Genomic DNA, 59373 nt, shown 5'->3' with positions numbered 1-59373 from the left:
TCCCAGTCCTCCGGTTTCCTCCCACATTCCAAAACGTGAACGGTTGCTTAATTGAAGACTAAACTAAACTGTCACTAGGTGTGGATGCGAGCGTGAACGGCACACTTTATTCTATGTAGAGTACTGTACATGGTCTGCCACGGGCGGGCCACCGGTTCACGGCGTACGTGGCTTCTTACCCCCCCCCCCCCACAGAGTCAGGGATAGGATAGGGCACCTGCAATCCCTAGTGAGGATAACCGGTAAGGGAATGAATAGATAAATGAATATTAATATTGGCTTTTTCAGATTTATTCTTAATCTGTTTTGATTTGATATTTGAGATTTAAAAAAAAAAAAAAAAGCATTCAGGACCAGTAGGAACAACAGAATTCTGCAAGCAAGCAAAAGTTCTCCAAAAGAACGCGCCGCTACTTTTTCATTCATTCACAGCTTTCGTCAAAAAAAAAAAAAAAAAAAAAGTCAACGTGTAGGGGGAAGGTGAGGTCGGTCGCGACGAGGGGGGGGGGGGGGGGGGAACCAGGGAACTGTAGCAGTCGCATCTGTGGTCAGAACACTCCAGGATGAACGAGCTCCGATGCTAAGATCATCACAAATGCGCTAAATAGTTTGTGAACACATTGCAAAGGTGAGCAAGAAATCCATTAATTGACAACGATAACATTTCTGTAGAACCGATTATTCATTAATGCTCCCGTTAAGCTTCGGATCAAAATGACCCTTAGTGACGTATACAACTCCGGGCAAAATATAAAAAAAAGAAAAAAAAAAAAAAGGATGAAATGTGTTATGCTGGTTTAACATGCATACTGTATGTCGCTGGTACTATGGTCCAGTTATAAGGTTAATGAACGTATGTTTTGAATGTGACCAAAAAAAAGGATGCAACTTGTTCACTTGTTCACAAAAATTCGTCAAAAAGGTACAAAATGTAAAACAACAAAATTGCTGTGGGTCAAATTGGCCAATGGACCTTTCCGAGCTGTCAATCACTCGTACAATAATAGCCAATCGGATAGCCGCATTGTCTTAATCCCTGGCTTGACACGCCCCTGCCGCCATGTTGTCCCACAAGCAATGCTGGTTGTCAGTAGCGGGCGCTTGGAAAAGTTAATGTCACAAAGAAAATGGTCCTCAGATGCGCAATTCTGATGAAAGATATCCTGCTACCTTACAAGAGGCCCGGTTGATTCATTTTTCAAAGCCTAAAACACATCTGACGAAGTGTCTACGATGGATTAAGGTCCGCGGAAGAGCGCACGTAAAACTATATGTGAACAATAGTAAATAATAACAAAAGTTTGTGAGGCATCAAACGTTTTTGCGTTGATCGGCAACGTTTGACTGTAACTCTGACATTGCGTCACGCTCCGTCCAAAATCTTAATTCCGTGTACGTATCCTTGCGTGAAATAGTTGAGACCTCTCTGTAGAACTCTCTGGGACAACCCTGACGCATTTGGGAAAAAAAACATACCCCGATATTATATACACGATAGAGAATCCAGTTCAAACCTGTTATGTTCAGTTGCCATTTTGGAAGATTGTGGGGCATGGCAACTGTAGCTAAGGGGGGGAGAGCTGAAGATCGCCAGTCGGAACGGTCCATTGTTAAAGTTTGAAATTCAAGGAATTTTCTTAAAAATTCTGATGGCTTTGTTTGTGGTGACCCCCCCCCCCTCCACCCCTCATGCATATGTTGCGCGTCAAATTGATTTCTAGATCATTTAATTCTTATCAGTGCTTAAATATACATTTTGTGAAGTTCTTGGCCCTTTTATGCTGAAATATAAATTAGCCTGTAAACATAATTGCTGCAGAAAAAAAAAATTTAACAGGGGTGGGTCATAACAATCATTTGAAGCAGGAAACGCGAGTTCAGAGCATGTTAAGCGTCCGTCCAATCAAACAAAAGTGACACGGCTACATGTGGACAGAAACACAAAGAGAACTTGATCCATTTGGTGATGATTGAGGATTCTGTTGTCATGGGAATGAAAAATTTTTGATGAGAGATGCATAATAGCGATGTTCCTTAAATCCAAAGAAGCCTCAACCCTCCTTTGACAGTGCCTGTTTCTATTTTGATTTCAATTGTGATTATTTGTGAAAAATAATTTGATTTATAATTGAAAATGCATCCATTTGATTTTGAATTCAAGTCAAAAGTACTGTAATTTCCGGCCTACAAGCTGTGACTTTTTTTCACACGCTTTCAAGCCTGCGGTTAATGCGGTGATGCTGCGCTGGCGTTAGCGCACCTGGTTAGAAGCCTCGGTACACAGAAAGAGTTTAACGCTAGTGTGGTAGAGTTAGCACGGCGCTAGCGTCAGCGCCGTGCTGGCGTTAGCGCACCTGGTTATAAGCCTCGGTACACAGAAAGAGTTTAACGCTAGTGTGGTAGAGTTAGCACGGCGTTAGCGTCAGCGCCGTGCTGGCGTTAGCGCACCTGGTTATAAGCTTCGGTACACAGAAAGAGTTTTGCGCTAGCGTGCCGAAGCTTATAATGAGGTGCGCTCTGTAGGCCAGGAATTACGGTAGATGAGTCATAACTGTTTCATCTTTTGATGACCGACTTTGACTCATGATTTCAAAACTTTTCGAAATTCTGATTGAACATGAAATATAATCCATCCATCCATCCATTTTTCCAAGCGCTTGTCCTCACGAAGGTCGAGGGCAGTCTGAAGCCTATCCCAGCTATCTTTTGGGCGAGAGGCAGGGCACACCCTGAACTGGTCGCCGGCCAGTCGCAGGGCACGTGTGAATAAACATTGACATTCACACCTGGCGGCAATTTAGAGTCTTCAGTTAGCCTGTTAGCATGTTTTTGGGGTGTGGGAGGAAACCGGTGTGCCCGGAGAAAACCCACCCAGGCATGGGGAGAATGTGCAAACTCCACAAGGGCGGAGCCGGGATTTGAACCCCGGTCCTCAGAACTGTGAGGCTGTCGCTCTAACCAGTTGGGCCATCGTACGGCCAATGAGTCAGTACCTGATCATGGATGATTTAAGTTAAATTTGATGAAATGTCAACATATTTTTTTTTAATTAAACTTTTATTTCATATTTATTTACATGAGTTCAATGAGACCAGTAAATACAATATACAATAAATATATATATGTATGTAATGTGTTTGTAACATTTTGAGAATACCTGACACCATCATGGACAATTTTCCCAATTCCTTTTTTTTTTTTTTTTTTACAATTTCAGTAATTAGTATATATATAATTTTTTTTTTTACCATTTTCTGAGCCGCTTATCCTCACAAGGGTCGCGGGGAGTGCTGGAGCCAATCCCAGCTGTCATGGGGCAGGAGGCGGGGTACACCCTCAGCTGGTTGCCACCCAACGTACATTTAATATATATGTTAATGTGTTTGTTTTTCTTTTTACATTTATTTAACATATTTCTTTTAGCATTTTGAATCAAAATTTGGGAGAGAAATTAATATTTAATGTCTAGGCCATTGTCAGGTGAACTTTTTAAATGTCGTTTCCATGAACCACCTTTAAATTAAAATCATTTAACAAATTCTGGATAAAAAAAAAAATGAAATTTTGAATAAACTGCAATATGTTTCCATCCTCTTACACGAATTACAATTTTGAGGCCATAAATCGCCTCCAAAACGTTGCGTTCTGTACCGTGTGCGCGTAAATCCGAAACGCCGACTCGTGTTTTGTGAGTTTTTCTGAGCGCCGTTCGTTTTGGGCGCACCAGGGGAAGTGGAAGCAAATGGATGGCTGGAAGGATGAAGACGTCTGCTGTTCGTTCGCCCCACGGCAGCCTCCCAGAGTCGACGTTTTATACGGTTAGCCTCCTCTGCCGCTACGATAATTGACGTAGCTTTTCGGCTTTGACGGGAGTCAGACCGTTTACTTGTGACTCAAAGGCAACATTTTATCAAAAAATAGGGAAAAAAAAAGAAAAAAGGAGGGTGTTTTGTGTGTTTTTTTTTTTTGTTTCAACCATGTACATCATTCGGCTAATGCTAGGCTAAAGGCGCGAACGAGTGTTCCTGACCCCTTTATTTCATAGTTAGCATATCAGCTTAGCTTGCGTTTGAATACAGTGGAACCTCCAAAGCGGCATTCCAAGTCCAGCTAGCGAGCGAGCGAGCGTCAAAGGACCGAAGAAGAATATAACAGGTTAGCGACGCCTCGTCCAGAAGCAGCAAGACAGCAGATTGCGCAGCGACAATAACGAAGCCAAAAGCGCGCTAGCATCCACGCTCGCGCTACAACTGCCTTCTGTAGCCTCGTTCCTTTATCGTCACACCGCATATTGTTTCAACAGTTAGACGCAGTAAAGATTATTTACATTTTTTTTCTCCTACAGGCATTGCTTTAAACTATAAAATGAAGTTAACGTCTTTTTTTATGCTATGATATGACTTAAAGAGCCTGTAAAATTAATTTTCAAAATAGATGATACTGAAGATAATTGGTGCAAACGTGCAAAAGACGGAGAACCTGACATTTATTTTCACTCTACAGGGGACTTACCAGCTGTTATGAAAAGCCAAAAGTGTTCAACGCGTTCATTTTATGATACCATATTTGCACTTGCAAAAGTGTTTTGAAGGTTCCACCGTACGCCAAAGTATTCCGTTTCCCTGTGTCATGTGATTTTTTTTTTTTTCCCCGACCCGCGCCTTAACCCGACAGTCCCGCGTAGCTCCTCGGCGGAATGTGTGGCAATAAATAAATATAGATCATACAAGACCCACAAAGGGGGACCAAAATAGAGATGATGATCTTGAAGGGAAGAAGGGAGGACATCCAGTGAGTGGAGGGAACTGGGGGAACTGGGGGGACGGGGGGGTGCCGTTGACGTGGTTACAATCTGGCGTTTTCATCCTTTTGCTTGAAGTTTATGACAAGGCCAGAAAGTGCAGGAAGAAGAAATATTGGGTGGGGACGCGGATTTCTAAACGAGAACATCCTTGTTGCTTTCTCGCTCCTCAATCAACGAACAAAGGCTTAAAGCGAAAAGGGGAAAGCGTATCGGTACAGTAGAAAGGTCGGTGGTGGTCGTGGGGGGATACGGTGGTCGTAGTTGGTGCCCATCGAAGAGAGAGAGAGCAGTCTTTGTTTCTTTTGTTTTTCTCTATGGAATGTCATTTTCATCACCTGGAAAGTCACACACACAAATATTATCATTAGAGATAATGCAACAAGAATAAATCACCCCAAATTCTAAATAAATTCTGCATGTTAAAATCCCATAAAACTACCATAAACTATATAAAAGTGTCACTGTGCACTTAAAAAAAAAATCTTCAATCAGATAAAAGATGTGTAAATAAAATGAACATCAGTCCCTCAAAAATTTTATAATTTCAATTAAATACACCATAAAACATCACCAAAGGTGTGCAGGTTAAAATGAATTTTGCATGAATCCATTAAAGGTTACTGAAATACTTTGCATAAAAGTTGCGCTGGATCAAAGGAAATTGCTAGAAATCCCACAAAAATTCTGCAGTTTAAAAAAAAAATCTTGAATCAGATCAAAGATGTGGAAATAAAATGAACATGTGTCCCTCAAAAATTGTATCATTTCAATTAAATACGCCGTAAATCATCTCAAAGGTGTGCAAGTTAAAAGGAATTTTGCATGAATCCATTAAAGGTTACTGAGAAACATTGCATAAATGTTGCGCTGGATCAAAGAAAATTGCTAGAAATCCCATAAAAATTCCACAGTTCAGAAAAAAAAACGGCTGGCCTAAATTCCTGGAAAGTCACACTGATTCTAAAAATAGATGACTGTAAATCCCGCAGGTGGAAGACGATACTAAAATCTTTTAAAAAATCTGCACGTTAAAATGAGACACAAATCCCATAAAACTACCGTAAACCATATAAAAGTGTCACTTTTGACTTAAAAAAAAAATCTTAAATCAGATAAAAGAAGTGTCAAGAAAATGAACAATCCCTCAAAAATTGTACAGGATCAATTAAATATGCCGTAAAACATCACCAAAGGTGTGCAGGTTAAAATGAATTTTGTATGAATCCATTAAAGGTTACTGAGAAACATTGCATAAATGTTGCGCTGGATCAAAGAAAATTGCTAGAAATCCCATAAAAATTCCGCAGTTAAAAAAAAAATCTCGAATCAGATAAAAGATGTGAAAATACAATGAACACCAGTCCCTCAAAAATGGTATAATTTCAATTAAATACACTGTAAATCATCTCAAAGGTGTGCAAGTTAAAATGAATTTTGCATGAATCCATTAAAGGTTACTGAAATACTTTGCATAAAAGTTGCGCTGGGTCAAAGGAAATTGCTATAAATCCCATAAAAATTCTACAGTTAAGAAAAAAAACGGCTGGCCTAAATTCCTGGAAAGTCACACTGATTCTAAAAAAGATGACTGTAAATCCCTCAAAAATTGTGCAGGGTGAAAAAAAACCGAACACGAAGCCCCGAAAAGTTCAATTAAGATGACAAGAAATACAGGGAGTCCTCAGGCTAAGACGGTCGCGACCCGAAACAACGCCCGTCCCCCGTCCGCCATTTTGTCTGGCTCACGCTTGTCCGTGTTTTTGCGCCGGGAGTATCTTCGCATTTTTCGCCCTCCTTTTTTCGACGTTATCGCCCCAAAGAAGAAAGCCGTGTCTGTTAGTAATACTTTTAAGTAATACACGATTCAACAGAACGCCGGTGTATTTATGTACAACCACGAGTGTTAGCGGTCGCTTGCTAGGCTAAAAAACATTTTGTTGTCAGCTTGCGAGCTGCATCGTATTAAAAATACGTGAACGCTCCTCAAAAAATTCTTGAACAGACTTCCTCGCCCAAGCACCAGTGATGAGCACCACACGTTTATCCTCATTTTATTATTTGTTTTTTTTCTCTCTCACATAATTCTTTGTTGTCGTCCCTGTCGTGGTACCTGTAACTATAAAGGACTCTTCGAGTTAAGACGGTCTCGACCAAAGCCATTTCGACTTCACAACGCTTGTCCCCTGTCCGCCATTTTGTCTGGCTAATGCTTGTCCGTGTTTGTGCGCCGGGAGTATTTTCGCAGTTTTCGCCCTCCTTTTTTCGACATTATCGCCCCGAAGAAGAAAGCTGTGTCTTTTAGCAACGCTTCTGCGGCCAAAAGAAAATCCATAAACATGGAAACGAAGCTCAAGATCATAAAAAGATTGGAGAAAGGAGAGACGCCAACACCACCGAGGGTTCAGTCGGTCAACCGTGGTGACAATTGTTAAAGACAAACCCCGTATTTTCGCGCACGTGAAGGGTTCCGTTCCGATGTCGGATACAATGATCGCAAAAACCAGGTTCTTTGATTGAGGACCAGGTTCCCCTTCTTCTTCTCCATCCACCTCTCAGCAGTCATGCTAAGTACATCATCTTATTTATTTCAATGTATTTGTTTTTTTTTTTTTTTTTACAAAGTATTTTGATCTAAATTCAGATTTTCACGGTGGAATCCGACTTAAGTCGAAATTTTAGTGAAGTCGCTACTGTAGGAACGGATCTCAGTCGCTGACCGAGGACTCCCTGTCCTCCCAAAAAATTGAAAGGGTTAACACAAGACGACCGCAAAACTTGCGCTGGTTCAAATAAGATTATCTTGGAAAAAATTTCGGTTCAAAAAAAGATGGCCGTAAATCTCAGTCGTTTTCAAAATGTCGTCAGAAAAATACCGTAAACTCCTTGTGACTATTAATCCCGAAAATAAAATAAATAAAAACATCGTAAATCTTCCAGAAGTTGCAGATGTTAAAACACGCCAGCGCTAAGTGACGCGAGTTTTTAAAGAGACAAATGAAAATTGATCAAAAATGTGCGCTTATTCAAAGAAAATGCCCATAAATCTCCTTCAAACAGCATGACCATAAAGTTCTAATACTTCTAATATTTCTAAACAGATGCACAGATGAAAATCCGACAAGTGTAAATGTCTGAAAAGTTCTCCTGGTTAAAACGAGACGATGTGCAATTTGAAATTCCAGTTAGAAATGAAATTATAACAAAATGATGGTCACCCTCCCGACTTGGAACTGCGCATTGCTGACCCAAATGTGAGCAAATGGTGCAAACGGAGGGCGATAAAAATGTCTTACCGACTCAAGCGGTTGTTGGCTTCATTACACAGTTTCGATCACGGTCAGCTTGTTTCTGGGTCGAGGGAAACAAAACAAAACGGGGAAAAAAAGAAGAAGAAGAGCGTCAGACGCGATGGGAAAAAAAGAGTCAGGATTGGGTTTTTCTCAACAAACGAGAACAAAAAACAGAAACGGTCAAAACGTACTTTTCTGTGATTTGGGCCTCTAGCGGGGGCGCGCTCCCTTCTGTTCCCGCGAAGAGGACGCCTTCCCCGCGAGTTTGCGGAAAATCTTGGCTGCTCCGTCGCGACCTGAGCTGCTGGACGGCAGGACGGGAAATCGTCACCCAAACTTCAGCGCGATCTCCGCCGCGGTAAATTCCGGGGAAGCCATTGGCTCCTAATTCATTTTCAATCCTTCCATTTTCTTAGCTGCTTATCCTCATTAGTGTCGCGGGGACTGCTGGAGCCTATCCCAGCTGTCAACGGGCACGAGCCGGGACACACCCTGAACTGGTAGCCAGCCAGCCAATCGGAAGGCACATCGAGACAAGCAGCCGCACTCACAATCAAACCAGGGGGCAATTTAGAGTGTCCAATTAATCCATCCACCCATTTTCTTTGCCGCTTACCCTCACAAGGGTCACGGGAGCGCTGGAGCCGATCCCAGCTGTCAGCGTACACCCTGAACTGGTCGTAGGGTTAGACATCGAGACAAACAGCCGCACTCACAATCACACCTGTGTGCAATTTAGAGTGTCCGATTAATGTTGGATGTTTTTGGGATGTGGGAGGAAACCGGAGTGCCCAAAGAATACCCACGTAGGCACGGGGAGAACATCCAAACTCCGCACAGGCGGGGGGCGGGATTGAATCCGGGACCTCAGAACTGTGAGGCCAATGCTTTACCGGCTGCGCCACCGTGCCGCCATTAATTAAACTAAAAGAAGGAAAAAATAAAGGACAAACGTGACTCACCTTCCATACGAGCAGCAGGATGAGAGCCAGGAACGGAATAAAGAGTAAAGACAAGAGACTTCGCTCCACAACCTCCGGAAGCAGACGCGCTCCATGATCTGTGCCAAAAAACGTCAAAACGATCAAAACGGCGGCAACTTGGACAAAAAAAAAAAATCAACATCAACGGCGGCAAAAACACGATACACGACATAAACGACTCCATCCATGAGCACTACACAAACAATGACAACCACGTCAGCAAAAACAAAGCAAAGCGCAAACATCAGCAACAAAGTCGGAACGCAGACGGAACTGAGCTTGTTGCCAAATCTGGAACAAGCATCTCTTTATGTATATTTCACATTCATATGTCATAACCATACTTGAAATCCTAATTTCATTGCTTCAGTCTTGTTTGAAACCCAAACCCAGGCTTGAAACCACATTTTGAAAAGACGATCCTGGGCCAAAACCCGACATTCAAATTCAAAGACAAAACTTAGACACCCTGGCATAAAACGCAATTTGAAACCAGGCTTGAAATCGTAATTTCCATCCATCCATTTTCTTTTGTCGCTTAGCCACACAAGGGTCACGGGGAGTGCTGGAGCCTATCCCAGCTGTCAGCGGGCAGGAGGCGGGGTACAACCTGAACTGGTTGCCGGCCAATCGCAGGGCACATCAAGACAAGCAGCTTCACTCACAATCACACCTTGGGGATATTTAGGGTGTTCAATTAATCCATCCATCCATCCATTTTCTTTGCCGCTTAGCCTCACAAGGGTCACAGGAGTGCTGAAGCCTATCCCAGCTGTCGACGGGCAGGAGGCAGAGTACACCCTGAACTGGTCGCCAGCCAATCGCAGGGCACATGGAGACAAACAGCCGCACTCACAATCACACCTACGGGCAATTTAGAGTGTCCAATTAATGTCGCACGTTTTTGGGATGTGGGAGGAAACCGGAGTGCCCAGAGAAAAGCCACGTAGGCACGGGGAGAACATGCAAAGTCCCACACAAGCGGGTCAAGGATTGAACCCGGGTCCTCAGAACGCTTTACAAGCTGATCCACCGCGCTGCCCATATTTGAAACCATCCTTTGAAACTGACCCTCACCCTAAAGCACGACTCTAATAACCAAAACTGGACTCGAAACTTCACTTTGAAACCATCAACCCGGCTTCCAGTATTAGAAAAACAAAAGTTTCGAGGCCACTTGGGGACAAATCGGTTTGGAGCTAACCTCGTGGTCTCATGTCATATAACTCTTCTTCATAAGAACTTTCAAGTTTTATTGTTTTCAGTTTGCCAGTATGTTTATATAAAATGACAAAAAAAAAAAAAACACCCCAAAATTTTGTTATTTTGCTGGTCCAAAAAAAACACCCACTTGAGTTTTAATCTCGCAAACATGATCCTTATGATCATTTACGCGTGAAACCGTCCCCCTGACCTGTAAATCAGTTCCTGTGACATTTTTACACGCAACGGAGCGTAATTGTTCCGTCTCGCTCAGCTGATGACTTTTTACATAAGTATGATTCATCCCGTTTCATTTTCATCTTATTTCACATGACAGCTTAAAAGGTTACAAAATGGTAGCGGGCCACGGTGAGTCGCGAGGCTCCGGGACAATAAATCCATCACGGGGGAGGAATTTCAAAAGCGGTGCGGACGGGACCAAAATGTTCCCAAAAGATCTGTCGAGCAGACCAGCTGGACTCGTTTCACGGCTCCGCGCTGGCAATCGCGCTCGCGCTTCAAACGCGCTCGTAGACGCCGTCTCGACGTGGGAAGAACGGAAGAGACTGAAAAGAAAAGAAAAGAAAAGAAAAACGTACGTGTTTGGCAGCCTGTGGACGCGTCGCACTCTGAGCTTTTATTGCTGGACGACGGCAATTCTGAAACAAGCACAAAGATTTATGGATGTCAAATAAATGTAAACACAGTGGTGCAAAATCATAAATCGCAAATCATACTTCTCTCCCAATTGTACTCATTAAAAGCAAACATTCATGGCATTGTTCAATAGGATGTAAAAACAAAAAACAATCGTGCTCGTCCTTTTGGTGCTGCTTTCCCTCGAACCGGTATAACCACACTCATAGACACTTGAGAAATAGATTCACAACTGACTCAGTAGCCTGCAGTAATATTAAGAATAAGGGATGTATTGTATGTATTTATTATGAGTACTGTTTAGAAATATCGTCTGTCTACATTTTGTGTTTGTGTTTGTTTTTCCGTCGCTTGCCGCGTGACAACCCCGCGACACCTATACTATTCGATACAAGCTGTCTACGGGATTTTGCATTGTTTGTTAGCGTTAAGCTAAACGGCCAAAACTCAAATAAAAGGCATGTGATTGTTTTAAATACACAACAATTACCGGTAATCGTCTTAAATTTATGTTTAGTATGAAGTGTTTACGTGGAAGTGCCAATCATCAGCTCAAATCATCTTTAATGACGAATTGACGCTATTGCTGCTAGCTATTACTGCTAGCTATTGCTGCGCCATTTTCTTTTCCTTTCGCCTTGTCCCGTTAGGGGTCGCCACAGCGTGTCATCTTTTTCCATCTAAGCCTATCTCGTGCATGTTCCTCTCCAACACCCACTGCCCTCATGTCCTCCCTCACAACATCCATCAACCTTTTCTTTGGTCTTCCTCTCGCTCTTTTGCCTGGCAGCTCCATCCTCAGCACCCTTCCGCCAATACAGTCACTCTCTCACCTCTGGACATGTCCAAACCATCCACGTCTGCTCTCTCGAGCCTTGTCTCCAAAACATCCAACTTTGGCTGTCCCTCTAATGAGCTCATCTCTAATCCTATCCAACAAGAACCTCAACATCTTCATTTCAGCTACCTCCAGTTCTGCTTCCTGTTGTGTCTTCAGAGCCACCGTCTCTAATCCGTACATCACGGCCGGCCTCACCACTGTTTTGTAAACTTTACCCTTCATCCTAGCGGAGACTCTTCTGTCACATAACACACCAGACACCTTCCGCCAGCTGTTCCGCCCCGCTTGGACCCTTTTCTTCACTTCCTTACAACATTCTCCATTGCTTTGTACTGTGACCCCAAGTATTTGAAGTCATCCACCCTCGCCATCTCTTCTCCCTGGAGCTTCACTCTTTCCCCTCCGCCCCTCACATTCATGCCCATATATTCTGTTTCATGGTCCAAGGGGAATCCAGTCTAACCTCATCTGTCAGCCTATCCATTACCACCGCAAACACGAAGGGGCTCAGAGCGGATCCCTGATGCATTCCCACCACCACCACCTTAAATTCTTCTGACACACCTACGGCATATCTCACCGCTGTTCTGCTGCCCTCGTACATGTCCTGTACTATTCTGACATATTTCTCCCCCACACCGGACTTGCGTATGCAGTACCACAGTTCCTCTCTTGGTACCCTGTCATAGGCTTTCTCTAGGTCTACAACAGACACAATGTCGCACCTTCTGACCTTCTCTGTACTTTTCCACGAGCATCCTCAAGACAAATAATGCTGCTAGCTAACCCTTTTTTCTGAGGTGAGTTGCGTTCAATGCTACCGCACAGCATTCATCTCAAATTTTTGCGAGTTAAAAAAAAAGCGAAAACAAAATCAGTCAATAGAGGGGAGGTATCTAAAAAATACATACTGTACGTATGTAATATTTTGACAGTAGATGATTTCGCCAGCTGCCGTGAATGAAATCCAACGACGGTGTGAAGGTGTGAAGACGGACGTGACACATTTGTCAACGTCAGCGTTTGACGCCGCACGGCTACAAATACTTGTGCCGACTAACCAGCGAAACGTCAACATTTTATTTGGCCCAGACAAAGTTGCAGTTCTTAAAATAACTTTCCCACACAGCCGAGAAGCACTCGCTGAAAAGTTCAACACAAATGTTCTGGAAAAATATGCCTTTCCAAAAGTCAAGTCGAGGACAGCGGCAGGAAAATATGAACAGATTTCAGATGGCTGAGAAGCTTCACGATTGGCTGGCGGATTGTCACGAGATGACCAACGTAAAAATAAACGTATACAATACGCATACGGTCATAACATGAAAAAATATATATAATAACACGCCCCAAATGTCAGAAATTCCTTCAGTGGTCATTAAGTAGAAGAATTATCGAATTTTCTCAGAATAAACCTGAAATTATGAAGTCAGAGAGTAATGTTTTGTGACAAGAATAAAGTGATCCTACAACGGGGGGGAAAAAAATTGCAAAAGTAAAGCAAAAATTGTGGATTTATGAAAATCAAGTTCTATTATTACAGCAAAACTGTGAAATTGTGGAAAAAAAACTATATTACAGAAAAAAAGGTTCACAAAAATGAAGTCATATTATAACAAAAGCTTGGTTATCTTATGAGAGTAATTTTGTATGCCAGAAAAAAAATTAATGTAATGAAACAAAGTCCTAATATAATGCCAAAAATGGAAAAAGACAAAAAAACATATTAAAATAAAGTGGTAATTTTAAAAAAAATCTTGTTAAAAATGGATAGAATTTTGTTGTATTATAATAAAGTTGTAATATTACAAAACAAAACACAAAATGTCATTGTCAAAAAAGTTGTTAAAAAATGTTACAATAATTCCCCCCCAAAAAAATCATGATAAGAAGGAAGTATGAATAATAAACAATTAATAGCTATTTAATGAAAATGGTCATATTAATGATTACCAAAAGAATAAGATTGTAATTCTATTTAAAATTTACCAGAACAAAATTGGAAAAAAAGGATGGATAAAAATGATCTTGATGTTCCAATATTTTATAATCTCGTTTTAGTAATATTGCAATTGGAATAAACCAGCAGTACTTTTTGACGCTCAGACCTTTTAAATATTGTTGCGTTTGCGTGCGGGGCGTGCTGGGGCAGGGAGGCGGCTCGCAGTCGTCCGAGTCGTCTGGGTGCTGCGCACTCGCCAGGAACGTGGACACGAACTCAAAGTACTGCTCCGTGGGCCACCGCTCCTCGTGGTAGTGGCACTCAAAGTCGTACATCACGGCCTCCTGCTCAAGCCCCCCACCCCCCCCCCAAAAAATTAAAATTATATTTAGCATTTTTACATCTGAGGCATGTAGAAAGTAGTAAACTAGTTTTCTCATTCTTTTTTGTATATCATGCATAATTAAATCTGACACCGCAATTTATAATATGTTATAAATGGTTAAAATATCAGCGCAAAAATACAAACAAAAGTGTATTTCTATGAATATTTGTAATTACTGTTTTTACAACCAATATTTAATAAAGTGAAGACAAAAAATGTCAAGGTCAGCAAACTAGTTTACTCTCACAATAATTGATTTTTTATGTCATTAAACTATGCTAAACATATACACCAAATTATTGATTCGGAAATATTCTTTTGTCTGATCATAATAAATGAATGACCCAAAAATGTTATGACAACACTAACAATGCAGTCCAAAAATTTATTTATTCTCATTTTATTCTCCAGCACACATTAGGGGTATAATTAACGTCATATTCATAACGTTAACCAATTATTCCTTCTTCCAATATATTTAGAAAATAATTCAATTATTATTTAGCAATCATGACTATTTTATTTCATTTATTATGTATATTTACTTTACAATTATGAGCATGTCCACACTTGTTTATTTGAATTTTCTTTTCTTCTACCGTTGGAGTCCATGAATTAGTTTTTTGACATTTTCCAGGTAAACGTATACACAAAGTATTTTTTTATTTTTATGAATTTACAAAGACATCAATAAAACGATGGATAATGGTGGATACAATCCAATAAAAGCGTGTGTAGAAAAGGCGAAAGGGGAGCAGTTCTCACCACGGAGCCCATGTTGAGCCGCAGTTCTTGGAGCATTTGGATAAATATGCTAATGTCTTTTCTGTTGGACGAAATGTTGCCGAACTTGTGCGCTAAGTCTTGTAAACTCTCCTCCAGGTAGAAGACGTTGAGCTTGACCCAGCACATCCCACCCTGGCAACAAATTACAAATTTCAAACAACAACTCAAACTTTGTCATCCCGATGCCATTTTGTGCCTGACGCATTAAAACTTTTTAAAGTAGCATCACAACATGACAACATTTCTGTTAATATATTGAGATTAATCTCCTCTTCTGAAACATTTTTTGGTGTAATGTTATGATTTTTTTTTTTTTTGACATAACACGACAAACTTATTTTTCTCTCAAATGAACACATTATTTCAACGTAATATTCAGACTTTGAGGTCCAACCATTGCAACATTTTATACATAAAAAATGGCAGATTACGACTTTACTACATTTTTAACCCTTTTTGTGCAATTATTACAAATGTATTTTCATTACATTAATATTGCATTACATGATATGATTTATTTCTGCAACATTTTTTTCTCTTATTAGTATATAAGATTATATCTTTTCAACCCTAATATAACGACTCTTCACTTGTAACATTACAACATTTTTTTTTACATAATATTCTGAATTTATTTTGGTGTTATAATTTACTTGCATTACACGATATGATTTATTTCTGCAACATTTTTTTTCGCTTATTAGTATACAAGATTATATATTTTCAACCCTAATATAATGACTCTTCACTTGTAACATTATAACTTTTTTTTTTTTACATAATATTCAGAATTTATTTTGGTGTTATAATTTACTTGGATTACACGATATGATTTATTTCTGCAACATTTTTTCTCTTATTAGTATATAAGATTATATCTTTTCAACCCTAATATAACGACTCTTCACTTGTAACGTTACAACTTTTTTTTTTTTTTACATAATATTCAGAATTTATTTTGGTGTTATAATTTACATCACTATTTTTTTGAATTACCATAGCATTACACTTTTTTGTCATATAGTTGTAACTTCCTATTCTCCTCTTCTGAATATTACCGCAATCCCTGTTTATTAAATTAAAACTTTGCAAACAAATTTTATTATTGTCTCATAAGATTGCAATTTTTAATTTCAGGTCATTTCTTCTTGTAACTACCATTTTTTCTTTTATTTTACAATACTGTTTTAAAATGACAACTTTTAATCCTAACCATCATTGTTTCCCTCTAATATTATTCTAATATTTATTCCCATAAAAATGAAATTTTTCTGACATATCTGACTTTAGTTTCCTAATTCTTGTAAATCTTTAAAAACACCACGACTTTATTCTCATGACATGACAAAATTTCAGAATATTATTTCTCCATTCTTGGAATATGACCAAATGTTATTATAGCATCATGGCTTTATGCTCCCAAAATTTTAACATAGTAATATTGTGTTTCCTCATTCATGTGGCTGACTTTTTTGGGGGAATATTATTTTTTTAAATTCTAAATACGTAAAAATTTTATCACAATACTTCTATTCTCCTAACATTTCAACTTTTTTTCTTCTTCCCTGAGCTATTCTTGACGTATTCCAACATTTGTTTTATTTTATTTTAGTCTGCGGGATCCTTTTGATGTCATGTGAAATTTTTTTTAGAAGCGTTTGGGACCAAGTTTGCATCACACATGTGCGACATTCAACACAAAGTTGCCCGCCAACGTTCAAAAGTCACTCAAAGCTTTCAGTGATGGGGGCAGGGGTAAAAATAAAACAAAATAAAAATTCTTACCTCTTCCTTTGGAACGTAATGTACAGGAATTTTGTAGTCTTTGGGAATATTATGTTTCTGCGGAAAGGCAACAAGAAACAGACAAGGCGAGCGTTAAATGCAAAGCCAAAAGCAGACTTTGAGGCAGACAAGCGGAATTCTTTTGAAGTAGCGAACGTCGAAGCCTTCGTGCAACTAATTACTGTACAGTACGCTACCTCGTATGTTGTGGTTTGGTGGCTCAAAAGGAACAATGCACAATAAAAATCCAGATGTTTTCCGTTAGCTGTGTAATACTCTCAACTTGCAGTTTTCATTGTCTCTTGGAAAACATTTTTTTTTTCTAAATCCCTAAAAATACGTCTTTTTTTTTTTTTTTTTTTTTACGAGGGTTAAGGTCAGGGTTGAATTTCCTCTGAATAAAATCAAATTATATTTTGGAAACAGTTATGTTACGATTGAAAAGGCGAGATAATATCAGCAATAAAGTTTTACCCTTACCAAACAAAAAAAAAGGCTTAAAAGCAGAAATGAAATGGCAAAAAGTGAGGCTAATTTTATGAGAGGAAGTGATGAAATTCAGAAAAGAAAAAACATGAAATTTAAGAAGAAGGAGGCAATAAAATTTTAAAGAAGTCCAAAATGATTAAAAACAAAAAATTAAGTCAGATCATTAAAAAAAAAGGTGCCAGAATAAAAATTTGAAATTGTGGGATAAAGTTTTCATTTTTTACAATTTTTTTTTTTTTTTTTTACCATCCATCCGTTATCTGAGCCTCTTATCCTCACAAGGGCCACAGGGAGTGCTGGAGCCTATGCCAGCTGTCAACAGGCAGGAGGCGGGTTACACCCTCAACTGATTGCCAGCCAATCGCAGGGCACACCCAGACAGACATAAGCCGCACTCACAATCACACCGAGGGGCAATTTAGAGTGTCCAATTAATGTTGCATGTTTTGGGGATGTGGGAGGAAACCGCAGTGCCTGGAGAAAACCCCCACAAGCACGGGGAGAACACGCAAACTCCACATAGGTGGGGCCGGGATTTGAACCCCGGTTGTCAGAGCCGTGAGGCTGTCGCTCTAACCAGTTGCTTCACCGTGCCACCAAATATCAATGTGTGTGTACTGTATATGAATATGTTGTAACAGGAGGAAGTAGGAGGAAAATAAAATAAAATAATATTACAAATTAATTAATAAGGTCAGCACGGTGGAGGAGCCTGAAAGTGTTGGCCTCACAGTTCTGTGGACCGGGGTTGAACTCCCAGCCCCACCTATGTAGAGTTTGCATGTTCTCCCCGTGCTTGCGTGGGTTTTCTCCGGGCACTCCGGTTTCTTCCCATATCCCCAAAAAACCCACCATAAATTGGACCCTCTAAATTGCCCCTAGTTGTGATTGTGAGTGTGACTGCTGTTTGTCTCTATCTGCTCTGCGATTGGCTGGCGACCAGTTTAGGGTGTACCCTTGCTTCCTGCCCGTTTACAGCTGGGATAGGCTCCAGCACTCCCTGCAACCCTTGTGAGGATAAGCGGCTAAGAAAATGGATGGATGCATTAATTAATAACTTACGGTGTGGTATGAAATGAAATGTGTACGGGAATATTCAAAGAATAAATGGAGGAAAAAGGTGTGAAGTTACTGACATGTTTACTTCTTCTGCAAATGTGCAGTATGTACAAAATTGAGCGGAACATGAGTAGGCCGGCGTTGGAAGCGTCTCGGATAGAAGCAACAGTTGTCCTTACCAAAATTGAGAGTCTCGACACGTCATCTGTCACTGGGTTGACGTCAAATTTACTTGAATGCACCCTGAGCGCGATCAGCAGCAGTAAATGGACAAAGACGCGTATCCGAATCTGACAAAAAAACACAAACAAGCAAACAAGTCAGCAGCAAATTAACAGTCACGTGTACTTGGAGTCCATTATGGAATTTTCCAACCTCAGTAAAGGAAAAGACTGCATTCTATTCTTAGAAAGGCAAATAAATATCGGGCTTCGCTCATACTGCGACACACACACATAAAAAAGTTATAAAATAGGGATAAATTGTTATAAGAAGTTGTTGTAGTATAGAAAAAAAAAAAAAACAGTCAAATTGCTACAAGAATAAAATAACGTGATCCACGTCCGGGACGACGCTGAGCACCTCACGGACTGAAGAACTGAAAACAGGACTTTCTACGAAAATGTCATCAATCCAGCCAGGATTTGCTGCGTTGTGACCTGAAGGTCCTCCTCAATCAGAAGAGAAAGGCCTTCAGCTCTGGTGAAACTCAAGTCAGTCAAGTACTCAGGAATCAGCGTGAACCGAAGATCAAACTCCAGCTGCGACGTTAAAAAACTGTTGCGTGGGATGAGAAAAATCGCGAGCACAACCATTGAAGGCCGACAGCAAGGTCGGCGGTTCTCGGGAGAGGGTTCCTTGGCCGAATTGGTTTTTCATGTGACCCCTCCCCCCCTTGTCTCCACAGCAACACCCCCCCATCCCTTTCAGGAAAGACAGCTGGAGAAAATAAAAGGTTCCAGGACCTGATTAGTACTCGGGTCCTGAAGGCTTGTGTCTGCAACATATGGTCAACTTGAGTCTGATGCAGAACAAGATGTCGAAAAAGATGAAAAACACTCCAAAATAGTTAACGGGGATCAAAGAAAGACACCTCATCTGGACTCAACGACCACAGACCTGTTGCACCGACGTCCCAAATCACGGGGATGTCGGAAACTGGGTGAAACACGCACTGGACTCCCTGTGGTTTACCTTAGCGCTGGCAATAACGTCATTGTGCTCACTTGCACCTGAGTGAAAGCCGAGGGACTGACAGAGTCACGTTCTTTGAGTTCTCCAGTGCCTTCACAAGCATCCAAACCTTTTCTGCTGCTTCGGATGGGTCTCTCAACACTCAGTGTCTCCTGGATCACGGACTACCCAACAAACAGGTCCTGGTTTGGGGAGCACCTCGTCGGATTTTGTGATCAGTGGTGTGAAGCACCACAGAGGACTGTTCCGCCTCCATGTCTCTTCACCTTGTGCACTTCGGACTTCCAATACGATTCTGGATCTTGCCATGTGCAGAAGTTCTCGCATGATCATGCGGTGGTGTGCTGTGTTGGGGACGAACAGAAGACTGAATAAAGACAGCTGGTGGGCAACTTGGTGGACTGGTGGGGCCGGAATCTGGTCCTCAACACTAACACAACTAAGGAGCTAATTGTGAGGTTTAAGAAAACCAGGACCGGAATCAGTCAATCACCATCTGGAGGAGATTGAGGGAGTGTTGCAGTACAAGTAGTTGGGAGTACACTTGAAGAACTGGACTGCAATGGAGCAGCACCCTGCCTGTTTAGGAGAAGGAAATGAACAGAGTGTTTTTTCCTGAGAAAGCTCAGATCCTTCAGAGTATGGAACGAGACCTTCTACCAGTCTGTGCTAGCAACTGCCGTCCACTCGCAAGGACAGAAAAAGCACGAAAAAACTCATGAAGAAGGCGGTTGACACCACGGAGAGAAAATGGAGACTTTCGAATCGGTGAGGGACCGGAGATTAGAATCAATTGATAGGAAGTTTTCTCCATCTTGGCCAATCATTCACAACCACTCCAACAGCAAAGTATTTTTTTTTTTGCTTTTTCAAACTGTTTCAGGTTTTTTTTTTAACCATAAACGACGCTTTGTGTCATGTTAAAGCGTTCTGTATTCACCCGTATAACAATTGCACACTGGGTGGACACTGAGAAATCATGTACAGTGTAAGGCGGCGGTTCGAGCCTATTTTTTACAGGTGCTGAAGCACCCCTAAAATGAATCCCTGCACCCGCCCCAAATCTACAGATATGCCTACACATTTCAAATGTACAATCAGCATATTGCAGATGAAGTACACACTATTTGTAATCATGACGCTGCTTGTTTATACATTTTATGCATTATGTGCATGCTTTGAATGCATATTAAAAGTATTTTTTGTTGTTGTTTTTTGCATACAAAATCCTACAGGAATCCTACTATCCTACATTATAATACATTAATGTGTCATTTTATGCAATACTAGTTGTGTTACAATTGGACAATATTTATACTTTTATAATTTATGACTTGTAACTGCCTGACAGGCAACAGATTAAAATCTCAGTTTTCTGTTAGATATGAAATTTCCTGAAACGCCGCATTTGTATTACCCCCCCCCCCCCATTGTTCGTTGCTCCAAGTTTGAGCACAGTCATAAATATTGCCGCCGTTGCAATCCCTGCCTCCCCCGAATTAAAGTCGGAATACGTTGGAAACAAAGACGGCGAGTCTTGTCTGTGCAACTGCTGCTTCAGTACGTAAAAACCAAGTTGAAGTTCTGACGCACGGAGAGCACAGAAAGAAAACTCATGCGAGCACGCTGGAGTGTTAGCACGTGCTTTATCTGTACCAGCCGCTAATCATGCTAACATCTTGTTTTGGCGCCACGTTGGCGCGTCGCAGCGCACCAGAGTTATTTATCCCCTTCATTTTTATATTTATTTTTTCATTTAGGTCGACAACATTTCATAGTTAGATAATCGGGTGATCGTCACAAGACATCCTCGGCCGAAGGAAGACAAAAGTGAAAACTTAAAACAGGTTTTATCTCGAATACTTCCAGTACTTTGAAACTACCAAAACCACACTTTTTACACAGAGCAAGCAAGATCCATTCATCCATTTTCTTAGTCGCTTATCCTCACGAGGGTCGCGGGAGTGCGGGAGACTATTGCGGCTGTCAACGGGCAGGAGTCGGGGTACACCCTGAACTGGTTGCCAGCTAATCGCAGGGCACATCGAGACAAACAGCCGCACTCACAATCACACCTATGGCCAATTTAGAGGGTCCAATTAATGTTGCATGTTTTTTTGGGATGTAGGAAGAAACCGGAATACCCGGAGAAAACCCACGGAGGCACGGGTAGGACATACAAACTTCACACAGGCAAGTCCGGGATTGAACTGTGAGGCCAATGCTTTCCAGCTGCTCCACCGTGCCGCCGGGTTTAATTAAGCAATGCAAAATTGCTTCTATTGCAACCGGCCAGGAGAACTTTGGCTTAGGCACATCAAGTTCACAGCCCACATTCCAGAATTGGAGAATTCTTGTTCACACAGGTGTCATCCTGCCTCTGGAAATTGTCCCGGTCGATTTTCTTCCTCGAACCCACGTCTGTGCATCAGTACCACGAAGATCTACAACTCATCCAAACCCAACGGGCATGTCTACAGAAAGACAAACTCAAGCCATCCTTCAAGTAGATTAAATTAGTGTCTGGTATGAAGTATAAAACACTGCTTTCAACACAAAACTTTGTATCCCGCCAAATATCCTCTATGCTAATTCTCTTCAGTCCATGTTGGTAACCATTCACACGGAACTGCGACAGAAAAAAAAAACAACATGAAAAGACAGCTTTGACAGGGAGGTCCAGTTCCAGAGTTAATATGTATTTTTACCCAAGTACCAACCCTTAAACCGGCTCCATTTTTCATTAGTGTAGCTAGGAAATGGGACTGAAAAGCCCCAGTTTTAATAAATAAGAGTAATAAGAGGGGTGACATTCAAAACTTTTTCTCAAGTGACACCCTTACCAACAATCGGGCCAAATTTTGAGAATTTTTCCCTCCCTTGTGATCAAAATCAGTAAAACCCACTTGTTGAGATCCCGAGAGATCATCCTGTGGTGTGTTCAGAGACGTTGCTCCTGAAAACCTTACGTTTCGGGCCGAATCGTCGGCACGTCATGAAGTGAAACGGATCGATCGTCATCCAGGAGGCCAGGAAGTGCAACCCCCATTCATTTGGGTGAGCTGAGAAGCGGCGGACTGTTCGTCAGCCAATCACAGGTCACGTATAGATAAACGAGCGTTGGTGCTGGCCGCCGCTGCTTTTACGAAATTTAGCAAATTGAATAAACCCAAAATGCATGTTTTTGGAAAGCGGGAGGAAGCCGGCGTACCAAGGGAAAAACTCAGAAAGTGCTTGAGAAGGTAAAAGTTGTCCCGATCTGATCACATAATCGAAAATCGGGCTTGATCAGTCATCGAAAATCGCGGTAGACCACGTGATTTTTAGCTGATCCGGTTTAGATGAATTTTCTCTCATTTAAAAGTCACAAAATGACAAAATAATTCAAAGGTACAGATCAGAACTCACGACCGCTTCATTTTACACTAGACAATGTTACTTTTCAGGGTATTTGTGGTATGGATATAATACAAGTGACACAGTTCGGTGAAGTTAAATAAATGAGAACTGCACATGTTGTACATTTCAATACAAAACTTGTGAGAAATTCAGTTTTAAAATGAAAATTTTGAAATCGCCAGCTTAATCCTAAGAGTGAATGGAAACCCATATTGACAGTTCAGCTAGAATTAGCATTAGCTCACATGCAAACATGTAAAAATGCAAATAATAATCATGGGTTATTCTTAGTAATGTGAAAAATTAATGGTTTTTTTCCTTTTTTTTTTTTTTTTTTTTCCCAATTTGACAAAACTGTCGTCTCACCCCACCGGCCTTAGCAGTACAAAGGCCCGCACAGCAGATACTTGCTTCGAGCTATTTCTTATTTTTGCTATCTTTACTTAAGTCAGAAAAGGGTGGCGTGCCCTCTCCGGGTCGGGGATGAGATCCTGCCCCAAGTGGAGGAGTTCAAGTATCTTGGAGGTCTTGCTCACGAGTGAAGGAAGAATGGCGACCTAGATCGACAGACGGATCGGTGCAGCGTCTGCAGTGATTCGGACTTTGTATCGGTCCGTTGTGGTAAAGAGGGAGCTAAGTCGAAAGCCAAAGCTCAAATTTTACCAGTCGATCTACGTTCCTACCCTCACCTATGGGCACGAGCTTTGGGTCGTGACCGAAAGAACAAGATCCAGAATACAAGTTTCCTCCGCAGGGTGTCCCTTAGAGATGGGGTGAGAATCTCGGTCATCCGGGAGGGGCTCCGTTTCGAGCCGCTGCTCCTCTGCATTGAGAGGAGCCAAATGAGGCGGCTGGGGGATCTGATCCGGATGCCTCCCGGACGCCTCCCTGGTGAGGTGTTCCACCGGAAAGAGACCACGGGGGCAACCCAGGACACACTGGACAGACTATGTCTCTCGGCTGGCTTGGGAACGCCTCGGGATCCCTCCGGAAGAGCTTGAAGAAGTGGCTGGGGAAAGGGAAGTCTGGGTATCCCTGCTGAAGCTACTTCCCCCGCGACCCGACCTGGAGATGCGGTCGACAATGGATGGATGGATGGATAATCAAGAATGTAGTTTTCCGACAACATTTTACTTTTCCCCATCGATTTGACAAGTGATATTTTGTTCCTTCTACTGGTTCCTTCAACCGTAGTTGGGGTCTCGTTACAGTGCGGAACAAAACGGACAGCAGTGAAAAGGAGGAGCGTGAATTAGAGCGCGTTGATAGTGATGACGCAAAAGCTTCAATCAAACTTTTCCTTTCATCCTACAATAGGAACTTACAGTGCTTAAACCTTTGAAAATAAACCCGTTTCAAAGTTTCTATTACTCAAACAGCGGAGTAGATGAAGTACTTCTAGTCGAACAGGAGTCTTCTTTTGTATCGCTGATTGTTTTTAAAGCGCAGGGTGTGAACTTTTGCCACCTGTGACGAAACCTTCACCCGGGAAGGCCAGAGCCGAGATTCAAACAAGGAACATCACAACGATAAGGCCGACGTGCTCGTCCTGCGACATCTTTTATTCACATGTTTGGAAAAAAAAAAAAAAAACTGGCGAGGATAGTAGCTAGCTTGCCTTGATATACGTCCAAGCTGCCTCAACCTCGCCCACCCCGCCGGGCTTCGTTCACATCAATCCAAGTTAACATTGAAAAGCGAGTGGCTCTTTGGTTTGGTTCCATTTGGAAAGCAGTTCCAGACCACCGGCGGCGGCGGGGGCTCCCCTGGGGCACTCAGCATCCAGCCGCTTGCAACACTTAGCAAAAGCTGTCAGACGATAGCGTGTTTTTGGCCACGGGTGTGGCGTTGGCTACACAAATACTGCGCTGTACTGTACTGCTCAATCTCGGCAAGGGGGGAGGTCAGTCCCGCCCAAGGACGGCACAGACTGGACACACAAGGATCGGCCACATGCGGGATCCCTTCCCAAACGTGACGGTTCAGAGGGAAAATCTCACACCCCGACGCAATGACCGTGCTTCTTAGTTCTGAGTACACATGCGCTGCACTTATTTACATCAACAACAAACGCCCAAATTTGTCATTAATGTGTAATAACACACGTAGATCAGGCTAATTCAAGACTACATTTCAGATCAGTGTTTACCAATGCATGTTTATTAGTTTTCTTGAAGAGTAAATTGTCAAGAACACTTACGTAAAGTTCATTAAAGTTCTTAAAGTTTCAAGCTTTAAAAAAAAAAAACACAAAATTTGTTAAATTGTCGTGATTTTTTGAAAAATTTTCCCACAAAAATGTATAACTTAAAGACCAATCCGTCTTTGCTCTTTTTTAAACCAAAATTTCATTGAAGATTAAATTGTCTTTAATGTTTCCAAAAAAAATGTAAATAAGGATAATTGAAAGGCTAATTGATCTTCCTGATCTATCTTGGGGAAAATGAACCTATCAACTAATTAAATTACAATTATTACTGTTTAATACGTATAATTCTCGCGGATGGGAGAAACTGAATGTTCTGAACTAGTCTTGACGATCGTTTCTATTACATTCCACATTAAAATCACAAGTGAACCACTGTTAGTTGTTTTCAAACAAAGGGGGGAGGGGGGCGTGACCCCTAAGGGGGGCTCGGCGTCATGACGGCGGGACGCGGCATCCTCCCCCCCTTTTCAGCGCGAGCACCAATATTCCCCTGAATATTTTTTTTTCTCCCTTTTGACCACAGCGAGCAACATCAGACGTGTGTCCTCTTTGAAGTATCCGATGACAGCGTTTCCATTCCCAACAAAACACTTTTATTTATTCAAAACAATTTTGCAAGCTCGCAATGAATATGTCAACACACTTGTTCTCGAGTGCACATAAAATACATTGCTAACCAAGCCAACCATAAACTATAAATTATAAATTTGAAAACCGACTTCCTTGTTTATTTTGTTTTGTTTTTGACCTCGCAATGATTTCCCCTGCCTGTTTTTCTTGGTGTAAAACTGGAATTATTGCTTGCGCGGGATCTTTTGCAATGCACGCTGACAGCTGACTGATGCCCTCAAACAGTTTTGTGGTGAACGTTATTTTGCTTTTTAAGTACTGTACGAGGTGTACTTTCATCCTTGATGAGGGTGTGCCAAGGTGGAATTTTAACATTACACGCCGTGTCATTCTGCACTATTTGATCGACTGAATTAAAAACCTTTGCTACGTCATCTTTCTAGTACACACACGTACTTTGCCATGTGGTTGTGAATTTTTTGGACTGACAGCAGAGATACATTCTTGTTCATGGCTAGGAGAATTTTGTCAATGACAATTTTCACTTGGTCAAGGTTTCCCAGTGTCAGTGCATCCCCCCCCCCCCCCCCCCACAAAGTGCCGATCCTGATCCCCGTCTTACATCTGTGCACAATTGTAACTCCTTACAAATGACTCATGCCGAATGTGACGCTTGAGGTAGTCCAGCTTCTATTCTGTTGACACGTTCCCTTCCGAAAACTCACTTGCTACTTTGGCTCGCGAAATTTTTCAGACCAGACCTTTCTTGCTCGAAAAAGAGAAAATCTCGTCGAGTTTCTTCTTAACTTTTTAAACTTTTTAAAGCCGCTGCACTATGTCAAAGCTTCTTTCACAAGAACCAGTGCAGGTGTTTACACATGGTTGGTGTCTGAAGTTTAGCAGGGAAAAAAAAAAAAAAAACAACAACAACTAGCAATTCCTAAATGGAGGCCGGCAAGCTGAGCCTTGTCGGTTATTTTCTTTTTGGATTGCCACACTGGTCTCGCAGGGACTTGTTGCAATTTGCGATAAAAAGCGCTTACGTCCACACTTTGCGTCGCTCACAACAGGAAGAACGGCGAGCGGCCGTCCCGTCCGAGGTGGCAGGAAGGGCACAAATAACGCCGTAAAAAGAAAAACAAAGAGCAGGCGGGATGTTATTCATTTTCTAATTGTCATCCTAAGCGTTGTTTGAAGGATGTCTTGGAAAATGGGAGAATCCGTGACTAGCGGCTACAACTCCAAGATAAACAGGCTTGCTTCGTGCGGAGGCTGTGGTATAAAGCTTATTATTCTTTAAAGACACACACAGAACCCTCGGAGGCATCTTGTTGCCAGAATCTGTTGGGGCCAGAAAGAAAAAAATAACTGACACTGCACTCACATAATCCAGATGAGCACCTTTCAACTGTGTCAAAATTGGCTTTGGGAAAAGGGGATACCAGGGCAATTTTGTAGCTTTGGTGGAAGTATCAGAGAGGGACAGGTGCTGTGTGAAAGTGAATAGTCAAATAGGTGCATTCAGCTCCCCCCCCCCTCTCCCCCCTGTGTCCCTTCTCTGCGTGAAAAGTACCAAAAAAGAAATGGAGGGACCAAAGAGATGCAAAAAAACTCAAATTTTGCAGGAAGTACAGTGAAGAAAATGAGTATTTGAACACCCTGCTATATTGTAAGTTCTCCCACTTAGAAATCAAGGAGGGGTCTGAAATTTTTAGCGTAGGTGCATGTCCACTGTGAGAGAGATCAACTAAAAAGAAAAATCCAGAAATTACATGTATGATTTTTTTTTTTTTAATGATTTATGTAATACAGCTGCAAATAAGTATTTGAACACCTGAGAAAACCAATGTTGATATTTGGTACAGTAACCCTTGTTTGCAATTACAGAAGTCAAATGTTTCCTGTAGTTGTTCACCAGGTTTGCAGACACTGCAGGAGGGATTTTGGCCCACTCCTCCACACAAATCTTTTCGAGATCAGACAGGTTTCTGGGCTGTCACTGAGAAACACAGTTTGAGCTCCCTCCAAATATTTTCTATTAGGTTTAGGTCTGGAGACTGGCTGGGCCACACCAGAACCTTGCTACGTTTCTTACGGAGCCACTCCTTGGTTTTCCTGGCTGTGTGCTTTGGGTCATTGTCATGTCGAAAGACCCAGCCATGACCCATCTTCAATGCTCTGACTGAGGGAAAGAAGTTGTTCCCCAAAATCTCACAATACATGGCTGCGGTCATCCTCTCCTTAATACAGTCCCATTTGCAGAAAAACACCCCCAAAGCATGATGCTACACACCCCCATGCTTCACAGTAGGGATGGTGTTCTTGGGATGAAACTCATCATTCGTCTTCCGCCAAACATGGTTAGGGGAATTATGACCAAAAATTTCTTTTTTTTTTACTGATTGTATGGACCGGACAGGTGTCTTTATGCAGCTAATGACCTCATACGGGTGCATCTTATTCAGGATAATACATGGAGCGGAGGTGGACTTTTAAAGGCGGACTAAAAGGTCTTTGAGGGTTAGAATTCTAGCTGACAGACAGGAGTTCAAATACTTATTTGCAGCTGTATCACACAAATAAATCGTTAAAAAAATCACACCTTGTGATTTCTGGATTTTTCTTTTTAGATAATCTCTCTCACAGTGGACGTGCACCTACGATGAAAATGTTCAGACCCCTCCAATGATTTCTAAGTGGGAGAACTTGCAATATCGCAGGGTGTTCAAATACTTATTTTCTTCACTGTAACAGAAGTGGAGTAGAGCCTGGGAAAAGATGGTGTGAAAGAGTGTGAAGTCACAGTTTTTAGCACCCTGCACTGAGCTTCACTTCACTGTGGTGGTTTTATGTGTGAAAAGTACCAAGAAGCGAACTAGAAAGTATTCAGCTTCAGAGGTAGTAAAAGAGGCAAACCAGATGTAGAGCGGTGGTTGTGTGAAAGGTCATAGTGGAACTCCGCTACATTTAACACCGTACACTCAGTGTGGTTGTTCTGTGTGAAAGGTACTCAAGGAATGGAGGGATTAAAGCGAGCCAGAAGGTTGATTACTAAAGATGGCACAGCAGCTGAGTGAAAGTGAAAAGTGGAAAAACCGCAATGGGGAGTAAGGTTGCACACCAGATACTCTGGCTTTTCCTCTGTTTTGTATAAAAGGTAAAGACATGGATTGGGTCAGACGAAACCAAACCCACAATTTCCTGGTTTCTAAGGTAGGATCACGGGATGAGCAGAGGCGGGACAGTGGTTGTGTGAAAGGGAATCGTGGCAAAACGGATGAAAGGTATTAAAATGGAATTAGTCAAGACAAAAGTGACCGAGCAAGTTCTCGGTTTCGGACTTTGTGTCAGGGGTGTAACAGGGAAGATGATGGCTGTGCAGAAGGGGAATAAAATAGCAAACGCTCTTGCTTTTTCACTTCTTTTTCCGTTGTCGTGTTGGGTACTATTCAGACTTTGATACAGAATGGCTACGGAAAGTATTCAGTACTCTCTCCATTTTTTCGCTCTTTGTTATACTGCAGCTTTGGCAAAATTGTGAAAACAATCATAAGTACTGTGCCAAACAGACAAAAATAAAATCGTGTGATGTTTCCATAGATCCGTGCATGTCAAACATCTGTAAAATCATGGTTCTGATTAAATGTAGTCTCACATGTAAACACCGGATCAGAACAGAGCACGTTACATGTAAACAGTGGACCTTGAGGTCTTCCAGTGGAGGGATCGTTTCCTCATTCACACAAGTGTGAACCTTACAATCCCTTTTTTTAAAAAGTTCTTTCACACAGCTGTTGTCCCACCTGCATTTAGTCTGATATCTAAAAAATTGTGAGACTCTTGGGTCAACTTCATCTCCTGTTCCATGTCAATAAATTTCACACAGAACAGTGACAAAAAGCAAGATATGCTACTATTCCCTTTACTCGAGTGCCATCCTGCCTCTGTTCGGCCTCTGATACTGCCTGATGAATCTGTCAGCTCTACTGCGTGTCAGTACTTTTCACACCAAAAAGGGGGCCACAGGGAACCGTGATTCTTTCTACTCCCTTTTGTGTCTGTCGACCTTTGTTTTGGCTGTCATACTATCTCTAAAGCCAGCAATGATTGAAAATTCTATGACATCGGTTTGCTTTCAGCTCTCATGGTGGGAGAAGTGTGATGGGTCTTAAGTTTCATACCAAGGTCCCAGTTTTGGGGTAATCTCCTTCACACAGGTCTGATACTACCTTGGAAGCTGGGAAATCCGTGTGTAGGCTTTTGGTACCTTTCACACAAAACAGCGAGACAGGAACAAGCCTGCTTTGCCGGTACGGTGTGATGTATAAAATACTTGTACAGTACTGTATAGACCAATTTCTTCCAAATCAACAAGTTGGTGAGTGTTAAACTTCACTCCCCTGTCCCAAAATTCAATGTCAGTACCTTTCACATAGCAAAATGTGTGACGTATAAATTAGTTGTTGTATAGCAACATTTTTAACACAAGAAAGAGGTGAGATTCCGCTTCATCTTGCCGCCGTTCTGTCTCTGATGTGACTTCAGCTCTAAATTCCACGTCTGTAGAACAGCGACAAAAGAAACAGCTGTATTAGAGAGTTGCTGGACTTTTGCTTGTAACACAAGAGTGGAAGAGGTCTTAACCAGGAGTTAAACTTTGCACGCTAATCCCGATTTTGTCCCATTCAAAGAATTACCTAGGAATTCTCCAGATCCCCCTCTCCCCAGCCACTTTATCCAGGTCTTCCGGAGAGACCCCGAGGCGTTCCCAGGCCTGCCGGGGGACGTAGTCTCTGCAGGATGTCCTGGTTGTCCCCGGGGATCTCCTCCCAGTGGGATATGCTCGAACACCTCACGAGAGAGGCCTCCAAGAGGCATCCTAATCAGATGTCCCAGCAACCTCATTTGGCTCCTCTCAATGGTTTTTCGGCCAGAATTTGACTGTTCTGCACATCACTCCACATCACTCACGCCGACATTGTAATTAATTTAGAACAATATTTCGACAAAAAAAGTTCTTCCACAGCACACTTGTGTTCCATGACACAGTGGTTGGGAATCCCTGGTTTTAAACTAACTATACTACAAACTATGATCCCCCCCCAAAATGAATTTAATTTGAACGGTGCGACATTTTGGCTGTTAAGAGTTTTAGAGGAACCAAGATGGACTTTGACTTACTAACTTGGAATTTTATACAAAATAAATAAATAAATACAAATCTTGGTGTTGCCATACAAGTTTCCTGAAAAGGCCTTTCTGACAGTTACTTAAGGTTGGGAAATACTGGCTTAGCTGTATTCACAAAAACTGTACAGGACCCACTGACCTCCAACAGAATCGTCTTTAGACTCACTCAACACTGAAGCTAACCTCAATCACGAGCTCAAACCCTTGGTGGGGAAAACTCAATCGGCCACGTAGTCCGTGGCTCATTTTCATATCATTTCATCGGTAACCGTAGAAAGAGGTGCAGGATCGATTTTAGAATTTTGCTGTTGGTGTTCGTAGCATATAAAAAAAGGTTGGACACTTTGCACCCAGCATGTGGAATCAGACTTTTCACACTTCAACACGTCGGCTTCCCTCCTCGATTGTTCCACGTTTCTCCAGGTCGGCGGGGCCGTAGCTCATTGGCTCGGTGTGGCAAAACAAATTCGGCCCGGAAGCACATTGGAGGCATTCGGGCCTCCGGGTGAGCTAACCTAAATAAATGAACTTAATTTGAGCTCTCAAGTCTTGAATTCACATGAAAACCATTCAGAGTTTCAGTGCATTTTGCATAAAATGCTGTTTTCAAACAAGGAGCTGAAAGGGCAAATGTCACAACAGGTGTTTGAAAGCATTTTTGTGGTTCGATTGGAACTGGTATTTAAGCAGCCCTTTTCGTCTGTAATTTATCAGCACCGAGTCATTTTGAGGCCGAAGGCAAACGAGTCATGCGGGCCTTCGCATCCGTGTACTGCAGTGACAAACGTTTTATTTTCAACTTAACACAAGGGCTCCAGTGAAAATCCTTCTTGATGATTATCTCGATGCGTTTACTGTAGTTAATCAAGATTTGATATAGTTTATTATTTTAATACTCTGTCAGTACAGTATATGTGATTGAAAGCATCAAAGGCAGTACTCTCAAATTTGATCTCTAACGTAATCCGAGCTGACACTGACAGCAGTGCTAGCCGTACTGCTTAATTTTCCTCACCGCCGTGGCCAAAAGTTTCCTTTGCTGCTGTCATCCTGAATCAAATCTGCGCAGGGACGGTCAGAAGATGAAATAGTTCATAGCATGAGAAGGGAGGGGAGCACTCGAAACGATCATGATAGATGAAGCATTCGTATGTGTTTTCAAGACTAAAACAATTACTCCTTGAAAGCGGACAAACGACTACCCAGTTTTTACGACAAGATTCCTGCTTTTCCTGCTGAAAAAAACCATGCACTGTGCCTTCTATGTCATCATACCCAAAACAATGACATGTAGTAACTAGAGGGTGGAAAAGTCACAAAGTATTTCAACCAAATGGCTAAATTGCCAGCACTGATGTGAATTTTTAAACCAGGCACATCGGCTAGCGCCAATGGAGACCTATTGAATTTACAAAGCTTTCGACTCGGCTCTATCCAGCGTCAGCTGAAAGCAATCTAAGGCAAACAATTAAAACAAAAACAAACAATAAAAAAACACCCAACAGATGCCGAGTCTGAAGCCGGCTTGAAAGAACGAGACAGTAAAAAATGGGTTTAAAGATAGACAGTGAAGGGACTTCTGCCATGTGCACAGGATGATGATTCTGGAATGTGAGACCAGATCATTTGGTTATGTTGCACCATTTAGCCATTTTCTGTATCACTTATCCTCACAAGGGTTTGAAGGTATGCTCGAAGCCTATCCCAGCTATCATCGGGCGAGAGGCGGGGTACACACTATACTGGTTGCCGGCCAATCGCAGGGCTCAAACTGGGCCCCGAGTGCCGAGACGCTCACCGGGACATACAAAACCATCGGAAGGTCCGTCCTCAACTACGGCGCTCCAGTGTGGACTCCCTCGCTCAAGCCGTCGCACTGGAAGATGCTCCAGACTCGGCAAAACGCCGCCCTCAGAGTCACCACCGGCTGCCTTGCCGTGGCTAATGAGGACCACCTGCATCGTGAGGCCAAAATCCTACCGGTGAAGCAACACAACGAACTACTTGCCCGGCAGTATCTGCTACGCTAACAGATACCCGCGCACCTGAACCACCTCAACCGCGCTAACTTCGCCATGACGTCCGTAAATACCGTCAAGACATCGACGAAGACCTCTCCACCGACGCGGTGTTCGACGAACAAGCCAGCCGAGACGGGCTACGTAGGCTCCATCGAACGGCGGTTGAAGACGCGGCGCCCGGCTCCTTGGTGGCTAACCAACCCCCAAGGTGGACAAAACTGAAATCGATCTTCCACGGGCCACAAGATCCAAACTCTCGCAACTCCGCTACGGACGAAGCCGCATCCTCATTGACTACGTGGCTCGTGTCGACAATACTGTCGTCAACCTCGGACAGGGGCCTCTCGACTCGCAGTACATCTTAAACTACGCTGACCGTAATGGACCTGTGGAAACGCCCGAAGGAAGTGGCCGCCTTCCTGGAACTAGAAGTCGACCGAACAATGCGATTGCCTGGCCGCAGCAACAACAGGGCACATATAAGCAAACCATTTCTAAAGCATTCGCACCTCCGGGCAATTTAGAGTCTTACTCAACCAACCCTGCATGCTTTTTGAGAGGAAAAATCCCACGCAGGCATGGGGAGAACATGCAAAATTTACACATGTCATAAATATTACGGTTGAAACGTGGCTTTTAGGGGTTTACGTGGTAGTTGTTTAATTGGAATAAGATGGTCCTGAGCAAAAAAACACAATCCCCCCGTAAGGGGCTCCTGGATTTCAAAGAATCATGAATCCTCTTTTCTTTGCGGTGGTTTAGTGTCTCAAAGTAGTGCCTGTCAAAACCACTTTTTTCCCCCGTGTCACAGTCCCGTGGTGAAAGTTTTACATGGACGGGGAGCTCGGAGTTGCCCCGCGGTGTTTTTCTGTCAAAACAGGTGGTAATTCAAGTCGGAAAATCCGCATGGGAGCTTTAATTAATACATTAAACTTTATTCCCACACTTTTTCTTTTTTCTTTTTATTATTTTGCAAATGGATTCTGGCAACACGATGACTCATCTTGTAAACTGATGACTCAGCGCATATTTACTGCAGCCTTTTGCTTGTAAAATTCCTTCTTTAGTCCCGCAGTCTTGCAACATCAAAGCTCTCTGAACGCATTAGGTCGGGGCGTATGCAAACTTTGGCCCCGGGGGTCACGGACTTTATTGTGGCCCACAAGCGTTACGTTATCAAGCGTCCTGAAACTTTTGTTGCATGTATTTAGCCACTTTCTTTTCTTCGCATTGTTGATTACAACTGTATTTATCGATTAAAAACATTTATCTCGTCAAATAATTGGTCAATTTTATTCATCATGAATAACTGGATTTTAGTATAATAATAGCACATTACATAGAAAAACATTTTTATCATGAGATTTTTGTAAAATAAAAATGGCCGTGAATTAGTTTTATTATTAAAATTGACTCATTGATCAAATTAATTTGGGCAATTTTCCCTGAAACTGGCTACTTAGAATGTCTAAATGTATCTTTTTTCCCCCTGTTGTATGCATTGTGTCATTCAACAATTATCCTAAGTAATTCCATCCATCCATTTTCTTTGCCGCTTATCCTCACGAGGGTCGCGGGGAGTGCCGGAGCCTATCCCAGCTGTCAACGGGCAGGAGGCGGGAAACACCCTGAACTGGTTGCCAGCCAATAGCAGGGCACATGGAGACAAGACAACAGTCGCACTCGACTCACACCGAGGGACAATTTCATCCATCAATCGATTTTCTTCACCGCTTATCCTCACAAGGGTCGCAGGGAGTGCTGGAGCCTATCCCAGCTGTCAACGGCCAGGAGGCGGGGTACACCCTAAACTGGTTGCCAGCCAATAGCAGGGCACATCGAGACAGGTAATAGTCACAATCACACCTAGGGGCAATTTAGAGTGTCTAATTAATGTTGCATGTTTTTGGGATGTGGGAGGAAGCCGGAGTGACCGGAGAAAAGCCACGCAAGCACAGGGGGGGACATCCAAACTCCACACAGGCGGGGCCGGGATCGAACCCGGGTCCTCAGAACTATGAGGCCAACACTTTACCAGCTGCTCCACCGTGCCGCCTCAACAATTATCGACGGTAATTATTTATTCTAACTAATAAAGTTAGAATATTTGCCAGCCTACTGAAAAACTGGTCAATTAACCAGAATATAATGCAACATAACTTCATTTTGGATATTTACATATTATTTCAATACAATATAGGTAATTATTTCATGATTAAAATAAGCTGTTTTAACTACAATTTGAGCCGTTTGACAAAAAAACAACACAGTCACGTTGTTTTTGACCGATGGAGCCCTGGAGGGCAAATTTTATCATGGAAGTATCACGCTAGTATGCAGGACTGCGTGCAAACCCGTTTTAGCCGGTTTGATTTCTTGGAAAATGCCTAATTGGAAAACGCAGTGCTGGGTAAGATGAGAGATCTGCAGACATTTAATTAGCCAGTCAGTCACAAGTTCAACCCGCTCAAAGAGGCTTTATTGAATCAAATATATCGCAAATGTTTTTATTTGATTTCGACCAGAAATTCGCATGGATAAAGCCTCTTTGAACTAAAACCCTCTGGCGGTATTTCTATTGAAATGCAAAATTGACGCTGAGGATTCAACTATGAGCGACCATGCGCCCCTCACGAGATTCCCATGATCAACATTCCTGATCGGAATTCTCGATGCCTGATAAAGGAAAACGAGCAAACGGCGCACATCTTCAGTTTACGTACAAATTGTGTGCTGTTCAACAAGATGAAGATTCTTATCTTGAGACGGAGCTCCCAGGAAAAGCAACGCACCTCTCTCCATTATTTTCCTCCTGTCATATGGACTCTTTTATTAACCTTCTACAGCCATACATGCACATTATTTCTTTATTGCCGCCGTTAAATTCACATTGTACTGAGCCAAGAGGGTTGACGTTAAAATGTGAATGTAGCGCTCTTGGGAATAAACCAGATATTTAGAGATAGCATGACAGAGCTTTAGCATTATCGTATCGTTAGTATTAGCACTTAGAGACACCGAGATTCTCAACTGTCTTCCGGAGAAAGAAGCACAGAACTGTAGAAAATTACGACGACAAAGAAGAAAGACGAGAAGGAAAACGACTCAATGAAAATGGATGTGACGGAGTTACAAAGCAAAGCTACGATGCTAATCCCGGCAAAAGCAATTAAACGGAGGAAGTGGCGATCTACGAGATTGCGGCTTGTGCTAGCTACACAATAAAATCATAAATGAAGACAGGAGCAAAAAAAAAAAAAAAAAGACATGACAGGTGCATTTAATTCATCTCACGGCAAATTTGCATTTTAAACTTTGGGGCTATTGGAATGACATCAATAAAAAAGTTGAAGTTGCAGAGCTACAAAACAAAGCTGCGATGCTAATCGCGGCAAAAGTAAATAAACGGGGAAGAAGTGGCAAAGTTTGTGGCTAGTGCTAGATACACAATAAAATCATAGAAGAAGACAGGAATAAAGAAGACATGGTAGGTGCATATTAGCGTAACGACATTTGCATTTTGAACTTTGGGGCTACTGGCACGAAAGCAATACAAAGTTGAAGTTACACATCTACAAAACACAGCTGTGATGCTACTCCCGGTAAAAGCAAATAAACATAGGAAGAAGTGGCAAAGTTTGTGGCTTTTACGAGCTACTGTACACAATAAAATCATAGAAGACAACAGGAGCAAAAAAAGACATGACAGGTGCATATTATTCTTCCAATGGTATATTTGCATTTTAAATTTGGGGGCTACTAGCATGATATCAATTAAAAAAAAAAAAAGTTGAAGTTATAAAGCTACAAAACAAAGATGTGATGCTAATCCCGGCAAACGCAAATAAACAGGGGACGAAGTGGCAAAATGTACAAGTTTGTGGCTTGTGCCAGCAACACAATAAAATCATAGAAGACAAGAACAAAGAAGACATGGTCGGTACATATTATTAGCGTAACGGGACATAAGCATTTTAAACTTTGGGGCTACTGGCACAATAGCAATAAAAAAGTTGATATTATAGAGCTACAAAACAAAGCTGTGATGCTAATCCTGGCAAAAGTAAATAAATGGGGGAAGAAGTGGCAAAATGTACAAGTTTGTGGCTCGTGCTAGCTACATAATAAAATCATAGAAGAAGACAGGAACAAAGACGACATGACAGGTGCATATCATTAGCATATCGGCAGTTTTGCATTTTAAACTTGGGGGTTACTGGAACGATAGCAATAATAAACTTGAAGTTACAGAGCTACAAAACAAAGTTGTGATGCTAATCCCGGGAAAAGCAAATAAACAGGGGAAGGAGTGGCAAACTGCGCGAGTTTGTGGCTTGTGCTAGCTACACAATAAAATCATTGATGAAGAGAGGAACAAAGCAGACATGACAGGTCCGTATTATTACCCTAACGACGCGTTTGCATTTTAAACTTGGGGGCTACTGGCACGATATCAGTAAAGAATACCAATGCGCTTCATAAAAACTGCTCAGGTCATAATCAATCGTCCTCAAAAGTTGAATGGAGGCAACTGGGTTATATATTTTTTTGCTCTCTTGTCTTCTGAAAACATTGAAAAAATAACTTAATTTGCTGTTCTACAAAATATGGCGATTACCACAGCATTTTTTTTTGGTGTTGTTTTTATACTGTTTTGGGCAAGAAAAAAGATAACGAAAAGAATATCAGAAGCACTTGCTGATGCTGCAAACACACAAAGATTCCACAGTATAGAAGCCAAGCATCCAGATTTTTTTGTGTTAACACTGCCTAATTAAAAGCATAAAAACATGTTTTCCCCCGCGTCAAGATTTTAACAATGTCACAAGAGCAAACAATGGGAGAAAAAATAAGAAGCAAATGTGGAGGAAGAAAACAAGATTTATCCATCCGTTTTCCGTCACGCTTCTCCCTCATCAGGGCGACGGGCGCGACGGAGACGATGCCACCTTAGCCGAGAGGCGGGGAACACCCTGAACTGGTCGGCGGCCAATCACGGGGCAGATTTCTACAAACATCCAACCATTCATACTTGCATTCAATGTAGTCTTTTAGTTAACCTACCATGCATATTTTTGGGATGTGGGAGAGAGTATCGGAAGAGATGCCGCGCAGGCAAACGCCGCACGGGCTGGATTTGAACCAGGCTCCTCAGAACTGTGAGCCAGATGTGCCAACCGGTCTGAGGGAGGCTTTCGAGACAAATTCTCGTAAATGGACTTTGAAGAAAACCGCAGATGGGTGATGATTAATCGCTAAGCTTTTTAAGTGATGCTATCAAGCGTGGCGAGAGCATGACCTTGAAAGATCTGACATAGATAAAGAGGGAGAGGGGGGGGGTAAACATCTTTCAACGCCACTTTCACAAATTTACACGGACTTGAGCGGACGTGTCTGTGATAACGTGACATGTAAAAAGTCTCGAGGACTAATGGCAGATGGGCTACGCTAATTTGTGAATGGGGTCACTTCATCACTTTGCATTTTCACATGAATAAGAGGGTGCAAGGGCCTGTTCATCAATTATTATTATTTTTCAACATTTCAAGGAGATTCGCCTGCTTCTGTTTCTCCGTGCTTTCCGTTCCCCCGTTTCAGTTATTTGTGGATCTTCCGACGCATGGTTTATTACTGACAAAATTTATTGTGATATCGGGTCGATATACCGGGGGTCCTTCAAAAGTGAACTGCTCCCACTTTAGCTCAGGCAGCGGCCTGCGTGACTGATCTGAGGAAAATGGCCACATCGACCCCCACCCCTCCCCCCATTGCAGCTAAAATGCATCATTAGCTGCTTGTAATCTCATAAAGCAAAACATGCAAGGCCTCGCATGACACGGGTTCCGTGATTTTTGTGCTAATCTCTGGGCCCGCGTCATTGTTTTGTGATACGTTTCATGGCTGGGATTAGCGGTGCACATGTTTAAGGCTCCCCTGGCCCGTCCAGATGTTAATCTCAAATGATTGTTTTATGGCAGCACGAGCTCGCTTTGTAGGTCGAGCGGCGGTTGCAGTTAAAACATCCACGGTTTGACAGAGCAAGGGGATATTTGAGAGGCAGGTCTGTCGTGAGGAGGCACGCGGAAAAAAAGGCGACCGCTAAACATGAAAACACGGGAAGAAAGAAAGAAAAGGAAGGTTTTGGAGATTGGATTCGATTGGTTCAAAATTTCAAGCGTTAAAAAAAAGACAGATGGAGATTGTGACCCTTCTTTTTCTTTCGGCTTGTCCCTTGTCCATCTAAGCCTATCTCGTGCATCTTCCTCTCCAACATCCACTGTCCTCATGTCCTCCCTCACAACATCCATCAACCTTTTCTTTGGTCTTCCTCTCGCTCTTTAGCCTGGCAGCTCCATCCTCAGCACCCTTCTACCAATATACTCACTCTCTCGCCTCTGAACATGTCCAAATCATCGAAGTCTGCTCACTCTAACCTTGTCTCCAAAATATCCAACTTTGGCTGTCCCTCTAATGAGCTCATTTCTAATCCTATCCAACCTGTTCACACCAAGCGAGAACCTCGGCAACTTAATTTCTGCAACCTCCAGTTCTGGTTCCTGTTGTTTCCTCAGTGCCAGCGTCTCTAATCCATACATCATGGCCGGCCTCACCACTGGTTTATAAACTTTGTCCTTCATCCGAGCAGAGACTCTTCTGTCAGATAACACAACAGACACCTTCCGCCAGCTGTTCCAACCTGCTTGGACCTGTTTATTCACTTCCTTACCACGCTCACCATTGCTCTGGATTGTTGACTCCAAGTATTTGAAGTCGTCCACCCTTGCTATCTCTTCTCCCTGTAGCCTCACTCTTCCCCCTCCACTTTTCTCATTCACGCACATATATTCTGTTTTACTTTGGCTAATCTTCATTCCTCTCCTTTCCAGTGCATGTCTCCATCTTTCTAATTGTTCCTCTGCATGCTCCCTGCTTTCACTGCATATCACAATATCATCTGCGAACATTCATGGTCCAAGGGGATTCCAGTCTAACCTCATCTGTCAGCCTATCCATTACCACTGCAAACAGGAAGGGGCTCAGAGCTGATCCCTGATGCAGTCCCACCTCCACCTTAAATTCCTCTGTCACACCTAAGGGACACCTCACCATTGTTCTCCTGCCATCATACATGTCCTGTACTATTTTAACATACTTCTCTGCCACACCAGACTTACGCATGCAGTACCACAGTTCCTCTCTTGGTACCCTGTCATAGGCTTTCTCTAGGTCTACACAGACACAATGTAGCTCCTTCTGACCTTCTCTGTACTTTTCCACAAGCATCCTCAAGGCAAATAATGCATCTATGGTACTCTTTCTAGGCATGAAACTAAACTGCAGAAAGTTTGAGTTTTCGTCACTGTGTGTGGGCAGAGCATGGCGGCAAAGTTTGATGATTCAACATTAGTTCAGTAGTGCAGTAAGTGGTTGTGAAAAATTCAGACCCAGAAGGCAGAAACACTTAGCGACATGAAATTTCACATTCATGTTTATTTATAAGTGAAACCCCCCCGCCCCGCGCCCCACACACACACACACGCGCGCACACACAAATCCTTACAAGAAGTCTGCCATTTAGGTTTGAACTGCGCATTGTCATTTGATATTTAAAGTGTGTTTAGTCGGTAGATGGTCAACGTTAAATTTTGATTTAGCAAGGCTGGCAAAATTTGGCGACTCACTATTGGTTCAGTATTACATGTCAGACATTTAGGAAAATCAAGCCCTGGAGGCCAATTTCACTTAGCAACCGGAAATTTGATAGTCATGTCCATCATGAGTAGTCTTAAGAAGCCATGCCAAAAAAAACAACAACAAAGGAAGTCAGGAAGCCAAATGATTGAGGTTGTGTTTTTCAATGCATGTGATCCATTCTAAACATTCTTGGCTAAGAGCGCGAAAGCTCGATCGGGTCCACAAATTGGCATTTCACGGCTTTTCCGGGAATGCAAAGCGCGCTATTTACAGCCCACATTTTTCTCGCTTGTTTTGCGTAAATGACACCAACTCAGAAGGAATCTGTACATCAAAGGTACGAAATGATGACGTTTTAAGGCAATAAATGCAAAACGGGCATGAAGCCATGTCCGCAAAAGACAGGAAGTCTGCCATTTTAGTTTGAGGCGGCCATTTTAGGCTCATTTTGTCGCTTTGCTGACAAATTTGATGCCCTTATACTAAACAGCTGGATGACGCAAAATTGCCAGAATTTCTAGGTATCGACATTACGTGTCCGGAGAGCACGGTGGTAAAGTTTGTTGACTCGCTGTTGGTTCACTCATGGGTTTTGGAAAATTGAAACCCGAAATGCAATTTCATGCCAGAAAAAGAAAAACAAAACAGCACGTTTTGGCATTTCCATGATTTGCCATAAAGCGTGAAATTCGACTGACTCGACTCCACAAGCTCAGACCTCGACCCAAGTTTCTCTTGGTCATATGAAATTTTTCTATGCATTTTTATTCTGAGCAGACCCGCAATGAGGTTAGGAAGCCACGCCCCAGAACCATCACAGGAACGCTGACATTTAGTTTTAAAGGGGCCATTTTCGTGACATTTCAAAGGAGCCGTAAAAAGCAGGAGATTTTGTCTAATACATTTTGCACGAGGGTGGTCGGCTGCCAGCAAAGTTAAAGGATTTTTCTTTAACATTTAACTGGAGACCAAAAGAGCCGCTAATGGCGCTAAAGTTGTAAAGATAAGAAACTCCTGCCTGCCTCTGAAGTCTTTTATGTCCCTGGCATCATTGTCACCAAACATGTCGATAACATCGGGCCACGACGGCGAATAAAAAGGCGAAATACCAAAGCAGGCGGAAAAAGAGGAAGCGCGCTTTGTGTTTTCTCCCGCCGCCGACGGACTCTCGCTTAGCCGCCGGGCTTGATGTGCTAATCAATTTGGGCTCTGGTGGCCGTCTGCTGAGGAGCACTTAAATCACTCAATCTAATACGGATAAAGAAGAACAGACGGCGGGCAGACAGACGGGAGTCACTTGAGGCGAGCTGGAGAGAGTCTTCGCACTAATCCGACAGACAACCAGGCAATTGCTTTTCAATATTGACACATTAGAATTTTTTCCATTTCTGGATGTTAGTTAGCTTTTACACAATCAAAAATACCAACATATTACAAATATGAATCTGTAACCCTAAGACTAGCTCCAAACCCAACGTTAAAACTCTAACCAAAGCATGGAACATTAATTTGAAACACTAAGCCTTGCTTGAAACACAAACCCTAACTTGAAGCCATAAACATAACCATTGACAGCCAAAGTTGGGCTTGAAATCCTGATGCAGGCTTAAAACCCTAATTCGAGAGCCAAACAAAGGCTCAAGACCCGCATTTGAAATCCTGACCCTTGCTTTAAACTCTTAAACCTCACTTTATAACTAAACCAAGCCATGAATCTCTCATTTTAAAGCCAACCGAAGACTCATAAACCTTAATTTGAGACCCCAAGCATTTTATTGAAAAAACCTTAACTCTGTCTTAAAACCCTCATTTCAAATCCTGTCACTTGTTGAAAACCTCAACTCAGGCTTCAAATGCTACTTTCAAACACCGACCCAGATTCCAAACCCTCATTTGAGAGCCAAACAAAAGGTTTACAAGCCTTTCTTAAAATCCAAACAAAGAATTTCATACCCGTTATTGAAATCTTGAGCTTCAATAAAAATCCTAATCCTGGTATAAAACCTTCAACCCTGCTTGAAATCCTAGATCTAAACCCAAACCCTGTTTCAAAACCTTGAAAGCCAAATTTCACACCCTAACCCTTGTTTGGAACCGTAACCCAGCCTTGAAACCCCAATATGAATTCCTGCATGTTGTTTTAAACGCTGGTTTTGATAATCTACTTTGAAACCCTAACCAAGTTTTTTTTTTTTTTTTTTTTTTCTGAAACAGATTGGACTGGACCATTTGGTGGGAACAAGAGTACGCTTTATGCTAATGTTAGCTCTGGGCTGTCCATGCTCCCCGCAAGAGCTTTGCGTGAAGATGATGAAAACCAGATGATTAAAGTTTACTACCAGGTGTTTATTTTTCCTGGTGGGAAAAGGGAAGCTTCTATTTTGAGGGAAAGAAACGTAAGCCGATAACACACCCGGGGGCTAATCGGGGGCGAGGCGTCTATTCGAGGGTTGACCCTGGTCTGAGGTCACGCTAAGCTAACCAAACCAACCTCGTACATCACAATTTCATCAAAGGATCCCCTGCAAAGTTTACGTATGAATCATTTATGCTAGTAAATATGGCCACTACTTCAATTGTGAAATATGCTTTCTCTTTCAAGTAAAAAAAAATGATCAAATCCATTTTGGCTGCATGCATGAGTGATGGACCTGATGACTTCAAGTTGTTGGTCCTTACTTGAGGCCAGGACAGTGGCTGCAATACTAGTCTGCTAAAGCAGCTGACGCGGCCTTCTGACAAAGGCTATGGTCACATTGCCAACAGATTTGCGTCCTCAGTAAACCAATAAAGCCAATGACTAACACTACCAAGAAAACTATCGAAAAAGTGCTTTCGATTTTACAGACACAATGAAGCCAATCCACAGCACGGAAAACCTCTTGAACTTCCCTATATTACAGATTCTCAAGTTTTTACAGGATACAGGCAAGAATTGTAGCTGGTTGACAGGTGTCCAAATATTTATTTGCAGCTGTAAAACACAAATAAATCGTTAAAAAAAAATCGTACATTGTGATTTCTGGATGTTTCTTTTCAGATGATCTCTCTCACAGTGGACATGCACCTACGATGAAAATTGCTGACCCCTCCATGATTTTTAAGTGGGAGAACTTGCAATATAGCGGGGTGTTCAAATACTTATTTTCTTCACTGTACATTTCTTTAAACTAGCAGGCTTTCCTTATTACATGCTTTGGTTGAACATTTTGGTTTGAAAAATACAGTACACACGTCTTAATTGTGGTTTCTGCGGCAGTTTTACATAACTTCAATTAGGAGTGACAAACCAAAAGCTTGACGCAAGCACGCTTTGCCTCCTAATCGAAGGAGTGAGCGTTCTTTTCGTTTCCTCTAAGTGATGTAAGACGAGCCTCACATTTCTTGACAGCGATGGAGTGAGAACACGAGCTAAGAAGCACTTTAAAAAGCGTGCTTTATTAGGTTGAAATGTGTTAAAAGCTTACATGTGGGGGATAAACTACGGATATAAAAGTGTCTTTATTTGATATCTCTACTGTACATTTTCGCCAATCGCTGGTGGGCCTGGCATAGAGTGGACAAACCTGTGAGAATCCGGTTGGAGACCAAGTCCAATGTTTCATCTTTTTACAGCATAATACTTCCCAAAAACTCTTCCTGGATGCACTGGTCTGCGTTGTACAGTTCAAGTACTACGACCACAAACTGACAACATCACTTTGTTTTACATTTTCTTCCCTTACTGTACTTAATCTGAACTGGACTGCAACCCTAAAACCAGGGCATCCACCTAACTCAGACGTTTAGCCTACTGTTAGCTTGATAAACAGAAATGTCTCTTGTTGCTTGTTCTTTGTCCTCAATGTCATACCAGGGTAGCACCGACCTCCGGAGAAAAATTCCTTGTGTGTTTTTCCACTCTTGACCATTACATCTGATTCTGATTTTGATATACCCCAAACTTTGAGCCCAAATCACCTCAATATAATTTCAAACTCATTTTACACCTATTCTTACATACTGACTCTTATTACATTTTAAAAGAAATGGGCTACAGAAGATATGATTTAGGGAAAAAATGTAGGACAGTAAAACATTGAGCCACCTGCAAAGGACCAGCGTCCTAAAGCCCTTGCAGTCGACGCAGGACTTGTTTTGGTCCTGTCTCGACCGAAACCAATGAAAATGGATTAAAACCGTCAGAAACAGACCAAGTACTGAAATCATTCGGAATCCCCCAAGGTTCAGAAAGCACAAAACCACCTGCAACAGATCAGATACACAGTGGAAGTTTAAGAATGCTGGCATTTACTGCTCCACCAATGCCAGTTACAACTTTACGATTACACATTTTACGTGGAACAACAACAAACTTGCAAAATAAGGTGAGACCTTCAATTATGAGTTTAATTTGATCTGGGACTTAGTGGAGCTGGAAATTTTGTTTATTAAATTATTAATGAATTAATAATCAATTCTCCTTGTTGAAATTCAAAATCTGTTACAGCGCCGTGAAAAATACCCCCACCATTTTTTGCTGATAAAGAAAAATAGCACCATATTGTATTGTATCTAACCCTAACAGTTAAAATAAAGCTACAAAGATCATGTAGACAACTTTTATATCCTTTAGTGTAATAATTACTGTGTACACTGTCGTATTTGACTCTTGGATATGTAACTTTAAGGGGTGTGGCCTCATCAGTGACATCAGAAGATTGAGTTGGGAGGCCAATTAGTCAGAGTGTGAGCACGTGGACGTGAGTTGTGGCCAACAGCAGCGCCTTGCAAGTGTCGCCATTTTCGATTTGTTTGTTTGGCTTGCCCGGTTCAACCAATGGCTGAAAGTGGCTCGATAGTTGTCTCTCTCTCCTGCCCCAAATTCTAATTTGCTGCCCTTTTTGTTTTCCACCCCACCACATCACTCTGGCAACAGCGTATCGAAAGCTTGTTCCTCACTATAATTTAGGCTCGCAGCAAAAAGAAAAAGAAATGGAAAAATTTGATAACTAGCGTAGCTGGAATTGAATAATTGCTTTCCGTGCAACAGATGCTAGTCAGGTGTTTAACTTCACAGCCCCCATTTCCGACTTTTTGCGAGTGCCTTTCAAAACGGCTGCCGTCCGGCATCTCTCACACCTTTGGTACTACTTCAAGCCCGTTTCACACCCAGATCCCGCAAATCGCCAGAATCATACCTGAACCACCATGAATTCGCCTGTGCACACTTTCATAAAGCAACACGGCATCCCACAATCCCATAATTATATGATGCCAGGATCTGCTGCGACATATAAAAAAAAACTAAACTTCACACTCCTGTTACCACTTCCATCCACTCATCAATTCATTTTCTTAGCTGCTTATCCTCTGCTTATCCTCACAAGGGTTCCTCGAGTGCTGGAGCCTAACCCGGCTGTCAACGGGCAGGAAGCAGGGTACACCCTGAACTGGTTGCCAGCCAATCGCAGGGCAACTTCCCTTTACCACTTCCAGCGATTCAATTTTACACAAATATGCCGCTAAATTGGCATAACAGAGCAACATTTAGAGGACTTAGACAAATACCCGAACGCAAGCCAGGAAAATGCAATAACTATCAAATAAAATATCAGTAGGGGAAAAAAATGGCTTTGAGGGACAGCATGAAAGTGGCTAGGGACAAAGTTGCAGGGGTTAAAGTCAAACCAAGCGCATATGAAATCTGACATGGAATATATGAAACACACAAATTCAGTTGGGTTTTGGGAAATCGGACACTTCAAAGGACGGGAACCCCGCGTCGCCATCTTTCTTCTGCTACCACGTGAACGTCCGAAACAGACACGCTCCCGAATCAGTCCCGCTCGTAATATACATGAAAGACTAGCCGTCAATGTTTCATCTGCTCCGGCGTATGCCAAACAAATGTGCGTTCATCTAAGATGACGCGCTGTGGCGACCCCAAAGGAAAAGAAGAAGACTCGCAATTGCACCCAACAAGCGCTGGCCAGATTCCCTCCACATTGATGTGGCTTTGCTCTGGAAAATCTAGACCCTGCAGAGAAATTTGGATTAAGTGAAGCGATACATCATCTGATTGAGACAGAGAAAAATTCCGGGCATGCTTTGCGCGTACTTAAAAGGGAGTCCGACACTGGGGATGACTGGAGAGAACGTTTAAAACCTGCAGTGTTGTCATCGCACGAACTGATGAAAACACGTCAGACAATTACATCATTACGAAATTATACACGGTCGTGTTGGGCAAACAAACCAACGACAAAAGACAAAATGTTTCAGTTCTGCGCAAATGTAAATGTGCTTTACAAAAACTTGGATTTGTTAAAGATAAAATTGGATTTAATTTTACAGTACTCTATATCGCGTTCATAAACGAAAAATGTGAACGACTATATTCTTGCCCTCATTGGACAAAATGATTGTTGCAGAATGCTAGTGATGAACTGAAGAAAATTCCTTCAGTCTGAAAATTTGGGTCCGTTTATCGTGAAACAAAAAAAGTCTGCTCTTTAGGTAGGACAAAAAATCCAGGTTTTGGTTGTTCCAGAAAAACATTTGTCCACCCAATCTTCAGAAAACATGAAAGTCATCCATTGGTTGTTGTAGTAAAAATACCGTATTTTCCGCACTATAAGGCGCACTGTATTATAAGGTTCACCTTCAATGACTGGCCTCTTTTAAAACTTTTTTCATATATAAGACGCACCGTATTATAAGGCGCATAGAATAGACGCCACAGTCGAGGGTGGGGTTACGTTATGCATCTATTAGATGGGCTGCGCTAAAGGCTCAATATGGATAGGTTTCCAATTACGACATCTTGTGTGTAATAGAGGTCAAAGAACACAGTTGATAGGTGAAAAGTGAAGTTTTTTTTCTGTCGTTAATTTATCCGATTGGTCTAAGGGTGGTGGTAAAGATGGCGTAATTGGAAACCTATCCACAGATCTGTGTATAAGGCGCTCCTGATTATAAGGCGCACTTGTCTGCTTTTGAGAAAATTAAAGGCTCTTAGCTGCGCCTGATAGTGCGGAAAATACGGTAATACAATTTAAAAGGACAGTACAAATCGCCTTATATTTTAACATCGTTTATCTCAAAACGTAACGTTTAAATCAGGAGCACCAATGAGAAATTATGTATTTTAAATCAGTTTCCTTCGCTTGTAATGTATTGCAAGCATTTTATGCTATCAATCTTTCTTTTAAAATAAATGTTAAGATGGTTGGACAAGCATTTTTTTTTATTAGCTTCTGATTTCAAAAGCGTTCATCCATCAATTTAAGTGTTAATGTAACTACACGAGGCAATTCATTTGTATTTGTCAACAGTCATACGGCCCCTCCAAGAAAAAAAAATGTGGCCTGTTTGACAACCAAGATAAAATTAATTATCGTCGTTAGAGATAAACATTTTCCTGATGTGCTTGTCTCCCTTTGCAATAAAACAAAGGGTGCAACATATTGTTTCAATTATTTCATTATTATGATACTGAATGCAGGATGGGTAAAGGCGCTTCCATTGTTTCTCCATTTCCATGTCGGACTTGCACGCACGCGATCCCACAGATGCGGACTGCGTTTTATCAGCGTTCACGTCGACGTGGACAGAGAAGACGGCGGAGAGACAACGTGGGAACGCTGAATGAAATACAAGAGCTGAAAGTTTTCAATCTATCTTCTTATTCCTTTAAGTATGAATTAAATTATAAAGCGTGAGTTGAAGGAGACGTCTGTTGTTGGTGGCTCGTGTATGGTTAGCGTGCTTGAAGTGGAAGCGTTCCGTTGGCGAGGTGAACTGCGCAAGGGTCTGCGTGGACCCTCATGCGCAGGAATAGATGACGACATTTACAGACATTTACTTCAAAAGGACCGACACGCAAATCCCGTGGATACCTGGATATAGAAAGCAAGAATTCAGCTTCAACCGTTACCACTTGCCAAAGCCTCCGTCGAATTCAGATTTTGTGGTCGAAGAGTTCCCGTGCAGTCCTGGAAATAGACTTCCCGCCGTCTACACAACATCAAGGAGTTCAGTCTTTACATCAGTGACGGTAGTAAGATTGCCATGGAAAGCGTCCCCGTTTTCGAATTTTTTGCACCTGTTTTCGAACGAAAACCGGAACTCGAACGCCTTTGACAAAACCCGGAATTAACATATTGAGCGCGGCCAAACCGGCTGACCCACGACACACCTTGTTGTGAATTCCCACACTGCCGAAAAAATCCGGAAATAACCGAATGCGCACGGCGCGAGCAGCTGACCCACCCACGACGCGCTTTGTGATTGTCAATTCGAACGCCCCTCGGGAAAACCCAGAAATAACATCGCGTGCGGCGCAACCAGATGACCCAAGCACGGCGCGTTTTGTTATTGTCAATTCGAAGGCCCCCCACTCCCGAAAAGAAAAAACGGAAATGACATAATCTGTATAACGCAGCCTCTGCACACAGATGTGTCCCAGTAGTGCAGCGGTTCCCAAAGTGGGGTCCACAGACCCCCAGGGGGTGAAAAACTTCTTTCCAGGGGGTCCGCGACATGATGTCTGAGACAGAGTAATAATAAAATATTTTTCTGAAGAAAATATATATATTTTTTTTTCTGTCTCGCTATGTCTCTCATCCTATCATCATTCAGAAGCCATCCGTCAACAATTTGAGAACAAGTCAAACAGCACCTTTTGTTGCGAGGGGTTGGAACAGTTCCCAAAACTCGCCAAATCAGTCGTGGGATACTATGTTCCCTTCGTTACTAGGTACAAGTGTGAGGCGGGGTTTTCAACTCTATTAGCTGTGCAGAAAAAGAAAAAAAAAAAAACGAAATCGTCTGGAAGCTAATCATGATGTGAGAATTGCCCATTTCAGTGTTGAACCACATTTTGATTTATTGTACAAAAATAAAAAACCAAGAGCACGTGAGCCACTAAAATTGAGAATTTCTTTGTACCAGAATGGCCTAGCTGTGTCCAGCACTACATTATTGGCAAAAAGTTGAGGTTGTGGGTCCGGAAGCTTTTTGAACGACTCACTGGGGGTCCGGGACCAGCTTGACTTTGGGAACCACTGCGGTAGTGAGTGTTGTTTTTCTTCTTATCTAGGACAACCGTATTATCCCCCAATCATGGCTCCAAAGAAGCCAAGTTGCTTGTTTAAAGTTATTCTGAGCTTTTGTTCATTAAAAAAAAAGTTTACAAGGCTGGGGTCTGAGTCGCTACTGATATGGCAATGCACTCCCAGCCTACTCTACTACTAAAGTACACATTTTAAGCAAAAAATAAAAATATTTCTTCAATTAATTTATTATATAAAGTATTTGAACTATACATGTATTTCTACTATGCAGTTTATTATCAGGAAAAGCTAAAAAACATGCTTTCAAAAGCCTAATTTTTTAGTCTTGGAACGCATTATTTATTTTTCCATTCATTGTAATGGGAAACATCGATTTGGTTTTCGAACTAATCACTTCCCAAACTGTTTTCTGGAACGGATTGTGGTCGAGAACCGAGGCATCACTGTACTACGTGTGAGAGTAGTGTGACGAGGACAACGCTTGTCAAACTGGCACTGAACTGCAGTTGGAGACACAAAAACCTCCTGCCAGACACTCGTTTCGCAACAAGGCTCCAGTTTAAGTTGGAGCTTCCAGAATCTTACAAAAAGCTAAACTGGCAAATACTGATGGCCTCACGTCTGTCCGAATGACACCCGGAAACAAAATATAAAAAAAGGAATTTAACAGCTGTCCAGTAAATATGTCTACATATGCAAATAAATAAATGAAAAAAACTTCTAAGCCATGAATATAAACCAATGAAAATCTCAGGTATGGTGTTCTTCATCGTACGACGTCCAGAGTTTGAAAATCGTTCATGCTAGACTTTTGTACAGAGACCACCTGGCACATAACCCTTGGGGCAAAATTTATTGGTGTAAAAACCGGTGCGAGTTATACGAGCGTGCACGCCGTGAGCCTGTTTGCCTGTGAGGAAACATGTGCCAATCACCGGAGCCACTCCTGTATCCCTTCGACCCAAAAAACTATGTCAAGGGAGCTGGCGGGTGTCCAGGCCACACTTTGATTTGTAGCACTAAAGAGCAGATAAATAACTTGAAATGCCTTTCATGGAGAGAACTCAATGACCCTGAACTTCACACCTCACCTTGGGGGCGGGGGCCTAACACAGAGCGGCTTTATGGCGAGAGAAGCGAAGAACACCCTTGGACTGATCACTCTGGTTTGCTATGGGCAATTTATAATCTTTATTTACTGTGCCGTTTGCCGGGATCAGACAAATATGGTCTTGCACTACATCAGACTATTGACGTAAAATACCGGAATATCGGAATTCCGATTAACGCCGTATCCTTTCTTTGACAATCGGGGGGGGGGGGGGGGCTTTATCTTGTCAAATCAAGCACTGTCAGAGACGCGGAACCAGAAAATATGTCACTGGTCAGTCTGACCGAATACAGGGAGTCCTCGGTCTACGACTGAGATCCGTTCCTACGGTAGCGACTCAACTCGAATTTCGACTTAAGTCGGATTCCGCCATTCAAGTCAGAATTTACATAAAAATACTTTGTATACAAAACAAATACATTGAAATAAACAAGATGATGTACTTAGCGTTACTGCTGAGAGGCGGATAGAGAAGAAGGGGAGGCTATGCTTAGCTATTGCGAAGGAACCTGGTCCTCAATCCTCTCCATCTCGACAAGTATCAAAGAACCTTGTTTTGTGATTCTTGTATCCGACATAGGAACGGAAACCTTCACAAGCGCTAAAATATGGGCTCTGTCTTTAATAATTGTCACCACGGTCGACCAAATGAAGCCTTGATGGTGTCTGTCCTTCCTCCAATCTTTTTATGATCTTGATCGTTTGGCCGGAGAAGCATTGCTAAAAGACACAGCTTTCTTCTTTGGGGCGATAATGTCGAAAAAGGCGGGCGAAAAATGCGAAGATACTCCCGGAGCAAAAACACGGACAAGCATTAGCCAGACAAAATGGCGGATAGGGGACAAGCGTTGTAAAGTCGAAATGTCTTAGGTCGAGACCGTGTTAATCCGAGGACTCCTTGTATACCAGTTACCGCGACAGGGATGACAACAATGGATGACACCAATGAATTGTGTAAGAGAAAAAAATAATAATAATAAAATGAGGATAAACGTGTGGTGCTCATCACTGGTGCTTGGGCGAGGAAATTCGTTCAAGAATTTATTGAGGAACGTTCACGTATTTTTAATATGATACAGCTCGCAAGCGGACAACAAAATGTTATTTAGCCTAGCAAGCTACTGCTAACACTCGTGGTTGTACATAAATACACCGGCGTTCTGTTGACTTGTGTTCTAAAGTGTTGATAACTATTGATTTGTGTACGAGAATAAACCGGCACATTACAAGGCGTTTTGTCGTTCCTGACAAAATGCGTTGGGCGCAATCTGGGAAATCACCCGCGACAGCTAATTGGGCAAATATCAGAGTTGAAATCACGTACTCTGATCTCGGCTAACAATTGGCAAGTAAACTAGCCACAAGGCAATTGACCAGTCGCGCATTTACATTGTTAAACGCGCGTTCACATTTGAGTCACAAAGGTGACTTTTGGCCAGAGATTCTAACCCAAAACCTTTTGAGTGTGACACCTGTATGCTAGCCACTCTAGCGCATGCTACCACTCGTCGATGCAACAATCTGAATAGTAGAGAAAAAAATTGAAACCCAGAACATCTGGACTGTGACTCGTTCACCGTGCTATTTTGTTGAAATCCATCCATTTTCTGAGCCGCTTATCCTCACGAGGGTCATGGTAGTGCTGGATCCACCTGTCATCAAGCATTAGGCCGGGCACACCCTCGACAGGTTGCCAGCCAATCGCAAATATTGTTGAAATGGTTTTTAAGAAAAGGCACCACAATTATACTGTGTTCTTTTCAGCGGGACCTGAGCCGAGCTTTGAACACAGAACAACTTGACTGCGAGGAACACATCCTCACCACTAGTCTACCACGCCATCCCCACATTGCCACAATAGTCAAAATCAAAGAAAAATATCTTGATGACGTACCATATGTACCTTCTTTACTGGAGAGCTTGAGCTGAGGTTTCAACCCCCTGAGTTAGGCAACTGCGAGACAGCGGTACAAATACTCTACGGTACGGTCCGCATCTCTGTTTTGGGGTGACGGTTTGGACGGTTAAACATACATGAAGAGTTTGTTTTCAAAACGAGACATAGGCATTTTTTTCAGATTTACGAAACTCGCTCCAAAATTATCCAGCTCCGAATGGATCATTTTGGCGCGAGTTTCGTAAATCTGAAAAAAATGCCTATGTCTCGTTTTGAAAACAAACTCTTCATATGGAGTCTTATTTTGAAACTCGTGCTTCTTTTTTTTTTTTTTTTAACTTTAGGTTGTATGGTGTGATGAATCAGTAGAGGTGGGTCAAGATTTCCAGATGGATGTGTAAATATCTGAAAATTAAAAAATGTACTTAAAAAAAGGGAACTTGAGCACTGTATATACACTGCGTAGCTTTACTCTGATCTGAGTGATTTGAAATAAGATCTGAAGTATGTTAATAATCAATGTGGATATTTTACAGTTGTACATGTAATTATTTGCAGCCCCAGGAAATTGAGAGAAAAAAAAGGTACTTGTTATTATTTGTACTTTATTGGGCAAGGAGTGGCGGCACGGTGAATCAGCTGGTCAACCGTTGGCCTCACAGTTTTGAGGACCCGGGTTCAATCCCGGCCCCACCTGTGTGGAGTTTGCATGTTCTTGCATGTATTCTCTCGACAGTCCAGTTTCCTCCCACATCCCAAAAACATGCAATATTAATTGGACACCCTAAATTGCCCATAGGTGTGATTGTGAGAGCGGCTGTTTGTCTCAATATGCCCTGCGATTGGCTGGCAACCGGTTCACGGTGTACCCCGCCTCCTGGCCTTAGACACCTGGGATAGGCTCCAGCACTCCCCGCGACCCTCGTGAGGATAAGCGGCAAAGAAAATGGATGGATGGATGGGCAAGGAATATATTAGTCCAGCCCATTTTAGCTAGAATTGGGGTTAATGTGCCCCCTGAATTAAAACGAGTTTGACACCCCCCCCCGGTCTAAAGCGTAGATGTTAACAGAAGCCGCTGACGCTTTAGTCAAAACTACAAGACGACACCGTCACTGACATTTTACTCACATCTGTAAGCAAAGCAAACGACATCAGACGAAGTTATTGTTTGTTTTTTTTCCTCTCCTTGCACGGTGACTTCAGTTTGTGAGCTGTTTGGATCAGGACAGGATGGCCACTTGATTAGGGATAGGGAGGAGGACTGCAACCCGTCTCGTCGTCTTTGCGCTTTGGCGCACGACGGCTCGTATCCCGTATTTATAAGTGGGTTGAATGCAGGTACAGAAAACAAATTGATCACTCATTGATCATTTGTGGGAAACCAGCAACTGCATAAAAGCCATGTTTGATTTCATTTCACGCGTCATGAGGACTTGGCCAGCGGGCAAAACCCCCAAAAAACTCTCTTAAGACAGCATTTCTCTCCGTACAAGCAGTGCCGATAAGCACAAAGAAACACCATCAATGTTCTGCACAGACGGGCAGCAACTGGTTTGCGCGTTGGCCTCGCACTTCTGTCGACTTGTGTTCAAATCCCGGCCCTGCCTGTGTGAAGTTTGCATGTTCTCCCCGTGTCTACGTGGGTTTTCTCCGGGCACTCCGGTTTCCTCCCGCATCCCGAAAAACATGCAACATTAATTGGAGACGCTAAATTGCCCCAGGGTGCGACTGTGAGTCCGACTGTTGTCTGTCTCCATGTGCCCTACGATTGGCCGGCAACCAGTTCAGGGTGTACCCCGCAGCTGAGACTGGCTGCAGCACTCCCGCGACCTTCGTGAGGATAAGCGGTTCAGAAAATGGATAATCAAAATAGGGGGGAAAAAAAAACTAGGTGACTTTACAGCTAAACATGAACACAGATTCAAACCCAGAACTTTCTAACATTGAGGTGGATCTGGTATTAGCACACCGTGCTACCTCACATAAATGACAACAACAAAATGTATTCTTTACACGAGGCCCTGATCGGAGATTAGAACTCAGATCCTGCCGACTGTGAAGCAAACAAGCGAACCGCTCGCTGCGCTGTTGCAATCGTGGAAATTTTAGAGAGAGAGGAAGAAAAAAAAAAAGAGTAAACACAAAAACACCTAGCGAATTCATCTTTCAAGGAATTTGGGCTGACGAAACGGTGAACCCACCAAAAGCAAAAAAAAAAAATTGCATCACAATTGGAGGAAGCGCGACTCGATTTTCTTTTTCTATAAAAGAGCAGGCGGGGGGGGGTGCATTAGAAGGGAGGAAAAGGTAGTAAAAGGGGAAGGATGGGCAAGTCAAAGGTTAAAAGGCTGTATATTTGCTAGTAATGAGATGTGGTGGGGGGGGGGGGGGGGGTCAAGTCAAAGGGTGAAGTGTTTGGACAGGTAACCTGAAGCAGCCTTCAGTTATCAAAACATCAATTATGTTCATTGACTCAGCCGGAGATAGTAAATTGTTTGTAAAAAAAAAAAAAAAAAAAAAGAGCTTGCGGTGGTGGTGCATTCACAGACCACATCATCTCATACAATCACCACCCGGTTAATCAAGTCTAAGCTGTCGATCATTTTCAGCGTTCAAATAATAATATTTTGGATTTATAGTGTGACTTTCAAGGGACCAAATGACGCAGGTGCGTTCGAAAGCGGTGGTGCGTCCAAGGGGCCACAGATTCTCATTGCCTTTCAAAGATCCCGATGACGATTAAATCCTGAAGCATTATGGAGCGATATCATTTTACGAAATCACTTTCACTTGGTTCACCGAAGAAAGAAAATCGTTGCCTTTTATGTCCTGACCCATACAGCACAACAACAACAACAACAACAAAAAAAGCAATAAAATGGAAAAAAAACGTAAATATTAAAACTACGCTGCTGCGGCGCCGTTTCAGTGTACACACATATCGATCTTTGCGGAAACGCCATTATTAATATCAGCCTTGTACGTGCAAAAGTGTCAAAAGCAACAGCAAGAAGAAGGGGGGGGGGAGCTGCAACGATGCATGCAATAATAATCAAAATAAGAATAAGAGTAATAATAAACACTTACTTTTGGCTTCTTCATATGGAACGACAGGGGACAAGCTCGAGTGCGCGAAAGCCTATTTTATTTTACTTCTACGGGCAGGAAAGGAGTTGTCATCATCTTGTGTGCACATATCCAACGCGTCAAAATTAGTATCCGAGAAGAGGAGGCAAAAACAAAACAAAACAAAAATGTTCAAAATAAAAATAATAGGTAAAAAAAATATATTAATAATAAAAATAAGAAAGGAGAAGGAGGACGTGGTGGGAAGACTCAAGTCAGGGACAGAGTGAGTGAGTTTTGCAGGCGGCGTGCAAAAGAGGCGTCGGAGCTTTGCGCGTACATCCAGGAGGCTTCCGCGCGGGGAGGGCGTAAAAGCTTTGGAATATGGAGCGCAAACTACCCCCGGAGAGAGAGAGAAAGAGAGAGAGAGAGAGAGAGAGAGAGAGAGAGAGACGTCCTCCTACTCTTTCTCCGCCCTGGTGAAGAGTCGCGAGGTGGCGTTCGCTTTTACGGCCGCGCGCACTCCCGTAGTTTAACCCCCTCCTGACCGTCCACGTCCGTCCAACCGCGTTGCATTTAACAAATAAAACGTCCCTCAGTCATCGCAGTGATTTCCCAACAATCCCAGGAAACGACATTTCTTTGGAATTTATGGGTCAGCAGGGAAATACTGGTAGTTGGGGATTTGTATGCTGGGAATATATATATATATATGTTTTATGCTGTTAGATATAATTCCAGTAGCCCCAGAATCAGGTTGGGAATTAACTCCTATACCTGCTGTTCTATGCATTTCAATTACCGTAATTCCCTGCCTACAAGCCGTGACTTTTTTCCACAGCCGCCTCGCTAGTTAGCGTTAGCGCCGTCGCGTTAGCGTTAGCACCACTGCGCTAGCGTTAGCGCCGTCGCGTTAGCTTTAGCACCACTGCGCTAGCGTTAGCACTACCACTTTAGCGTTAGCACCACCGCTCTAGCATTAGCACCACCGCTTTAGCGTTAGTACCGCTGTGTTAGTGTTAACAGCACCGCGTTAGCGTTTGTACCTTCGTGTTCGCCTTAATGCAGCTGCACTAGCGTTAAACTCTTTTGTGTACCGAGGCTTATCACGAGGTGCGCTCTGTAGGCCGGGCATTACGCTACTTTCCTTTTTTAATTTCTTTTTAAAGAGGTCATCGAGCGTCCGCGTATATAGCACTTTGATTTTAAAATGCTAAGAAAAGACTGCATCTGGACTTAAATCGGTCTGCAGAATTTTTTTTAAGAAAAGGTCTCATTCACACTTAAAGCATAAAAAAAAGATATGCAGAGAAAATTGAATCCAATCTATTAGCTACAGCTCGTATATAGAGTCGTTTTAAAAAGAAACTCAGCCTGCTGGATTTGCAAGAATGGGGATGGGGGTGCGGGGGGGTGTTCATTCATGCCCCTGAGCAGTTAAAAAATATAAGACTGGAGATTCAGAGTAACATTATAAAGTATGTGATGTGTGTCCAAATCGCAGATGTTATGTATTATGGGGGATCCGTCCCTACTTGACGGCAGGGGCGGTCCTAGGATCAAAGCTTTGGGGAGGTCTGGGTTTTCATTTGATGCTAAAAATAGCCTACAAAACCTTACACCAGCCAGTAGCACCTTTGGCCTTCACATCATCACATGACGCAATCACTAAGTTCTCTAATTCTACTTGAAACAGAGAACAGCGGTGCTGTCTGACCATCCGAACCGTTTCCGAGCGAGAGAAAAACGCCAGCTAGCTTCAGGAGCCCGAAAAATGGTCTAGAACCGCCGATGCGTGGGTTCAGGTATGCTTGAGCGTAATTATGATTCAAGGATGGAAGGCCCCCAAACCAGACCAATTCTTCTCAAGCACACACACTCAATCAAATTCCCTGATTTGGAGGGCCTGACATATTATTCTATTTTTGTTAAATTGCTTAAGCGGTGGAAAGTATATATGTTTATTTTCTGCCCGCAAATCATAACATGACCAACATTTGCTACATATATGCTCACAATGTGTTTATGAGTAGTATTCCAAAATCTAATTCCAAAATATTCGTCATGACAAAAAGAAACGTCACAAAGCGCAGACGCAAAGAAAAATATTTTGGAAAAATGCGAACGCTTAAACATCGACAACCTTGTTTCAATGTATTCACTGATTGTGTAAAATCGGGCCTGTTTACAGAACACAGTTGATATTCTTCCAGGAAAGCGTTTTTTGTGCTTGCTGCCATCTAACGGAAGAGAATTTAATCGTTCTGTCTTTCTTTGTACATCATGTTCAGAGATGGCGCAACAAAGGTCATCGTCCAAGTGGGTAATTAATCATTTTCTGACAAATTAAGCGAAACTGGCGCCACGCCACCTCCGTGTTGAATCAATGGTGCATTTTGTGCTTGATTGAAAAGAAACACACACTGTTCCAGATTTTGTTAAATCACAAAGTCACTGTGACAAACCAGACATTTGAGAAAGGTGAGTTCAATTTCACAAGCCACAGCCAAACCTGATTACCGCCATACTACTTACCGTAATTCCCGGCCTACAGAGCGCAGATGGTTACAAGCCTCACCGAGTACTTTTGTAAAGGAAATACCATTTGGTACATACATACGCCGCAGCTGTGTAAGAGCCGCAAGTGCCCACATTGAAACACGACATTTTTACAAAGACAGTACACAGAAGGAGTTTAGTGCTAGCGCCATGCTAACGCCAGTGCTAAAGCTAACAGGGCCGGTTAAAATAAAACTTACCGGTAAATATCACTGAGACACGCCAGTAACACAGCAGCAACACGCTAGCACAGTGCTAACAGGGCCGGTAAAAGTCACATCCTCGGCACATATATTCCACCGATCTCATTCTTACCTTTTCTGCCTGAGTGCCCCCTTGCGGTCATTAGGAAAAAATGCACAAATCAACCGTATCACCGCATAAACCGCAGGGTTGAAAGCGTGTGAAAAAAATTTGCGGTTTGTAGGCCAGAAATTACTGTCAATAGTAGACTGACATGAAGTAGACTAAAAGATCTCAAGAAACCAGATACCCAACACCATTCGGTCTGACGTCCAGTTAGGCTCTCGCTGGCTGGCGTGAATTTTCTACATTACGACGGATCACAAACAAAGAAGTTAAACAAACAAATCACTCGTGTCGAACGGAGCACTCTTTAATTCTTCTGTTCTTCAGTACAACAGTTCACAGAACGAATCACTCAGTTCACTAAGGTCCCTCCCAACGCCTGATTGGTCATTCGCCGAAGTGAGTGACACTGATTGGTCTTTCGCCAAAGTGTGTGACAACGCTAGCGAATCGCAAATCACATGGCACTATGTTTAACAAAGTCCTGTCTGCGCTGGCACGCTGGCTGTTCATTGGTCAATATCCAAAGATTCAGAAGTCCCTGAAAGCTCCAGCAGTTCCATTTCCACTCTCAGCCGACTCGGTTGGCCTTCACGGCGGCGACCGCGCGAAAAGATCGAATCATTTTATCAACTGATTCAATTCAGTTCGTTAACTAAAAAAACAAAACAAATCACCAATCATCCCAAATACCTCACAAATATGGAAAGTTAAGAAGACAAAGTAAGCGTGGACAATATTGGATTGTTATTGAATAGCGCTGGGTCAAGTTGAATTGCACCATCAACCTTCCTCCCAGACCAAAAACCAGCCCAGATATGCCAACGCCCGCAACGACGAACGCCCCCCCGTGCCCAGTGCCGTCCCCCC

At 42.5% G+C, this 59373-nt stretch overlaps 1 protein-coding gene across 2 annotated transcripts; it reads right to left on the bottom strand.

The window, feature by feature from the left end:
* Window positions 1-480: 480 nt before the first annotated feature.
* kitlga (kit ligand a) lies at window positions 481-56074 on the bottom strand. Of its 2 annotated transcripts, none has more exons than XM_061823154.1 (10): window positions 55657-56074; window positions 18404-18514; window positions 16677-16733; window positions 14871-15023; window positions 13887-14064; window positions 10880-10939; window positions 9057-9154; window positions 8286-8398; window positions 8098-8152; window positions 481-5139 (listed from the first exon to the last, which is right to left on the bottom strand). In XM_061823154.1, the coding sequence occupies exons 1-9, from the start codon at window positions 55669-55671 to the stop codon at window positions 8122-8124; spliced, it is 816 nt and encodes a 271-aa protein (XP_061679138.1). In that variant the 5' UTR covers window positions 55672-56074; the 3' UTR covers window positions 481-5139; window positions 8098-8121. The 2 variants fall into 2 exon arrangements, with proteins under 2 accessions (XP_061679138.1, XP_061679139.1); XM_061823155.1 differs by having other exon boundaries at window positions 8286-8395.
* Between the last annotated feature and the right edge of the window lie 3299 nt (window positions 56075-59373).

The sequence above is a fragment of the Syngnathoides biaculeatus genome, chromosome 6 (assembly GCF_019802595.1).
Source record: "Syngnathoides biaculeatus isolate LvHL_M chromosome 6, ASM1980259v1, whole genome shotgun sequence".
In the NCBI taxonomy this organism is placed as follows: Eukaryota; Metazoa; Chordata; class Actinopteri; order Syngnathiformes; family Syngnathidae; genus Syngnathoides; species Syngnathoides biaculeatus.
The sequence above is the reverse complement of the archived record's forward strand: the minus strand, read 5'-3'. Positions and strand labels throughout refer to the sequence as shown.

Bases quoted from the DNA above. Each gene is read 5' to 3' on its own strand.
- kitlga (XM_061823154.1), bottom strand. The intron at 15,024-16,676 runs GTAAGAATTTTT...ATTTGTTGCCAG, and splicing joins ATTACGTTCCAAAGGAAGAG to GGTGGGATGTGCTGGGTCAA. The intron at 14,065-14,870 runs GTGAGAACTGCT...GGGCTTGAGCAG, and splicing joins GGCTCAACATGGGCTCCGTG to GAGGCCGTGATGTACGACTT.